This window comes from Panthera uncia, chromosome C2 (genome assembly GCF_023721935.1).
Source record: "Panthera uncia isolate 11264 chromosome C2, Puncia_PCG_1.0, whole genome shotgun sequence".
Taxonomy (NCBI): domain Eukaryota; kingdom Metazoa; phylum Chordata; class Mammalia; order Carnivora; family Felidae; genus Panthera; species Panthera uncia.
The window spans coordinates 4,475,167-4,547,255 of NC_064810.1; the positions used below are offsets into that span (position 1 = coordinate 4,475,167).

At 47.5% G+C, this 72,089-nt stretch overlaps 1 long non-coding RNA gene across 1 annotated transcript; it reads right to left on the bottom strand.

Moving 5' to 3' along the window:
• Nucleotides 1-39,966: 39,966 nt before the first annotated feature.
• Nucleotides 39,967-51,894, bottom strand: LOC125922058 (uncharacterized). The gene is made up of 3 exons (XR_007457569.1): nt 51,826-51,894; nt 50,416-50,520; nt 39,967-40,373 (listed from the first exon to the last, which is right to left on the bottom strand). It is a non-coding gene; the product is annotated as an uncharacterized LOC125922058 (long non-coding RNA).
• Nucleotides 51,895-72,089: the final 20,195 nt, after the last annotated feature.

Sequence of the window (72,089 nt, forward strand, 5' to 3'; positions counted from 1 at the left end):
TTAAAGATAGACAGGTGGATAGACGAACAGGGGTACAAATATAGGAGAAGATACAGAAGTAGGCATAACTCCAGGAGCAGGTACAGATATTCCTTATTCAGTGGAATGTGTGCCCCGTGAGGACAGGGGCTTTTGTCTGCTGTGATCGCGGCAGCATTCCCAGCATCTAGAAAACACCTGTCTGGGTTAAACGCCCACCTGTGCGTCCACGGCACACCTGGAGCGCTCCCTGGCGTGGCGTGCACTCACATGGGGATGCAATCGCCTGTTCGCCGTCCTCCTCCCTGTGCTGCATCCCGTGCTTCTGAGGGCAGGTCTGTGCATCATTTACTATCGTGTCTCCAGCTCTTTCAATACGTGATCGGCAATTACAAACACACGAGCTATAGATGTATATGGCGTGTCCCCATGAAAAGGAGGATCGGACGCAAATGTCACGGCTCAGTCACTCATTCCTTTGTGTCTTTACACAGATGTCACTTTAGAAGTGAGGTCTCCCTGGGCGTGCTGCTCTGTGAGTAAATCTAGTATGCTCCCCCACCCAGCACTCCATTTTCCCCTTTATTTCCCCCCAAAATACTTATGGCCGCACCATATGCTTACAACTTTCTTTCTTGCTGTCTCCATGAGGTCGGGGACTTTGTCTTTTCTCCTTGCACAGAGAGTAGGTGTTCAAAGTGTTTGTTGCAGAAATGGAAGGCTGAAGTATGTTATCAAAATATATCTGAAGAATCATTAAAAAACTTTTTATGACTTTTTACTTTTTATTTTTTTTTTAATATGAAATTTATGGTCAAATTGGTTTCCATACAACACCCAGTGCTCATCCCAACAGGTGCCCTCCTCGATACCCATCCCCTACCCACCCCTCCCTCCCACCCCCCATCAACCCTCAGTTTGTTCTCAGTTTTTAAGAGTCTCTCATGCTTTGGCTCTCTCCCACTCTAACCTCTTTTTTTTTTTTTTTTCCTTCCCGTCCCCCATGGTCTTCTGTTAAGTTTCTCAGGATCCACATAAGAGTGAAAACATATGGTATCTGTCTTTCTCTGTATGACTTGATTTTTTAAACTGTTTGTTTATTCTTGGGGGGTGGGTGGAGCGGAAGAGAGAGAGAGAGAGAGACAGGATGCCAGGCAGGCTCAACGCTGAGAGCAGAAAGCCCAATGCGGGGCTCAAACTCATGAACCGTGAGATCATGACCTGAACCAAAGTCAGATGCTTAAAGTGTCTGAGCCACCCAGGTGCCCCAAAACTTTTTATGATTTCTAAAATAAACATTTTAAAAAAATATAAATAAGGGGCACCTGGGTGGCTCAGTCGGTTACACGTCCGACTTTGGCATAGGTCATGATCTTGCAGTCCATGAGTTCAAGCCCTGCATCAGGCTCGGTGCGACAGCTCAGAGCCTGGAGCCTGCTTCGGATTCTGTGTCTCCCCCCTCTCTCTGTGCCTCCCCCACTCACACTCTTTCTCTCTCTCTCTCAAAAATAAACATTAAAAATTAAAAAATAAATTATATATATTTACAAAGATACATTAAATACTATAAAAATAAATTTATATATAAAATACATAAGATACATTTTAAAAACTTGAAAAATGAAAGTGTAATGATAGCTTTACATCGATGCTATATATGTACCTCTCTACAGGGAGCAGTTAGCTGGTGAAATGCCATATGCTCTGTGAGGGTCGCTGGAGGGGGCCTTCCTGTTACCTGGATGGGGCAGCTGACATTGGGCACCCCCACCCCCAGGACAGTCTGGAACAAGGGCCGACAGGAGGTGGGTCACCATGGCAGCTCTTTCCTTCCCAGGACCGATTGGCAGTAATAGTTCCAGCAACCTCGAACAGGTGGCGGAGTGGGTGCCTGGGCTTGGCGCATCCTCAGTAGATGTTTCGCGAAGGAGAGGATATTGATAAGAATAGTTCTCCAATGCTCTCCAGAAACATAAGCTTCATAAATTAAATTTGAGGCTTATTTATGTTATGTAAGTTCTTCTAAATTAAATGCAGAAAAAGTGATTGCGAAAGTGAAGTTCGCGAAGGGTCTGCGGCCTGCGGGAGGGGACGCGCGAGGTGGGGGCAGCCCGCACGTGGGCGAGGTGGCGTCTGCGTCGGGAATTAGGGCGGGGCACGTCTGCCGGCGTCCACACGTGGCAACCTCGGGGACGTCCTCCGTCTCCACGGGCACTAGAAATCCAGTTTCCCGGCAGCCCGTTCGCGGGTGGGCCTGGAGCACAGGGCACGTTCTGGCTGGGTGGTTGGCGCTGACGTGCCGCATGACCCACAGCTTCTGCTTAACACGTGTCTTCAGCCTAATTTTTATGGCGGGCAGGCTGTGCCGTTAGCGGACAACAAATACGAATTTCCGTGCAAGATGGGAATTTACCAGGATGTTGCCAAATTTCTCACGATCCCCTGTATTCCGGATTAAAAAAAAAATGACACCTCTTAAAAAAACAAATGATACCGTATTTGGGGCTACATGTTATATTTAGAGTTTAAAACAAGGGACTGCAGTGAAAAAATAAGCTGAGAGATGGTTTGGTGATTTCTTTTCTTTGATATGTGATAACAGCTAAAAACCCCAATGGCTTGCTCACTGCATGCACATTCACACGCACAGGCGCGCACACACGCACAGGTGCACACACACATGCAAATGTGCTCACACATCCCTACACATGCTCACGCATGCAACGCCCTTTCAACACTCTGAGGCCACCCTCCCTGCTGAATCCGTAACCCAGAGGCACACCTTCTGCTTACACAGAGCCAAGCACGGGCTCCTGGCCTGGACCTCACCTTGAGGTGAGGTGAGGTGAGGTGTGCGCACACAGCAGCCTGGCTGACCGCGGAGCGTGGGCTTCTGGGAGGAGAAGCAGGCCTCTCTCGCTGTTATCTGGTCCCTTTTGTGCTTTCATGTCTCTTCACTCTCCTTCGGTCCTTCCCACCACTGCCCCTCCCTTCCTCTCCTCTCCTCTCCTCTCCTCTCCTCTCCTCTCCTCTCCTCTCCTCGAGCTTCCTGTCCCTCCAGACAGATGGAAGGAGAGGCTGGTCTTTTCTCTGGATATACCCCAGACCCATTTTCTTTTTTTCTGTTTGGGCTTGGCCTCCTGTTTGGAAATGTTCATGGAGGAAACTTCTCGAGGGGACTCTCCGGGTGGGGTCACCTGTGCCTTCGGTGGCTTCTTTCTCTCCCTGTTCACAGCACCTTGGCCCTTTCTCCAAATCTCCCTTCCACCCTCAGAGCTGTGAAGATAATGGGGTTGGGTATGGAGGGTTCCTCAAAGGCCTTTACAGCTTCATTCTTGGGGATGCCAGGAGTCTCTCTTATGCTCTGGAGGGGGTGAAGGGGCAGACTGAAGGGGGGGGGGGACCATGACCACCCATGTCTGCCCCAGCCCCTCTGAGGCCTGGCCTCCTTTCCTCTGCCTCGTCTCCTCCCCAGCCGGGGACCTGGGTGACAGCTGTGACCCCTGTGTGGTGAGTGCATGACCCGGCTGACAGAGCCGTAGGAATGTTCCAGTAGATCAAGGCTGCACTAGACTTGGAGGCTCTTAATGTGCTTTTCATTTCACTTGTTCTCACTGGTGCCATTTTCCCTTTGTGTCTGTCACCTTTTTATTGTGATGAAATACACATAACATGAAATGTACCATTTTAACCATTTTTAAACGTACAGTTCAGTGGCCCAGAGTACGTTCAGGTTGTGCAACCATCACACTATGCTGTGAGTGTCATTTTCCACATATGCGCCCCAAGACATTGTTTCCTGCTCTCTGTCGGTCATCGGGAATAGCTCTGGGCAGTGATGGGTGTGCAGACCAAACCAGAGGCTTAACTGGATGGCTTTGTGGGAAACGCACAACTTCAGCCAGCTTCTCTGTGGCGGGCTCCACCGGGTCACTTACCCCTCAGGGCCAGCAGAGGGAGCCAGTGGGCCAAGCCTCGTGGAACCGGTTTCCCTGCACATCCCCGCACCGAACTCGAGGAGGAAGACCGCCCTGGCAGGTGCCTGAAGCAAGCCAGCATTTACCCAGCAGAAGCACCACACTATATAAGGAACACTGAGCCAAGCAATGTTTTAGTTGTTCAAAGTTAACTTTTTCTGCCAATTTCACTGGTGAGGGAAATCAGCAAGGAGGAACAATTCTCCCCTTTCTTCCGGGGGAAGGGGTGGATATCTTTCTTTGATTCCAGGCCTTTCTGCCCCCCGGGGAGGGGGGCGGGCAGTTAGCAGCATTCCTCGGGTATTTTAAACTGGATGGACAGCCCTTGGGTGTCTCCTGAGGTCCAAGTCAGGGAGAAAGACCCAGGCTGTGTTGCCAACCTGGGCGTGAAATTTAATGTGGGTTAGAGAAAAATGAAGAAATGGAGTGGACGTCTCTTGTATCTGGAATGGTGTGGAGCACGCCTAGGAATGCTGGGGGTTGCCAGGGCTAAATGTCTCTCCATGGAACCCACAGCCACTCACTACGTTACTTAGAGAAGACAAAGAAATCGGGACTCCCAGCGTCTTCCTTCCCAGAGTGAACTCAGCTGTGAATAACCGAAGGCCAGTCATCTGCACGGAGGGTCTATATGGGCCAGCCACGTTCCACCATCCACAGGCAGCTAGAACGTTTTTAGCAAATCACCCAAGGTATGTGGAAGAATTCTTTAGAAAATAGAACCCTGGCAATTATAGCCACAGATAGATACAGATAGATGGGTGTTCTCAACAAAGGAAGTTAAAAAGACAGCTCAATTATTTTCAAGCCTGATCACCTAGAATTAGTTGAGAAGAAAACTCAACACAAAGCTACAAAAAATCCAAGCATCCCCCCTCCCAAAAGCCATAATCCTTAATAAACCTTTACTAGAAAAAACTTGTTATCTTACAGATGAAGCCGTGCTTTTTCTCCTGGACCATTCTCTACTCCTTTTCTGTGGACACTTTCAGGGTTAAAGACCACAAAACAAAACAAAACAGAAAGCAGCAAGCCTGAAAAACCTACGATGAGTTGCTTTTTATCATCCTGTTTTGAATTGCACTTTATTTTCCAGACCATCTTGTTTTGATATTGGCAAATATTCACTGAACTTTGGAATTCTCTTCCTTTCTCGTCCCTCCCTGGAAAATGAAGTTCTCTCTGCAAATTATTGCCTTATGTCTGACCGTCTTGGGTCCGTGTAATGGGGTTGCTAACATTTCTCTGACCTCCTAGTGGAATAATTAGGTGCTCTGGTTACCAAGCAACAGAAAGTCGGATGACCCGGGAGCAGAGAGTCCTGGGCAGACTCAGAGATGGAGTCTGTTTCTGGAAGAGCGTCCACCAGACGTGGGGGTGGCGATCTTCCTACCACGGTGGCTGACACTCTCAGGTGGCCAGCTGGCCTCCGCTGTCCCCAGGCATGGGGCCGACAGGACGCCAGCCTGCCCATCACGGGTCCCTGAGCTCATGCTCATCACACAGCAGCCTCTATGCAGAGTTCAGGGAAACCTTTTGCATTTTTGTCTATTGATTTACTTATTTTATGATGATAAACGCACATACATATACCACGAGGTCTGCCCTCTGAACAAACATTTGGGTGTCAGGTGCGGGATCGTTCCTGGAAGGACAGTGTCGTGCCGCACATCTCTGGAACGTTTTCTTGCACGACTGAAACTGCTCGTTCAGCAGGGGTTCCTCATTGCCCCTCCCCCAGCTCCTGGCGACCACCGTCTACCCTCTGCTTCTGTGAGTTTGACCACCTCGGGTAGCATGCACAGGGGTAACCATGCTGTATTTGTCCTTCTGCGACTGGCTGATTTCACTCAGCATCAGGGCTGCTCAGGGACCTCGGTCCCGGGAGGGACTGTTCATCGAGACCCACCCCATGCGCTGACAAGTGGCGGTGGTATTTCTGATGGACGGGTTTTGTGACTCAGACCACGAAACCCTGAAGACAAAAACCGCAGCACCAGGAGATGTTGTCCTACCCAATAGCTCCTTCATGTGGCGTCGGGAGTAGACCAGCGCTGAAAAGAGCATCGTGCCAAGTCCTACACACGGAGTGCACAGGTCTGCAAATGTACGTGCGCTTAGGAAGGAAACTCCCGGACTGTAGAAGCCGTGTCCCCAATATCAGGTGTGACTATGCCTGGTGTCGAGATTATGGGATTCTGAGTAACTCTTAATCATTTTTAAACCTTTATTTTTTTGGTAAATGTTTATTTATTTTGAGAGAGAGAGCGCGTGCACGCGACAAAGAGTGAGCACAAAGGGGGAGGGGCAGAGAGAGAGGGAGAGAGAATCCCAAACAGGCTCCGTGCTGTCAGCACAGACCCTGACTCAGGGCTTGGTCTCAAGACCATGAGATCGTGACCTGAGCTGAAACCAAGAGTCGGATGCTTAACCGACTGAGCCACCCAGTGCCCCTATTTTATACTTTTCTGTATATTTCAAGCGTTCTATAATTGATATTACTTTTACATTAGCACATGTAGACAAGCAAGCATGTGGATAATAAGTGTGCATCCATGGGCATTATGTTGTGTGTGTGTATAATGCCCAGTGGTTTGCTGTTGAAAGGGTGATTCTCTTTGTCAAAATGAGTTATTACCACATAAATCTACTTATTCGAGGGAAGACATAAAAAGATCTCTTGAGCAGTGATGTGAATTGCCTAGAAAACAGAGGGGGGATTATCCACAGGACTCAGACTCAGAAGACAGGGGACCCTGTGGTTCTCTGCCTGTGCATTTCAGCCACCTTCCTGAGACAGACTCTCTGGTCTTAATTCGTATACCTGAGAGCCAAGGCCCACTGAGTACTCACCACGTTCCAGGCCTGCTGACGGGTTTTCCTGTTAATCCCGTACCGAGCCTGAGAAGGAGGCTCCACTATCATCCCCATGTTCCAGACGGGAGAACAGAAGCACAGAGCCATCAGGTGATCTGGCGAAGACGCCCGGCGGGGAGCGGAGTCCAGGAAGCAGCCTTCCGAACCCACGCCTCCACCACGGTGCCGTGCTGCCCCTTCCAGATGGGGGTGATGGACGATAGGACGACCTAGGGGATGTGCGGGGCTTACAAAGTCAATGGCACTGGAGACGCCCTTGGGAACTAAATGGCATTTCAGGATGAGTTATTTACGATTCATCTAAAATTTTGATTCTTGCAGTACAGTCCCTGTACGTGGGGCTTTCTAGGCCTGGGATGGGAAGCTGCCTTCTTGTGGGATCTGCTTGGCAGGATTCTGCTTGGACACAGTCACTAGCTGTCCAGGTGTCTTTCAACTGTGGCTGCCTGCTGTTCCGGCGTCCATCTGGCCTCGGTGGGCGTGAGTGACCGGGGCCTTCCCAAAGGCCAAGGGGCTCAGCCCTGGCAAAGGCAGGGGTGCTTCTGGGAAGGACTCCAAGGTGATTTCCCAGGTGGCAGAGCCTCGATGCTGTGTTCACGCTAAGGTTTAGCACGTACGTCTCCGGAGTAGGCGATGTGTTGACTGACTTACGTCCATATTCGAGAGCATGATGTCTCAGTTGGCTTGGGTTGTTCTAACAAAAGGCCATAAACCGGTTAGCCTGTAAACAACACAAACTTATCTCACAGTTCTGGGATCTTGGTGGGGGCCTCCTCCTGGTTTGCAGATGGCCAGCTTCCTCCTGTGTCTTCACATGGCAGAAGGGGAGTGGCCAGCTCTCTGGCCTCTTCTGACACGGGCATGCTTGTCATTCGTGAGAACTCCACCCTCCTGGCCCCGTTACCTCCCAGAGGCCCGCCTGCGAATACCCTTACATTGGAATTCAGGGTTCAACAAATGAGTGTGGGGGGAAACACAAGATTCGGTCCATAGCAGTGGCGGCTATGAAACATTTCCCTGACGGTAGGTTTGAAGAAGCTTCCTATTAATAATTTTAATTAGCAACCACTCTAGAACAGGAATAGGGAAGTCAAGCTCGTTTTTGTCTGTCGTAGACACGGAACCATCTGTCCCTCTAAAAATACAGGTTCTTCAAAGATTCCGGCTCAGTCGACTTCAGACACGTCCCTCGAATTTGAAACAGCCGTGTGATCTCAATCCCAATCAAGTCCTAAGCCACGTGGTCACGCAGTTTTGAGAGAGGCCCCTGGAATCCTGAGTTCTAGTTACTGCTGGTCACGGCGTGGCTCTCAATGATCCCAACTCGAAAATGTTTCTTAGTTTTAAATCAAACTAATCCTAACACCTCTGTTGTCTTTTGATCATCGTGTGTTAAAAAAAACCAAACACTTTGTAGCTGTTTTTCCTTTTACAGATCATGCCAAGTCTTTTTGGCCAAAGGAGACAACATTCTGGGGTGCTCCGTGGTCCGTCTCTGCTGGGAACTGAGCTCTCATTTACTCAGTTGACAAACATTGATTGAAATGCAAAGAGGGGGCAGAAGATACTTCTCTGCCCTGGAGAATCTCACAACCCAGTGGAGACACCCACAGCCTTGGAACAATTACTGTGGGTGCACACGTGTGTGTGTGTGTGTGTGTGTGTGTGTGTGTGTGTGTGTGTGTCTAAGAGGCAGCTCGGGTCAGGGTTTAACAGAATCAGTTTTGGACTAAATGCATTTTGCCATGCTTTTGGGGCTGGCCTGGCTGAGCCAGAGCTGAGTGCAAACAAGGTCTGAATTACGTGCAGTGAGAAACTTCCCTCCCCTTCATCTGGCTTTGTCCTCATCCAGCCCTGTTTCTTGCTCTTGTGGTCATCATCTGGCCTGGCATCCCCTTAGCAGAACAATGTCCATGAAATTAAATTCACAAAGGCCTTGGCGGCTAATTCGGAACCCGGCCCTGACATAGTCCCTGCCTGGGGCTGCCACTCACTGGTGGCCCTGGTGATGGGGACAGGGCAGGCGGCCAGCAGCCATCTGTAGACCCTCATGTGAACCCTGTGTGGCTGGGGCGGGGGGTGGGGGGGGAGGGAGGCAGGAGGCTAGGTGATGTGCAGGGAAACTGAGCGTCCTTGGAAACCCTCAGTCTCCTTCTTCTGGAACCCTAATTCCCTAGTCTTCAGTAGGGAAGTCCTGAGAGACACTTTTCATCAAGTCAGGCCCAGGGGTTAGTAAGTTGCTTCAAGGCACACAGTGCTCAGAACCCAGGACCCCAGGAGCTATTTCCATGATCTTCTCACTCTACCAAGTTACTTAGGCCCTGACAATCCCCACCACCCATATACTGTCCCTGCTACCTTTTTCCAGCTGAATAATTCAGGCTGTGCAAAACAGAGGTACGAAAGGTGATTGTTTCCAGCCTTTTAGGGAACGGGGCTACAGAAGGGACCTTTCAATCCCCAAGAAAATTGCTTGTTCTCTGCAAAATACATTGTACCATTCACTTCTCCACGTAGCCATTTCTATTCTGACACAGCCTCCTTTCAAATTCGACATACCATATGTAAATGTGAGCCAACGACCAAAATCTCCTTTCTAAAATTGAAACTCTTAATATTTTTCTTTGAAGATCGTCACCTCTTTTGGGCAGGAAATTACTGTCAACCTTCTTGCTGCCTGACAAGTAGTTAACTGAGCATTTTCTCCCATTTTTTTTTGAAAGGAAATATTATGCCAGGGACCATTTCTAGAAATACGTCTACATTTAAAAATCATTATCTTCAAAAATTGGCATCAGAAGTCACTGACGGTGCTGTATTCACGTCAAGTAGCTGGAGTACAGGTTAAACATCTTTTCATTGTATGTGAACTTGGTAACTCTTGGTCTATTTTAGAACGCTTTAGTTCAGTGTAATTACTACGGCTTCTAAAGGCGTTTCTGTGTAATTAGCACGCAGTTTATTTCGTGGTAACTATGCAATTAACTTGTCCCTCTTCTCTAAATGGAAAATACTATAATTCTGATAAGAATGGTTTGGATGCTCATTTTCTCAACCGTACTTTAAAAATATCTATATTTTTAAGTGCTTTCTTCATAATGTCCCTTCCCCTCCTTCAAATAACCTATCTGGTTTAATTAATTATTTTTTTCTTTTTTAGACCAAAAAAATAAAAAAAAAAAATAACAAGGTAAGATTGCTACAATTTTGTGAGGCAGCCCTGAATTTTCAAGAAATCTTTTGAGATGTTAAAAAAAAAAAAAAAAAAAGAATAGCCAGAGTGAAATTATCCATACGAAGGAATGCCGAGTCGGGGTCTTTGATGAGTCTGTTGAGGTGTGATGGAAATCGGGTCGTGAGCCCAAAGAAAACGGCTACGTTTGTCTCTGCTTCTCATTAGCTTTGGGAGGAAATTGGCTGCATTTTGGGCCCTTTTGTATTTTCTGCTGTGAAGGTGAGGGTGGCGTTTGCAGAGTGCCCTAGGGGACGTTCACTCTTCTCGTCTAAGGCACAAGTGGGAGGGATGGGCCAGGGCACCGATATGAAGCTTTGCAAAGTAAAACTAACCCCAGTGCTAATTACAACCTAGAGGAAGATGGGAAACACCAGCCCACAGAGTTTTTCAAGTCATTTTGCTCCTTCCTGTCTATACGACCAAATGGATGGCATTCGTATGGCTTATCGAGGCCGCTGATAAATTCATCTCCAAAAACAAATCCTTTTACCTGTCACAGCATGGGCCCCAGGGCCAGCCATGGGCATAATTCGTATTCCTCTAATCTAATAAATCCATCTGTCCATCCAGCTATCCAGACATGCAGTAGAGAAGGACTGCCTAGGTGCTGGGGGTAAAGGGGACGTGTCTCTGCCCTTGAGGACTGCACACCCTTATCGGGAGGCAGTGGGGCAACAACGATTAGGATAAGACAAGAGAGCACCGTGATGGCAAAAGCAGATGTTTTATACCATGCTTGGCCATTCTGCAGATGTTCTACGAATGTGCTAAGTACCTTCTACGTGACCGTCAGTCATGGAGCTGTAACAAAGAATGAGCCTCATAAGATCCCGCTCCCAATGGTGGTTCCATTGTAGTAGGAAGACAGAAAATAAGCAGGTCAACCAGTAAAGATGACACCAATCGCCGGCAGTGCCGTGTTCTGCAAGGGAGCGGGGGAAGCGATGGAGAAAAGAAGGTTGTGCTGGGCACGGTGGTCATGGGAAGGTTTCTCTAAGAAAGTGACATTTGAGCAGAGACATGAAGTCAAAGCATGAACCTCGTGGAGGCCCGAAGGAGCCAGTCTCCGAGGTGGGATCCGAAAGTGTCAAAGCACAGGCGCGGGGAGGCCGGAGAGGAATGGGCCAGGATGCATGCCACTGGAAATGAGGCCAGAGAGACCCTGAGTGTCAGCACTGCAGGGAGCTGGAGTTCTTATTTGTTGTGTTTTGTTTCTTTGTTTTTGTGTGGGATAGGAAGTCGTGAGAAGATTTTGTGCAATGGTCAGGCAAGATCTGATTTTTTTTTTTTTTAAAGCAAAGTTCCACTCTTTGGCTCCCATGTTAAAACCAGACCAAAGGAGGATGAAGTAAGGACAGCAGGGCCAGTCTGTAGAGCATTCTGTGGGAAGGATGATGGCAGCGTAGGTTGGAGTGTGCATAGAGGGGCTGTACGAAGTACAAAGAGTCTCCTGGATACGCTTTGAATATACACTCAATGCTGAGTTGGGTGGGAGGGGGCAGAGAATGAAGCAGGCAAAGGTGGCAGCTGGGATTTGGGCTTGAGCCACCGGAAGAATGGATTTGCTGAAGTGGGGAAGGCTTTGGGTGTGGCAACATTGGAGCTGATGAACCAGGGTTCATTCCTGGGCATGCTGTGTTTGTCATGTCTGGTTGACATCCAGGTGGAGACATTGAATAGGCACCTGGACACACGAGTCTGGAGTCGGGGAGGGAATATGAGCCAGGAATATAAATCAGGGAATTATCAGCTTGCAAGGGGTGTTCAGAGCAGCAAGACTGGATAAGCTCAGCAAGAGAGTAGGTGTAGGAAGACCAGGGGTGAGGGTTGAACCTGGAGCCCACAATGCTGACACACTGGCAAGAGGAGGAAGAGCACATATCAGCCAACGAGGCGGAGGAGAGGCTGGCAGGGGGGTGGGAAGGAAACTAGCAGGGCTTGAAGTCAAGGGAGGCAAGGGAAGGAAACATTCAAAAGGAAAGGGATGATCACCTATGTCCAACACACTGGGAGGTCAAGGAGGATGAGTGAACTGCCCACTAGGCTTGGGAAGATGGAGGTCACTGTCATTCCAGTTGACAATGGGACACATTTGGGAACAAAAACCTAAGTAGAGTAGTTACAAGGAACAGGAGGCTAGGTGGTGGAGATAGCCAGCACCCACCCCCTTGGGGGGAAGTTTGCCGTGAGGAAGGGGAAAGATGGAGGTGGTGGATGGAGGTGAGCGTGGGGCCAAGGGAAATCTTTTAACAGGGAGGGTATTACAACACATCTGTGGGTTAAGGAAGTTGTTCCACGGAGAAGGAAGGACTTGACAATGTGCTGGTGAGGAGGCAAGCTCACAAGGAAAAATGAGTCCCAGAGGAGCTGTGAACAGAAACGGGTCTCAGGGCAGGGGAGGCAGAGTATGTGGGTACAGAGGCATAGAGCGGGCTGGGGCTGGAGAAGAGAACAGAAGCAAGCTCAGCAAGGCAGGTGACCCGAGACCCACTCAGCCAGAGCCACAGGGGAAGGTGGCAACTGAGCCGTCCTGCAAGCCGCCTCTCTGGGCTCCAGGCTTGTTCCTCCTCTTTCAAGCGTTCTCTACCACCACGGTCGGCAGCCTCGACCTCCTCCTTCTCCAGGCCAGTAGGATGTGCAGTCAGCCTCCACTTCCAAGTGCCTCGTACTCCTGTCTTTGCTAGACAATTTTCATTCTAGATCTGCCCTTGTCTTGTGTGTGTGCAGTAGGCAGATCCTCTCCAAAATGTCTGCGTCCTAATCCCCAAAACCTGTGATTGTTAATCTAAGTGACAAAAGGCACTTGGCAGATGTGATTACGGATTTTGAGATGGAGAGAGTACCCTGGATTGTCCGGGTGGGCAGACACGGGGTCTTTTTAGGGGCTAAGCAGGAGGGTCAGAGTCAGAAAAGAAGACTTGACAGCTGAAACAGAGATTGGAGTCAGAGGACGGGGCCGCAAACCGAGGAATGTGGGCCAATTCTAGAAACTCGGACAAGACAAGGGAATGAATTCTCCTCTGGAGAGTCCAGAAGGAACACAGCCCTGCAGAAACCTCGATTTTAGTCTCGTGAGACTCATTTCAGACTTCTGACCTCTAGAACAGACAGACAATTAATTTGTGTTGTTTTAAAAGCTACGAGGTCTACGGTCACTTGTCACAGCAGCAACGGGAAACTAGTACGTATTTTATGAGAATTTACGAGGTCTGAGATCCGTGCTTTCGGAGCCCCATTCCCACACATGTGGTGTACTAACATTTGTGAAGACATTTAGGGGGCTTCTCTTTGGGAGATGAGGACAGGCTGGTCAGAGAGCAGTGGTGAGGGAACAGCTTCCGGCATCCATCGTACCAGAGGCCAGTCAGGCTAGACGCACAGCTACGCTGGCCCCAGCTGTGACCTCCGCTTTGACAATGCTCATGGTAAAGGGAGGCATTTCAGTAGCATGGTGGCCAGGAAAACGGGGAACGGTCGCAGCTCTGCACTCTGCCCTGTGCCCCAGAGACCAAAGCTCTGACCCCATCTTTTAGCCCCTTTCACAAACAGAAGGTCTATGGGGGTCTGCGGGGCTGAGTCAGGCTTCAGGGTGACAGAAGAAAGTCCCTCCATTCCATCTCGTTGGGGATTTACAGCATTTTCCTCTTTGTAAAGTTGGGACTTCTCCAAGGCAATCCCAAGAAGGCTGCCATTGGGTGGCTGTAGGTCACCCCTGCTGTTCTTAAACTATTTTAAGCTGTTAGTTGCCATCCTTCCCTAATGTTTTCGTTACTAAAATTAATGTGCAGATTTTCTTCACGTGCACCCTTGGGTGATTTTGTCTTGGGTGGAATTTTAGAAAGCAGAGATTCACATGTATTGTGATCATCGAAGGGGGCATGAACTATCTGGCCGTGGAGCCATTGCGGTTTCCCGTAGTTCTCCAGGAATGGGTGTCTTCATTCCTCCTCTGAACTTTCTACTTCCAGTGCTACTACGGAAGGTTAGAAACAGGAAGACAATAGCAGTCCGCGTTCTCTCCCTCACAAGTTGGACAGGAAGCTATGGTCCTAGAGTAAATCCCAGAACTAAAATATTGTCCTATCATAGCTCTGCAGTCAGAAGCCCAGCCAGTCACGAGACCTTGCTAAATCTTACGAAATGAGATACATTTGCGATCTGGATTACGACTCTGGAGTGCTCCGAACGAGTCCATAAATTTAAACAAATGGCGTGCGTGTCATATGAGAGAACCTGAAGATGCTTCTGGGTAACTTACAGGTCAGGTGTGTGGAGACAAAGGAAGAGGAAAGGACACTGGTCAGCTAAATCCGTATCCTCTGCTTTGGTGTGCTGCGACTGGGGAAGGGGTCAAAGACACAAGGTTCAAGTCATTAAGGATGGGGCGTTTCAGAACTGAAGCCTCCTCTGTCTATGAGCACAGGATCTCCAGAAGAAGGACACGACTGTTGTGGGAAGCCCCCACTGGTGGGAGACAGGATGGGCTACCCTAGGCCTGTCGACAGGGGATAGAGGTAGCCTCTGCCCAGAACAACATATTTTCCAGTGGATCAGCTCTTTGGGTACCCCTTTCAGTAAAGGGTTTTTTTTTTTTTTTTTTTTAATGTTTATTTATTTGAGAGAGAGACAGAGACAGAGACAGAGCAAGAGCACGTGCAGAGGAGGGGCAGAGAGAGAGGGAGACACAGAATCCGAAGCAGGTTCAGGCTCTGAGCTGTCAACATAGAGCCCTATGCGGGGCTCGAACTCACAAACCGTGAGATCATGACCTGAGCTGAAGTTGGACGCTTAACTGACTGAGCCACCCAGGCGCCCCCAGTGAAGGCTTCTTTTGTTTTGCACACCCTCCACTCCCACCCCCAGGGGAGAAACTGAGGTTCTGGATTTCCGTGGTACCACTCTCACACTTTCCTGGTTCTGTTATTTGAATGTCACTGTCCTCATTAAAAGACAGGCTTCTTAAGAGCTGGGTCACAGTGTTACTTATCCCACATCCCCAGTGTGCCACCCGATGTCTGGCTCATTGTTGACTCTCGGTAAATATTGTTTGCATGGAGAAGGGAGATCCTCTAAGTCAGGGGTTGCATCCTATGGGCCTTGGATCAAATCGGGCCTCTAGCCCGATTTTGTAAATAAAGTTTTGTTGGAACACAATTGTACATTTTGTCTATGGCTCCCTACAAAGGCAGAGTTGAGTAGGTGCTACTCTACCACCCACGATGACTGAAACATTTGCTCTCTGGCCCTTTACATGAATTGTTTGCTCCGGGACAAGTGCATCTTCTCTTGGAGGTTCTATCTTAAGGCAATTTACAATGTTATACTGAGAACCTTTTGGAACTTTCCTAATTTATCCCTCAAACGAATCAGAGACCGCCTAAGCCCAATACATTCAGGGTTGAGAATGAACACAAACCCTTCCCTTTATTCAGGGATGGACTGTCCTTAGAATCTGAAGGATTTCCTGCCCCCCCCCCACCTCCCCAGTGTTTTGGAAGGGCTCAGCAAGGCTAGTCTCATACAGAAAATACTGAAAGCAGCTTTCTGACCTTAAATTATTTCCTCATTCACTTGAGCCCACCACCTAAAACTTCTTCAAGCACTCCTGTGAGAATTGAGGATATTATTGCTCTGTGTTTCAGTTTTCAGTCAAAGTGCTTTCCTTTTCACTCTGGTCTGAGGTCAGTGACGGGGGCGAAAAAGATGCTCCGACAGGTGTATGTGTGGTCCCGGTGGTGGGTGGAGGGGAGGAAGACAAAGAGGCCGCAGTGTTCCTTCGAGCTGGGACCTCTGGAGGGAGAAAGGCCTGAGTGGTCCCTTGGAGCTGGGACTTGGAGCGAGGTGAGCACGGCAGGTGCTGGGGGCCTGGAGAGGTAGGAGGAGGCATGCGGAGGGGGACCATGGAGACGGGGTGGGGGGTGTCCCAAGACACATCTCTCCACCTCCCATGTGTGTCCTTTGTCTGTGGCTGTGAAAAGGGCCTTCCTACCAGCTGGGCAAAATGCATTTAATCCAGTGGCTCCCAATGGGGGTGGGCGATTTTGCACATTTGGCAGCATCTGGAAACGTTCTGGTTGTCAAAACGATGGGTGGCTGGGTGCTGTTGTCATCTATGAGCAGAAACCAGGGATGCCGTTAAGCATTCCACAGTGCACAGGAAGTCCCTCCCCACCGCCCCTCCCCCCACACATACACAGCAAAAATTCTCCTGGCTCCATATGTCTGTGGTGCTGAGGTTGAGAACCCCGATCAAAATCCTCGGCGAGCTCGCGCACTTCCTCTGACGTGATGAAAGACACTTGGAGCGGGGTTGCGCGTGGAAAGGTACCTGCTTGGCTGGGGCCTAGTGAAATCTTTTGCCTAGAAGATTGCAAAGTAATTAGGTGGGGCATCTACATTCTGTTTTGGGAGAATAGGAAGAATTATCTTGTCATCACAGGGCAATTATCCTGTGAATATTTTGGCTTTGCTGTGTAATTGCACATTATGCTTTGCTGTGTAATTGCAATTAACATGTAAGTGATCTAGCGATTCTGGTAGTGTGTCGCCCCCTCCTCTGGAAAATACGTGACGAATGCCATGGTGACAGCCACACATGGGTGACATATGTCTAAAGAAGGGGTGGCGTAGGAATCAGGCACATTGCTGCCTTCTTACCCAGCCCCCCGTTTTTAGATGAATTTTGGGTAAGAATGTACAGCAGAAGCTTGAAAAGCAGTGGCAAATTATCCATATCGACAGCGGTTATGTGATTTTTCTGTCTCTGAGAAACACTTTCAGGTTCAACACTTTGCTCGTTTGTTTGTTGCAAGGCCAGCACATTCTTGACGAAAAAAAATATTTTTTTTAGTGTTTATTTATTTTTGAGAGACAGACAGAGTGTGAGCAGGGAGGGGCAGAAAGAGAGGGAGACGCAGAACCCGAAGCAGGTTCCAGGCTCTGAGCCATCAGCACAGAACCTGACTGGGGAGGGTTGGGGCTCGAACTCAGCAACCGTGAGATCATGACCTGAGCCGAAGTCAGATGCTTAACTGACTGAGCCACCCAGGTGCCCTGAAAGGCCAGCATATTCTTGATAGCAAGGAATATTTTATCTCTTGTAACAACAGAATAGAATTTCTCTTCCCATATCTATAAAGGTTCTTTTGTAGATTAACGACACCCACAGCCCCCACCCCATGTAGATCCTGTTTGTCCATTAGAATTCTTGGCTGTACATTATTCTCTAATGCTTAGCTTTGATGTACTTCCCATCACTGTGTGCATTTGAGTATCTACCAAAATAACCTGTACTCAGAGTTTTCAATTCTTTAATGAGTAGGTTTTCTGAAAGTGTTTTATTTTGAACTGGATTTCTTGTCTCCTCTATGCTCATTTCTAGCAGCAAAATAGGGAAGTTATAGAGTGTGTTTGGGTGTTGAGTGGCACTTTGGCCAGACTCTGGCTTGCTGCTCAGTCTGAGCGGGGTTTCCCGGCTTGGTGTGTGTGCCCAGCTCCTGGTGCACAGCTGCTTGGCATCACGGAGGAGGCCCTGGCTTATGCCAAACCTGGTTCTCTCCTCTCGCACGGAGCTGAGAGTCAGGCTGGTGGGGCCATCCTGGCCCCGCTGCTCATCCTTCTAGATCTAGAAACTGAGTTTCATTAGAGCCTTTGGCGAGCCTCAGGCCCTTGGAAAAACCTTCCTCGTATGTGCTAACCCACACGGGGTGGATGTGTAAACCCTCGGGTCAAGATGCTGATTTCAATGATTCCAACACTTCAGCTCTTCCAAGGAGACAGAATTGGTTATGGTCCCCTGTCCCACTGTCTGGATACCCTAACCAGGACTCCCTTCCTAACTACCCCCCACCCCCCGCTTTTTTTTTGGCAAGGACAGCAGTGTCTTTTAGTCATCTGGGCTCACTTTGGTTGGTTTCTGATGCCAGGAGTCTCTTTCTCCCATATACACTCAGCCACCCAACTGTGTGATGTGCTCGCTGCTCCTTCCTGGTGTCCCCGCATCTCTGCGTTTCCTCTCAGCCACCACAGCCTCATCACCTGGGTCAGGCCAGGGCTTCTGCAGTAAACGTGTGTTCAGGCCAGCACATCCCGGACTAGCAGCCGGTTCATCTTCTACGGCCCAGACGCACAAATCAGGAAACACGAGGGAAAGCATCGTTGTGCATGAGGATTCTTCATTTACAAAAGGGATAGTCATTATTTATTTTACTATCATTGTCATTTTACATGTTAAGTTTACAAAAAACCAGAGCAGAGCTATGGCCACAGACGAGCTATGCAGACCTTGTTATCACCGCTATTTTTGTACTTTAACATTTTTTTTTTTCGAAACATTCATATGTGCATTAGCTCCCCTGGTACATTTAAGGCATCATTTGATTTCCCAAGAATTAACTTGCACACAATTTTTAGAAGTGTCCGCAACATACCTACTATGATTGCACAAAGTGGGAAGCGGGCGTTGTGTGCGAGCCCGAAAATGTGGCCTTTTACAGTCAAGCACAGGACTGCACGTGAGGCTTCACTCTGAATCCAAACCCCTTCCCTAGAGCCATTCACGAGCTCCGGATGCCCATCAGGCTTCCCGTACGCTGTCTAATTAGGCTCCAATCCTGCAATATCCCTTCTGTACAATCATTTCATAATGGTTGCATCGAAGCTGCTAGTTTAATAATCTAGATAATAACACACTTTGTGCAGAATCATTGATAATAGCTGTGCATTTATAATCCATGCTGTGAATGCTTTCGTCTTTTGAAACGCGATAGCTTATTTCTCATACCAATTTTGAATCCCCACATGATCTTATTTTCTTCTCAACTACTGATTTTGTCCTGCTACTGTTGCTGTTGTCATCTGTCCCGGCGCTGCCGGGGACACCCCCCCCCCCCCCCCCCCCCCCCCCAGTCTCTCACCCGCACGCTCTGGTTTTATCTTGCACATTCTAATTCTTGGAATCGAAAAATTCACAGCCCACTTTCTGCTTATTAGTGCTCTCAAATTTTGTTGTTTTTGTTTTTGTTTTGTTTTTTTGTTTTATGTTTTGTTTTAATAGGATGCCTTGTGGTCTTCCTTGAAAGGGGAGGTGTCCTACCTGCTGACGGGGAGGGCGCCCAAGTCATCCTGCTGACCTGGGCTGAGTAGCCGCATTCGGCTTTTTCCTGGCTCCATCCAGGAGAGTGACGATGAGCATGGCTGGCTGGCTGGCTCTTGGGTGGTGGGGGGGGACGGCTGACATCTGTCCCCTGTGCACTGGCTGATCTCATCAGTCACACCTTGAATCATTTATTTAAAAAAATTGTAATTGTGGTTACTATTTCGTTCTACTCAGAGCTGGTGTAAAATGATGACAAAGATAACATTTTGTTGTCTTGGAGGAAAGAAAAGCACAGCAGCTTGGATCAGGCTGCTGTGAGCCGATAATAGGTAAAAAAAAAAAAAAAAATCTGGGTGTAGCTAACCATTCTTTGTGAAGCTAATTAGCCATTAATCGGAAAGCCAAGAACTCATATAAGAGTTGGCTAGCAGCTGGTTTGCAAATACATTGAAAAAGGAGTGTCCGTCCCCAGGAGCTAAATGGATTTGCTTCATACAAACCAGGGAAGGAGACTGGATTCCTGCCCCCCGCGAGGTTAGGCAGGTGCAGCACAGGACACGCAAAGGACATCCCATGTCCTGCCTTCCTCTCAACCCATGTCCACTTTGTTTAAATGTCATTGCACATAGTTATGTGTTATTGTTATTTGAAGTTGTGAAATTTTGATGGAAATAAATAATTAAAACCAAGTCAAAGTTATGAATAAAATCCTGTGTTGTGCCTTAAAACATGAACTCAGAATCAGCACCCCTGTATTCTTTGGATAAATTCTCAGTAGTGCTATTGCTGGGTCATAGGGTAGATCTATTTTTAATTTTTTGAGGAACCTTCACGCTGTTTTCCAGAGAGGCTGTACCAGTTTGCATTTCCACCAACAGTGCAAGAGACTCTTAAATACAGAGAACAAACTGAGGGTTGATGGGGTGGGGGAGACAGGAAAATGGGTGATGGGCATTGAGGAGGGCGCTTATTGGGATGAGCACTGGGTGTTGTATGTAAGCGATGAACCATGGGAATCTACCCCCAAAACCAAGAGCACACTTTACACACTGTATGTTAGCCAATTTGACAATAAATTATATTAAAAAAAAAAAACCATGAACTCAGAGCATTTACCATTGACCTTGGGTCTGGAGGGACAGTGAAGAGAATGGAAATTGAAACATTTGCTTTACAAATGTTTATTTTTTTTATCACAATGGAAATACATGGCCATTGCAGAATATTCGAAAGAGTACAGAGCCACCAAAAACCCACCACCCTAGAACAACCTCTGTTGACATTTTGTACATTTCCTTCTAGCAGTTTTTTACAGGCTTTTTCCTTTATTTTTATTTTTTTATTTTCCTTTTTAATTTTTTTAACATTTATTTATTTTGAGAGAGACAGAACGTGAGCTGGGGAGGGGCAGAGACAGAGGGAGACACAGAATCTGAGCTGTCAGCACAGAGCCTGATGTGGGGCTTGAACCCACAAACCGTGAGATCATGACCTGAGCCGAAGTCAAATACTTAACTGACTGAGCCACCCAGGTGCCCCAGGCTTTTTCCTTTTTTTTTTTTTTTTCGCAAAGTTGAAATTAAATGTAGGTATTAATCCTCACAAGTGAAAATGGTTGGCAGAAACCAACCATTCAAATATGGATGAATGGAAATTCTGACATTGTGTTCAGCAAGCATCGTTACAGATACAGGTTTAGGGAGGCCTGGCTGCACGTGAGTTGGAGTGCGGAATCTTGTGTTTGTAGTTGATTGCTGGATATGGGGAAATATTGCCAGCAGAATCTTAACATTAATTGAAGAAAGTACAGTGTCCAGCTCAAGGGAGATCATCTAGGGCATTTTTGATCGTATACTACTGTTTGGAAATAACTTTGAGCATGTGCTTTAATACGCATATATTTATGTGTATTTATTTATTAATTATACACATGCAACTCTAGTAATATATCTTACCTTTATGCATGATCATATTTACCCATTATACACACATATATGCACACATACACAATCTAATTACATGCATGTAACTCTAGTAATATGGTATATGTTAGTATTATAATATAGCAATGTATTAATGTTTATTAACATATAATAATATATGTTTATGTTGGAAATCAGACATCTAAAATAGTGTGGTCTGCTCTGGGCATCCCAGTATGTAACTCTCACTGTAGACCATTACCTGGGACAGCGGGGGTCTGCTTAGCAGCTCTGTCAGAGACTCGAGACCACAGGTCACCGAAAAGCCCTATGTTCTGGTACCAAGGAACGTGTCGGTTTTGTCCCTCTCTGTACCTTTTTATCTCTTCTGTCACCATTCCATGTGTGTGCCATGTGAAATTTACATTGTATCCAGGCATTGCCAGAACACGAGGAGGGGACCTGGTTAATCATTCTTGATATTAAAAAGACCAGCTGCAAACACTACATAGGTGTAAAGGTGGCCCCAATTAGCCAATCATTCATGTTAGAACTCCAATCATGTCCCATCCCCCTGATCAAGACACTTATTTCAAAAAAATCACATCTCGGAGCGCCTGCGTGGCTCAGTTGGTTAAGTGTCTGACTCTTGATTTCGGCTTAGGTCATAATCTCATGGTTCAGGAGCTCGAGCCCTGTGATTTTGGTTCAGGTCATGATCTCATCATGGTTCATGAGCTCGAGCCCCGCATTGGGCTCTGCGTTGACAGTATGGAGCCTGCTTGGGATTCCCTCTCTCTCCCTCTCTCTCTTTCATTCTCTGGTCTTCCCCTGTTCGTGCTCTCTCTCTCTCTTTCTCTATCTTTCAAAATAAATAAACTTAAAGAAATCACATTCTCATTTCTGGCAATATTAGGCATAATAAGGATAGGGGAATTGATATGAAAGACCTTTCATATTCTTTAAAAAAATTTTTTTTTCTTAACGTTTATTTATTATTGAGAGACAGAGAGAGACAAAGCATGAGCATGGAAGGGGCAGAGAGAGGAGACACAGAATCTGAAGCAGGCTCCAGGCTCTGAGCTGTCAGCACAGAGCCCAATGTGGGGCTCGAACCCACAAACTGCAGGATCATGACCTGAGCCAAAGTTGGACACTCAACCGACTGAGCCACTCAGGCGCCCCAAGACCTTTGATATTCTTAAAAGATATGTCTTGAGATCTGAATACATATTCCAGTTCTCAGATGCAATGACAACACTTAGTTTTGCCCATGGAAAAGCATATGGCGGGCTTGCCAGAGACCAAGCCCTGATGAATTGTCACCTCACTCCTCAGTATGTGCTCTGTGCATACCCTGAGAAAGAACGATTGCTCTCCAAGGCTACCTTTCTTCCTCTTCAGTTCGATCACCAGTACTCGCCAGTGGCTGGACTTTGTGGTCATTTATTCCTCTAGGAAGAGGAAGGGTTCAATCAATTCATAAGAGCTACTGGCTGTGACAGGAAGCAGAGAACCACCTGGGTTTTTGCAAATGGGGATGCTGGGTGGGCAGCAGGCTCATTCCCCAGCCAAATGATTTGCTCCAACATGCCAGCTTCCTAACTGGCATCCAAACATGGGCCTTAGCAAAGTCACAGATTATCATTTGTCATGGACACTGGAGATCAGAAAGAACAGTGAGCTCCATTTTTGAATGTTGAAGGACAAGTGTGATGCCTGCTGTTTCTCCTTGGTTACTGAGGCATCCTGGGAATGTCCTCAGCCTTCTTGAGAAGTAGTCATATGGTAGAAGAGGCTTAGGGTCTCTTAAAAATGATCTTATTAGCCATCTCGTTTGGCAGAAAAGGAATTCTGGGCTGGAGGCTGTCATAGTGAATTGGTAAAATAACCCTAACCTCCATTCCCTCACCTGTACAGGGGTGTGGTGGGGAGGGGGTTAGAGGTAATGTGCACATGCCCAGAATTAATAAGACAGTCTATGGAAACAATCCTTCCTAAACTGGGATTAAAATCCAGAATTCCTAAGTCATGATCTTGGTATTTCTTCCAAGCCACAGCTATGGCCATCTGGCCAAAGCTTGACCCATGGCCATTGAAATGCTGTCTACAACTCTTAATGATACAGGGGCACAATCTTTCTAAAAAAAATCATTATTTTGGGGCACCTGGGTGGCTCAGTCGGTTAAGCACCAGACTTTGGCTCAGGTCACGACCTCAGGGTCTGTGGGTTCGTGCCCCATGTCAGGCTCTGTGCTAACAGCTAGAGCCTGCTTCAGATTCTGTGTCTCCCTCTCTCTCTCTCTGCCTCTCCCCTGCTCACACACACTCTCTCTCTCTCAAAAATAAATAAACATTAAAAAAATCTTTTAAAAATCACTATTTTTCCGTGTCATTTGTCTGCATGGTCATTTGTGACAACCCTATATTCAAAGGGAATAATGTCACGGATGAGTTATGTTAAGTCAGTACAAAATTTCCTTTCGGTAAGATATGAATGAAAATCTCTCTGTAATAAACAAAAAGTATTGTGTATAATTTCCCACTGGTCTTTTTTGTTAATTGGGCTCTTACTGTTGAAGCCTTTAATGTAGAGAATAAATGAATAACCGGCTTTTATGCACAGACTCCTTTCATTATGTACAAGGGCTCAAAATTTAAAGTGAACTATTTTTAGATCTTACATTATGATATAAAAGATTGTTTATTGCTGGTAATGCAGGAAGCAAATTGCATTTCAGCTTCTGCCTGGGTTTTCCGTGGTGGGATTTGCGTGAGCCTCCATTCTTGCTGATTCATTCGTTATGTCCCCAAATGACTTGAGTAAAATCTTATCGTTTTTCACCGGAATGTGGTTCTCGAACATTTTCTGGTACAATTCAAGTTCAGATTCTGCTTTGGCCATTCCAGACGGTGATTCTTAGATGAATCAAATTAAAATTTTCTTCTGGGAACCCTGTTGGGGTAAAAACATAGGAAGTGGGATATCATGTAAAGGGGGGGGGACAAATCCTCATGATGGTGTTTGCCCCAGACACTGGTTCTCTGTACCTTCTCTCCTTCTCCTCCTCCTCCAAAACTCTTCTTTCTCTGCAGTGTTTCTTCTCTCCTTCTCCTCCTTCTGACTCATGTTCCAAAATTACAACTCTCTTTTAATGTGACAAAATGTCACGGAATCTCACTGATGGCTCCTTATATCTAATGTGGTAGAAACAGGAAGAGCACGCGGCAAATAACAGTGCACTCAACAGCCTCTTACAATTAACTTTATTTAATTCATCACAATGGTTTCTTTCTTTTTAAATATTTATTTAATTTTTGTGCGCGCGTGAGAGAGACCGAATGTGAGCAGGGGAGGGGCAGAGAGACAGAGGGAGACACAGGATCCGAAGCAGGCTCCAGGCTCCCAGCTGTCAGCACAGAGCCCGATGCGGGGCTCGAACTCATGAACCGAGAGATCATGACCTGAGCCGAAGTGGGACACTCAACCGACTGAGCCACCCAGGACCCCCCACAATAGTTTCTATATCCTTTCTTATTGTTATTTTTATTTAAGTTTTATTTATTTATTTTGAGAGACAGGAAGGGGGAGGGGATCCCAAGCAGGATCCACACTGTCAGTGCAGAATCCAATGCAGGGGCTTGGAATTCACTAACCATGAGATTACAACCTGAGCCGAAATCGAGTCGGATGCTTAACCGGACTGAGCCACCCAGGCCCCCCTCTGTGTACATTTTATTTTAATTTAATTTAATTTTATTATTTCATTTTATTTGTGTCTGAGAAAGAGGACACAAGTGAGTGAGGGGCAGAGAGAGAGAGAAAGAGAGAGAGAAGTGGAGCTCGTGCTCACCCCATGTGGGGCTTGAACTCATGAACTGTAAGATCATGACCTGAGCCAAAGTCGGATGCTTAACGGACTGAGCCACCCAGGCGCCCCTAATATACATTTTAAAAAATGTTACATGTACACATATGAAAATTTTTTTTTTCAATTTGTGGGACAATATGGACCCCAGGACATCTCACAACACAGTTACGGCTGCCCATGGGTTGGGAACCAGTGCACTTACTATACCTAAGTTTTCGTTTATTTATTCGCTGCTTACTGGCTCCCAGGGATGTCTGGGCACTGCCGGTAAGTAGATGGACGAGACATGATCCTTGTCTGCGGGTGGACACAGTGTGAGCGAGTGAGAGGCGGGGCCCGGCTGGAGCTTGGTAGCTGCCTGACCCTGGGCAGGCTGGTTCCTCTCTTCGTATGCCAGTGTTCTCACCCATAAAACGGAGGTAACATTCTTCCTTCATCCGGTCGTGCCTAGAGAATTAAGGGAGTGACGGCACATCAAGTATTCGGAGTGGCTGTCGCCTAAGTACTGCGTGTGGCCGTCATTACTGGTTCCCAGCGGGAGGGGGTGGCCCTGGGTCCCGGCCCCACTGGCCTGCGTGTCTATGAGGACCTCACTGTTGGATGTATGATGGCTCTCGGTCCCTTCTCCTTAGCAGGGACGCCCCTTCAGTCTTCCGGGAAGTGGCCACCAAGATGGCATAGGAAACGCAAGAGGTTTACTGGAAGTCAGGGCGAGACACAGAGTGGTGGCGGGGAGTGCCCCAGACCCAAAAAGGGATGGAGGTGCCAGGAGGATTGGGCCCGGGGGAGCCTCAGACGGCCACCCCCACGAGGCAGCCTCGGTGGCCAGGTGACAGCGAGCCCCAGAGCAGAGATTGCTTGCAGAGGGGGCCTGTGCTGGGCAGGAGGGCCAGGTCTGTAGCTCCCACAAAGCTCAGTGTTGCTGGGGCAGCCCGGGAAGAGCTGGCCTCGGGTGACGCTTGCCGTGTGTCCCAACGGTGCAGCAGCCAGAGGCTGGCCACTCACGAGCTCCTCCGGGGCAGATTGTCCCTGGAGGGAGGTCTGAGCCACATGCACCTGCATCACAGCCTCCAGAGCCCTTCACCTTCCCTTGAACCCCTGGGTGTGTGTCAGGGAGGGAATGTCAGCCCAGCGCTCCTGTCCCAGCCCCTCCGGGCTTGGCTGCCCACTGGCTCTGAGGACAGGAGGGCTGCCTTTCCTGAATCCCCTGGACTTCCCTCTCTCGGCTGCATGGACACTTGCTTTGGTCCTGGGCCTCGAGGGTGGCCTCTTCTGCCCCAAGTCTCTCCAGATGAGTCCCCGGTGGGCACAGCCTTCGGCTCCCCATCCAGCCCCCCTGCTCAGGGCAGGAACGGGCACCAGCCCATCCTTGGCTTGTACCGTCTCTAGCTCTCCTTCCGTTCCCAGGCGCCTCTGTCTGCGGTGAGCGAGCAGCCCCAGCCGCTTCCCTTTCCCACCCAGCCTGTCCCGTGCATGCCAACTCTGGCCACTGTGCGTGGACCTCCAGCCCTCGGGCAGGCACCCTGGTGGGCGCAGGGCTCCCAGGGAAGGCTTCCCCGCAGAGGGAGCCCCTTCCTGAAGGATGGACGGCAGATAGTGGGGGAAGGTGCACTGGCAGAGAGGGCCTGCGGGGCCAAGGAACAGAACCACTTGCCCCTTCACCTCTCCCTTTGTCAAGCACGTGGCCATCCTAGCCTCTGTTTCTAGGGAACAAGTGAGGCATTTCTGCAGCGGGGACGAGGCAGCTAGCTTGAGATTTCTCCTGGACAAAGGCTTGCAACTCAAAGAACAAAAAAAACCCAGTTTTTGCTCGCAGCACCTTTTCTGTTTTCTCTGTGGGCAGGTTTCAGTGTTGCCCCCGTGGGAACGGGCATTAAAACCCAGGAGGTGTTTTTCCCCACAGGAGCCCTTGCTAGGAACGTACGTGTACAGAGGTCCTTGGACTTGAGGTCCCGGCAAGCCACCTGGGGGGCTTGTTAAGACCCAGGTGGCCGGGTCCCATCCAGAGTTTCTCATTCCGTGGGTCTGGGGTGGGCTCAAGAGCCCGCTTTCTTAGCAAGTTCCCGGGTGAGGCCGATGCTGCTGGTCCGGGGACCACACTTGGAGGACTGCCGCGTCCTCCACACCCCAGCCGTCATGTGGATTTGGGTCTTTCCATATCCCGACTCTCTGAGCCTACTGCTTCCCTGATGACACCAACATGTTACTGCCTCTTTGACGAGGCTCATCGTTACTGATTTATAGAGAGCCCCTTCAGCTATTTCTTGAAGGTGTTCCTTTCTTACCCAGTTATCCCTTTCCTGGGTCTATGTAGACGGTTTAATTTCCCTCTTCCGTTAGAACATAACAGTGAAGGTTGTTTATTGTCTTTTGATTTCTGACTTTGTCCGATTTTAGGTCCAGATTCAAGGTAATAGAACCAATAGATTCAAACCAATCAATCCCTCCCAGTACCCCCCCACCCCCGCCCCCAGCCAGGCTGGAACCCTCAGTTGAACCTGTCCTTCTCGAAATAGCTAATTCCACTGACTTGCTGGTCAAGACATAGTAAACAAGATCGGTCAGGTTAGTTGTTTGGTCAGATAAGACTCGAAGTCTAACGTGTCCGGTCTGGGAACCCACTGGTGCGTCTGGGAAGGTACAGGAGACATTCTCGCCTACCAGTCTTGCTGCCTGTTTCTAGAATGTACAGCTACTAACCTGAAGGGTCAGTGTTGTGGCCAGAGGGCTATTCTTTGGCAAACATCCCTCCAGTTGTAAGAATATCCCAGGAGTGACTGAGACAGTGAGCTTCTTGGACATCAAAACATTCCCCGACCCAGACAACAGTAGCACTCTTTAGAAAGTGAGGTTATTTCTGGCATTTGATGGGAGATCTCATTCAAAAGCGCTGCGGCATTGACATCATGAAATATTTACCATCCTTTCCATAATCTTCTGTTCTTGTATACAACCCAAAGCAACCCGTAGAGAGGCAGATAGTTTAAAGAGAGAAGTGTGTGCTATGAAACGGTTAGCCTGACTTGGAGTCACTTCTGTGCCACATTTTGGTTTCCAAATGAGAGGAAGTAAAGTGGAGTGTGGGCATTAGCGCCCAGCTGATGGCCAGGTGTGCCCTGAATTTCGGGAAATTGCCAGCAGGTGGGACGGGAGTGTGGCTCCCTCCTGGAGGCAGAGAGCAGCATGCAGAGAGCAGAGAGAGCATTGGGCTGCCTCCGCCGGAGAGCAAGCTGCTTGGGGATGCAGAGAGTATTGTAGGGTAGGTGCAGCGTGGTGACTTCAGGTGAGGCTCACGCCCCCCCTGTTGCGTTCCCGGAGCTGACTGCCGGCCCCCGGCCTCTGGCGCGCCAGGCACAGTCCATTCATCCACATGCAGTTGTATCTCACCCTCTATCTCCATGTTCCCTTCTAATCCTACCTTCATTAAAATTTAAGTTATCCAATATCCATAAAATAATACAACTCCCTTTAGGAGGGAGGATGCTGTGGCTGAGTTTTCATTGGTACCTGACTTGTGGTCATGGGGTTGTTAGGACGCCGGGCCAGACCAGCGACACCAAATGAACGCCAGCTCGAGCGATCAGTGTGTGCCCTGTTGTACCCCGAGGCGCTGCCCTAGTTAGGGTCTGTCAGTGGCTCCATTCTGATGGGCCTTTTACAAGGGGCTGACCCTGCCAGCTGGTCATCGTCACCCACTCGGGGCTGTGGCATAATTGGCCACTGTTTTGCATCCTTGGACTTTCTTTAATTTTGTAAATGCTGGTATTTGTCTTTTAGAAATGTGTGATTTTTTTTTAGAGAGAGAGTGGAGGAGGGGCAGAGGGGGGGAGAGAGAGAGAGAGAGAGAGAGAGAGAGACTCCCAAACAGGTTCCGTGCTCAGACTATTAATTAAATACTATTTACTTATTAGGTAAATAGTATTTACCTATTATAACTAGTCATCTCTTTCTTTCTTGAGAAATTGTAGCTCTTTGGGTCAAAAAGTTGTTTGTCTCAGGAAAGTTCCACAGAGCACAGGCTGAATGATTTTATTTAAAAATAAAAATAGAGGGTGCCTGGGTGGCTCAGTCGGTTGAGTGTCCAAGTCTTGATTTTGGCTCAGGTCATGATCTCGTGGTTCCTGGGTCCGAGCCCCATGTCGGGCTCTGCATCGACATCGTGGAGCCTACTTGAGATTCTTTCTCTCTCTCTCTCTGCCCCTTCCCCACCTTTTCTCTCTCTCTCAAAATAAATAAATAAACCTAAAAAAATAAATAAAAATAGTGGTGGCTGGCTAGCTCAGTCAGTAGAGCACGTGACTCTTAATCTCAGGGTTGAGTTAGACCCTCGCGTTGGGCACGGAATCTACTTAAAATTAAAAAAAAATTAAAATAAAGGAAAGAGACAGAGAAAGGAGATTCATGGCTACACGAGAGAGAAGAGAGTGGCCCCAAAGAAAACAGACGTGGGTAGTTACAGAAAATTAACAAGGACCTAGGTTCATGGAGCAGGAAAGTGCCTTAGAAACGGTGCCGTGAGGGCCTGAGTTCTCTTTCACAGGGGCTGCGGTCGGTGGAGCTTCCCGAGGGCAACACGCTCGTTGCTGTGCATTTCCTCTGCATCTAGACCCTGCAGCCCCGTCCTCTCGGCTATTTCTTTTTCCAGTGAGTCCCTTTGGGGTGATCACAGTCAGCTCAGAGGACATGGGGTGAGATGATCTATATCCTCAAGGATGTTCCCCCCTTACTGTGACAGCAAAACTGGCATCCATGGGGGACTATGCTAACGCAAGAGGAAGGGAGGCCTGATCACGGTGTGCTCCCTGGAGGAGGCAAAGGATAGAGTCCTTGTTCTGGCCATGATTCACATGAGTCGCTGCTTTGTACATTATTTACGTGTTACTCAACATCACGATGGGCACACCGGGTCTAGTAAGGGCCAGGCTTCAGGAACATATTACCCTTAATTGTTGAACGGAGCACATGACTTTCCTTTTTAGGCCCAAAGTGCACACTGTACCTCCTGTTGATGTGTGCAGGGATGTGGCCTGTTTGAGGGGCCTGTCCATTTTAATCCCCTGGGAGGAGACTCTCTGCATATTTTTGCCCAGTTATAATCCCCCCTCCTTTGACATTGATATAACTACTGACGTAACCTTAATAACCAATCAATAAGCACATAAACACAATGCAATGACAGCCAGTTTGCAGGAAGAGAAGGCTGTCATGTGCCTCAGTCTTGCCACATATTAAATGGGGCTTGGGAAGATTAAATGAATTAATAGGAGTAAAGCTTTTATAGCTCAGTGCCTGGCACATAATAGATGCTCATTTTGTGTTGGCTATGCGGATGTGGTGATAGTGATGATGATGGTGAAGAAGAAGACGAAGAAAAAATGGAGGAAGAAATAGGGGTGGGGGGAGAGACACAAAAGTATAGGCTGGTAACAACTACATATACTTAAACACACATGTGCATATGTGTGTGTATACATACATATATTTACATACACATGCAAACATAGAATCACCTTCAATTTCATTTTCTTATCAAAACTTTACATACAGTGGTGCCTGGGTGGCTCAGTCGGTTGAGCGTCTGACTTCGGCTCAGGTCATGATCTCACGGTTCATGGGTTCAAGCCCTGTGTCAGGCTCTTTGCTGACAACTCAGAGCCTGGAGCCTGTTTTGGATTCTGTGTCTCCCTCTCTCTCTGCCCCTCCCCCACTCTCTCTCTCTCTCTCTCTCAAAAATAAATAAAAACATTAAAAGAAAACTTTACATACATACACGGCATCACTGCGTATCACAGGTAATACAATATTGGACTTATTTGGGGGCTATGTTCAACGTTATGTGCTTGTTAAAAGAAATTTATCATTATTGTCTTTCCTTTGGGAAAGCTTGTACTACAGAATGAATAATTAAAGTAGAAATATTTTTAGATAATCCCAAATAGACAGCATTTGACTTACCTACTGCCCCACTACCATGGTGACTAGGAGTATGGACTCTGTCCAAGAAATCGCTAAAGGGACACAAGACAGAAATCGCATAGCCCTGATGCACTGACTCTGCCAGCCCTTTGCCCGGCCCTCACCTGAATCTGCTCTATGTCTTGCAATGAATTGTGGGTGCAGGTAAATAACGTGCACTAATTCTTTGCAGTTCCCCCCACCCCCTGAGTCTGGGATGGCCCCACCACTTGCTTTCACCAGTGGAACGCAGCAGAAGTGATGCTATAGGAGTTCTGTGTCTGGGCCTCGGGGGCTTTGCAGCTTCTGCTCTCACTGCTGTGGAAGGCGGCCGCCATATGCAGAAGCCTAGGCTAGCCGACTGGAGAGCTCCACTACTGAGCACCTGGGTGTCATCATCACATACCGTCACCCCAGTGAACTGTCAGATGACTTCATAACAGACCAGCAGAAGAACTGCCCAGAAGATCCCAGTCCACACTGCTGGCCCAGGGAATCGAGAGCAAAGAAAATGGTTGTTGTTTCAAACCACCGAGTTTGGGGATGGTTTGTTAAGCCGCCATCGGTCAGTGATACCAGGTTGGACCATTGGGATTTTCAGTCACATTGGATTTGCCAAAAGCCAAGTTCAGAGTTCCGGGATTTTGAGATGATGGGAATTTGAGGTTCTGGGACTTCAGTATGTTAGGACTTCAGCATTCCACAGAAATGCATGTGCCTGGAACATCAGTTGAAACAGGATGTGACAGGAGACAAAACTGAAGAAGCGAAGGGAGCCTCTGATGCCCCACTAAGGACATTGGACTTCTTGGGCAAGTGATGAGAATCAGGATGTCTTTGGTAGGTGGGACAGTGTTCCAAATCTGTATGCAGGAATCACCCCATGGTTCATGGGAATTGGACTGGGGAGATATAAGCCTGGATGGACCCCCAGAAACACAAAATGAGGCAGGACTTGTGAGAGACTCAGGTGCTCAGGAAAGGTAACGTGACAGAAAGGTGAAGCATCGCGTGTCAGTAGCCATTAGGTCTGCTCCTGCACCCAGGATCTAACTCCCGGGTACACATTCCAACATCTGGGAGACCCATCAAAGAGTGTCAATCTCCAGGGCCCATCCCAGACACTCTTGATCCAGGTTGACGGGCATGAGACCAAGGCATTGGTACTTTTGGGGGGCAGCTTGGGTGTTCTCCTGTGCCGTCCTGGTTGAAAGCCATTGGATTAGATACATGGGTGGATCTGAAGCTCAGGAAAGAGGTCAAGTCTGGTGGTAAAGATTTGGTTCCAACCCAGTGAGAGCAGGCAGAGGGAGGAAAGGAGCACCGGCTGAGAAATGACTCAGAGAAGCCAACCCTTAAGGCCAGGAAGAGGAAGAGGGGCCAGTCTTGGGAACAGCAGGAGGGTCAGACCTCCAGAGAGGAAGAGGGGGGAGGGGGTGGTGGCGTCCTGAGCCAGGGCTGGAGCCCCGGGGCCTCGAGAGCAGCTGATGCCACGGGAGTGTGACAGAGCCCTAACGGGAGGATGGTTGGCCGCCAGCCCAGGTCAACACACCAAGCTTTGTTCCACGTGACGCTGCTGTCCCGGTGCAAGTGAGAAATGCACTCCTGTCACACGCGTGGGACGGTGGCTCTACTATTGATCTTGTGCCGCTAATGATCTAAAGGACCGCCTGCCGAAGGGTGGGCTTCCTTTGATAAAAACTCAAGGGAAGAACACCCAATGAAGTGCAAAACGGAATATTTAAACTCGGGGCAACGTACTGAAGGAAGGAGTGTGGCAGGCACGATGTTTATCAGAGGAAGGCCATTTCTAGTTAGATAGAAGCCTGGAAGTGACCATGATTTCTGAGACTGGACGGTTGCTCGGGAGACCAGATTTCTTTATTGCCGCCATTCTTTTAGTCGTTGTTTTCGTAGAATTGTGACCGCTTGGCTTTTGTTCCGTACCTGCTTGGGTTTGGGAAGTCAGATGTTTCTATCCCCCACCCCCCTCTGCTGCCAAGATGCGTAACTGTTATTTTGAACAGGCAAACTCCACAATATACTTTATCGTTTCTGTCACTGTTCCACGTGGCCTCATTCCCTCCAGCCTTGCTCTTGGATGAAATCTTGAGCAAGCCAATAACTCCTTGAATCTTTGACACACAAGGAAAAGGTGTTCTATGCAATTTTGGATCCCCAAGCGGTCTTGACTCAGTATTTAAAATGTCCAATCTATGAGACACCTGGGTGGCTCAGTCCGTTAAGCATCTGACTTCGGCTCAGGTCATGATCTCACAGTTTGTGAGTTTGAGCCCCTCGTCGGGCCCGGTGCTGACAGCTCAAAGCCTGGAGCCTGCTTTGGTTTCTCTATCTCCCTCCCCCCCGCCCCTCCCCCCTCTCAGAAATAAACACTAAAAAATTAAAAATAAATAAAATGTCCAATCTGGAGGCTGGGTGGCTCAGTCTATTAAGTGTCTGACTCATGATTTTGACTCAAGTCATGATCTCAGGGTTGGTGACCTCCAGCCCCATGTCAGGCTCTGCACTGATGGTGGGGAGCCTACGTGGGATTCTCTCTCTCTCCCTCCTCTCTCTGTCCCTCCCCCACTTGCCCTTTCTCTCTCTCTCAAAAGTAAATAAACCTACAAATAAGTAAAATGTCCAATCTAATTTGGCAGCCCCAAACCCAAACTGTATTCAGAATTGGAGGTTCTTCCCACCCCTGGGACGGGGGCGGGGGGCAGTGGTGGTGAGGTTTAGCCGACCTTTCCTATTTCCTTTGTTGTCCTTTTCCCGTCTTCTCCACCCCACCTCACGGAGCTCCAGAGTCAGAGCAGAGTCTGGTGGGAGGAGGGGAGGGGCAGGAAGGTGACTGACTGGCATGGCTGAGATATGGACTTAGTGCTCCCTGGGCTTTGTCTGTGGCCATCATTGACCCTTGCCCTTGTGGGGTTCCTCAGACTTCCCACTGGGAACACCCATGGGCTGGTCCTGGGATGCGGGCTCACTCATGAACCTCCCTCTACCCCCTCTGCTGACCTCGTTTCTCCCCTGGCCGGGGGCCCTCTGGGGTGGGTGGATCATTTGAGAAGGTGCTGCAGCTAACGTGTGGCACCCCAATTCTGTCTCTTGGGTCCTCATCATCTTAGTAATGCCTGTGACTCTGTCCCGTGGCGGCCAGATGACAAATGCCTCTGCTTTCTCATTCCTCAGGTGGGCAGTTGAAGTGAGTTCCTCACATCTCTTTGTGGATCCCCAGCAGGCACTGACAGAGTCAGTCAGACCCCTGTCCCTGCCCTTTCACTGGCAGCCTTCGTCCCCTTCCTGCACACGCTCCCTGTGATCTCCCCTCGTGTAAACCGTTGTCCTCACATCCATGTCTCTAGGTCCACTCTGGGGGATGCTTAACCTAAGAGGAGACACATCTATACTCCCCTTTGGTGGAGACATGGCTGGCTCCCACAGTGGCCCCCCTGCTTGTTCAGCTGCCAGAGTCTAGCTGTAGCCTCCCACCCACACACCTCCCAGCACCCAGACACCGGGCTCCTTGGGTCAAGGGACGTGTGATAAGATCTCCGAGAGGTCCCCTTGGGGCTCTCCTTTGGACTCTAAGTTATAGGACAGCACAGTCTCCCACCCTTTCCTCATGGGGTGCGGGATAGGGAAAATGCCATGGTGTTGCAAACTCCCCACCCCAAAGTTCTTTGGAAGGGACTTTTGTGTTAAACGTACAATCATCTGACCATGAAACAGAGGGAGGGAGGGAGGGAGGGACTGAAGGAGGGAGAGAAAGAGAGATTCTAAGGAATTGGCTCCTGTGATTATGGAGGCTGCCAAGTCCCAAATCTGCGGAGCTGGTGTCCTGGGTGGAGTCTGAAGGCTGGAAGCCACTGTAGAACCAGAAGAGCAGGTGTTTCCAACCAAGAGCGGTCAGGCAGTCAGGCAGGGGACTTCCCTCTAACTCAGGGGAAGTCAACCTTCCTTCTGTCTGGGCTTTGCTTCCCCTGGACATGGCCCATCCACACCGGGGAGGGCGATCTGCTTTACTCGGCCACTGCCTCTAATGTTGGCCTCCTCCTGAAACACCCTCACAGACATGCCTAGAACGCATGTCCAAATATCTGGGCGTCCTGTGTCCCCATCAAGCTGACACGTAAAATTAACCCTCACAACTACCAAATGTTTAAAACCCCAGCAACTTCTAGGATCATTGGAGATGTTTAAAACCCAGACCAAACTTTACTGAAGGATTCTGATGACAAGGAGGAGGGAACTTCTATGTCTTAGCATTTTCTTATAACTTCTCATTGAATACCTGGCAGGGGGGGGGGGCATGAGGACCTGGGGGTGAGGATTATCGTTTCCAACTTCAGGGGGAGGAAACCAAGGCTCAGAGAGGTGGAAGGACTTGCCCAAGTGCACATGATAGTGATGTGGGAGGGGGATAGGACCAGGCAGAGATTTTGGAATGGGGCTTTGGCACTTTTCAGAGCGAGTGCCACGTGCAGCCATACTTTGATCATATGTGGGCTTGGTTTCCTAGAATGGCCATCATGGATTCCCACAAACTGGATGCCTTAGAATAACAGGCATTTACTGGGCACCTGCGTGGCTCAGTTGGTTCAGCTTCCAACTCTTGATTTCAGCTCAGGTCATGATCTCATGGTTCATGGGTTCAAGCCCTACATCAGACTCTATGCTGACAGCACAGAGCCTGCTTAGGATTCTGTCTCCCTCTCTCTCTGCCTGTCCCCTGCTGGCTCTCTATCTCTTTCTCAAAATAAATAAATAAACACTTAATAAAATAAAAAAAATAATAGATATTTATTTCCTTGCTGTTCAGGCCAGAAGTCCAAAATCAAAGTGTTGGCCAGGCTATGTTCCCTCTGAAGGCTCCAGGGTAGGGTCCTTCCTTGCCCTTTCCTAGCTCATGGGTGGTGGCAGTCTCCGTGTTCCTTGGCTTATAGGCACGTCACTTCAATCACAAGATGGTCTCTCTGTGTCTGATTCCAAATTTGCTTTTTCTTACAAGGACACAAGTCATGGATTTAGGGCTCACCCTAACCCAGGGTCACCTCATCCTGACTTGATCACATCTGCAAAAACCCTATTTCCAAGTCAGGGCAGGTTCGCAGGAACCAGGGGGTTAGGAGTCCAACTCTTCTGGGGACATCAGTCCTCTCTACTTCTGGGGACATCAGCCCTACCCACTGTGTGTGTCGTCAGGCATTTTCTCCCCGAGACTAGGATCTGCTGTTGGAGGAGACAGAAGAGGCAGGCAGCCGGGGGAGGTGTGGGTGGCCGTGTGGTTTGAAGCCACAGGGCTGGGCTCACCAAGCCAGATTACTTGGAGCTCTGGGCCTTCACGCTCCTGAGCCCTGCTGCTGTGACAGCCCACGTGAATGTGGGTAAGCGATGTCCTGGCGGGATCTCGCCTATCACTTTTATCTCTGTCTGTGTCACAGCCTTCCCCAGGTGCAGCCCTGAACGGAATAGCTCCCCGCATGTGAGCCCACTATTCTCGCCTGCACACTGGCCGATCTAAAACTGTTTCACCGTCAGATCTGGAGCTGTTCAAAGGGAAAAATTTAGTGAGTTGATAAGAGTTCTCCAAAAGAGCACGTAGTGGTTTTCTGAATAGTCTGTGCGCTAAGGAACAGAGTTTGCGTGCAGTTTGTAATTGATTAGCGCTGTGTCTACGCAGACTCCATCCTTTCGGGTGAACCCATCTTGCGGAGATGTGATGTATCCCGGAGACCCTGATCCCTGGGCTCATGACTTTTCCTATCCCTTAATAGCTGTAGTGAAGCGTATTCTGGAAAATGATGAAGCGCTGTGAGCAATGAATACAAAGGTCGCCTCTTCGGTGCAAACATCCTCAGAGGTATCCGCGGTCGTGGGTGACTCAGGAAGGAGGGAGACTTGGTTGGATTGCCTTCCTCAAGTTCCTTCTTACCTGAATTCACTTTGGAAACATTCCCTTTAGGATAAGTACCAGATTTAAAAAATTTATTGTCTAAAGGTAAACGTGCTGGAAGGTTTTCAGTAATTCAAAATATGGGCTTCTGGTGGAATCAGGGCGGGAAACTCCACGAGCCCCGTTTGGCAGTGTCTGCCTTGCTGATCACAGGTGCTGGGGATAAACTGGATGTCCCCTCGGTGCTTTCGCTGGGACACCCAGTGCGGGGTGGTTCATCTGTGACACCTCCTAGGGGGTTTGAAAGGAGGATGACCTTTAAGGTGAGAGCTTTGTGACAAAAAGAGTCTTCCTATGAATATGATCTTGCTTTTCTTCCTCTTTTGTTTATTTCTTTTTCAGATCAATTAATTTATTTTTTAATTTACATCCAAGTTAGTTAGCAGATAGTGCAACAATCGTTTCAGGAGTAGATTCCAGTGACTCATCCCCTACGTAGAACACCCATCGCTCATCCCAACAAGTGTCCTCCTCAATGCCCCTCCCCCATTTGGCCCATCCCCCCTCCCACAACCCCTCCAGCAACCCTCAGTTTGTTCTCCATATTTAAGAGTCTCTTATGTTTTGTTCCCCTCTGTGTTTTTATATTATTTTTGCTTCCCTTCCCTCATGTTCATCTGTTTTGTCTCTTGAAGTCCTCATATGAGTGAAGTCCTATGATATTTGTCTTTCTCTGACTAATTTCGCTCAGCATAATACCCTCCAGTTCCATCCACGTAGTTGCAAATGGCAAGATTTCATTCTTTTTGATTGCTGAGCTATTTATTAATTTATTTTTTAATGTTTATTTATTTTTGAAAGAGAGAGAGACAGAGCAAGAGCAGGGGAGGGGCAGAGAGAGAGGGAGACCCAGAATCCAAAGCAGGCTCCAGGCTCTGAGCTGTCAGCACAGAGCCTGATGTGGGGCTCAAACTCACGAACCGTGAGATCACGACCTGAGCTGAAGTCGGACGCTCAACTGACCGAGCCACCCAGGCACCCTGATTTATTCATTTTTGAGAAAGAGAGAGAGAAATAGAGGCAGAGAGAGGGGGAGACAGAAAATCCAAAGCAGGCTCTGAGCTGTCAGTGCAGGGCCCGATGCGGGGCTTGATCTCACAAACTGTGAGATAGGACCTGAGCCAAAATCAAGAGTCGGAAGCTTAACGGACGGAGCTGCCCAAGCACACCTTGCTTTTCTTCCTCTTACCGAGATGGGAAACCTGCTGTCTTTTATTAAGTGCGTATCCGTGGCATCACAAAGGTTATTTTCTGCTTCACAACTTAGACCCAGTATTTAACGTGCAAACCCAGCTCATGTCACTTCGAAATCTTTAACATACTTTACTAGTCATCCGAACTTTACTAGTTAGTCATCAGACGTTTAGAACTATTCTTTGCTACACGGTTATGGACTCTCTACCTGTGTTGGGATGGGATCTTGGGTTGGTGGCTAGTACCTCTGGGAACAGGATGAGGCCATCTATCTGGTGACAGATTCTTGTTCGCATTTGAAAGGATCACCTTGGGAGCCGTGGTGCTCTATGCCTGGAAGGTTCATTTCTACCTTGACCTGCGTGTGGTGGAGGCAATTTGGAGACAGAAACACTAGTCGTGGTTCTTCACTTCAGCTCCAGTCCCGAGACTTTTGTAAATCGGGTTCAACGCACTCACACGGACCCACATCTGCTTGAACGTTTCAGTTTCCAGGCTGACCGTGGGTCACATAACTTTGCTGCAGCATGGAGCTTTTCCTTGCTGTTTTGTTTTTCTCCCCAGGTTTATCCCGAGGCATAAAAACCAGTAATGACCAGTCAGAAGCATAAGTGAGAGCAATGTAATCTCATGCTGGGGGGCGGCCACAGGCGTCCCAGGCTTTTTGCCGCTGGGTGGGGGGGGGGGGGAAGAACTGGAAAGCGGCTTCCCCCTTCGATGCCCTGTGGAGCCTCAGGGTCTCGGGGTAACGGATGCTCAGCGGTGCTCACTCTGGCTCTGAGACATGGCAGCCTGTGAAGGTGAGCCAGCCCTAATCTCTTGAGACCTGCCTTCCTTATCTGCAAAACCAGTAGGAGAACGACGTCCACCCAAGAGAGTCAAGCCCACATGGATCAAATCAAGGGTGGTAAGGATAAATCCGTGAGGAGTTGCAATCCTGCGCGTCTAGCCAAGTTCCTGGTATGCAGTGAGTGCTTAATAAGAGACACAGGATTAATTCACAGACAGCTAAATGTAAGAACGTTTGGTCGGGGTGGGGGTGCCTGGGGGGCTCAGTCGTTAAACATCTGACTTTGTCTCAGGTCATGATCTCGCAGTTGGTGAGTTCGAATCTCCTGTTGGGTGAGCACGAGCCCCCACTTTGGGTGAGTCCCGATTTTCTCTCTCTCTCCCTCTCTGCCCTTCCTGGGATTCCTCTCTCTCTCTCTCTCTGCCCCTCACTCACTTGCACCCTCTCTCTCTCAAAAAAAAAAAAAAAAAAAAAAAGAAACTTATTAAAAAAAAAACAAAAACGGAATGAGGCAGGATTGGAAGCCAGGGACGCGTTCTGCTTTGCAGCACGGGGATCGGATGTGAGGCCAAGTATTTCTGGGCTCAGGGTTTGCTGCTGCAGCAGGAAGAAAACCAGAGTAATGTAATTTGGCAGGCGTTGATAAGGCGCCTACTACGTTCAGGGCCCTGTGCGAGGTGTGTTGGGAGAGAGGTGAGTTTCATAGGGCAAGATAACTGCCTCTGAGTCAGGCACTCCCCCGTCACATCTGCCAAAGATGAAAACAGCACGAGTCACAAAAATATACGACTCAAGGCAGGGGGGTGGCCGGGCAAGTGAGCCCGCCTGCCACACACTGGTCATGCTGAATTTCCTCAGTAAAATCGACGTGAATCGCACTCAGGCTGCAAAACGCATCTCTGAGTATTAAAATTGTTCCTTCCATAACTGCTCCCCTAATTCCTTAGCACCCAGTGTCTACTATTTATCTCGTGCTGTATGTACTTGTGTGCGTGTCTGTGGCCAGCACAACCGTGCATGTTTCAGGACTACGGAAGCCCCCATTAGCTGTCCCTTTTTGCCTCTGATGTCGGGGCATGTAGTAGGGATACGTGAAAAAGAACCGTGTAGGCAGGTCTGGGAGAACACATCGGCGACTTGAAAGAAGGCAGGTACTAATCCTTTTCCAGGGCTGGCATGGGGTGGGGGTGTCTCATTTCACGCCCCATCTGAAGTCTCCCCCTCTTCATACACCATCCAACCTCTCATCTGACAGTCCTTTGCTTTTATATAATCATTATTTTTACATTGTGGTAAATAAAACATACATACAAAATTTTACCCTTTTAACCATATAGGTTGGCGGCTTTAAGTACGTTCACACGGCCGTGCGACCATCCCGGCCATCCATCTCCCGAACCTTTGTCATCTTGCAAAACAAAAAACTCTGTAGCTACTAAATGATACCTCTCCATTCCACCTGCCCCTGGAAGCCACAGGTTTTCATGCCTGAGATGAAACGTAGAAACAGGGAGGCCTGTAAAATACACAAATATTATGTAAATGACTGGATGAAATTTTACACGCCTGTAGACTATGCAAAACTACGGAGGGTGAGGTATAGAATATGCTCATCATCCCAGGAGGCTCCAGAATGATCCTTCCCAGGCAATACTCTCCCAAGAGATAAGCACCACTGTGCATTCAAACACCATTGATTAGTGTGGTCTGTCTGTGAATGTCAAATTAACTGGAATCATGAGGTGACCACTCTTTTGATTATGACTTTTTTCCACTCGGTGTAATGTCTGTGAGATTTATCCAGGCCGTTTTGTCTATCAGTAAGTTGGCTCTTACTTATGGAATGGTATTCCAGTGCATGCATGGACCGCAGTTTTGTTTTTTTTTTTAATTTTTTTATATTAAATATAATTTATTGTCAAACTGGCTTCCATACAACTCCCAGTGCTCCTCCCAACAGGTGCCCTCCTCCATGCCCATCCCCCATTTCCCCCCTCCCGCACCCCCCATGGACCACAATTTATTTTATCCATTCATTTGGGATGTTTCCAGTTTGGGTCTAAGTAAAGTTGCTATGAATATTTGTGCACGCCTTTGCATTTGTGTGGAATAAGCACTCATTTCTCTTGGTATAAACCGAGGAATGGGATGACTATGTGGTCAAAGAGTAGGTACACGTTTACCTAGAGCAGAAAATGCCACACCATTTTCTACACCGATAGTACATTTGCACCCTCATCAGCAAAGTATGAGAGTTCCTGTTGTACCGTGTCCTTGCCAACATTTCCTTGACAGCTTCACTCTTGTTCATTTTCGGCTTTCTAGTGGATGTGTCGTGGTGTCTGAAGTTTTGTATTCTTGGGAAGTAATTTCATTCGACACACTGTCGCGTGCCTGTTGGCCAGTTTGGCATCCTCTTTGGGGAAGGGTCTGTTAAACGCATTTCCCCACTTTTTAAAATCTGATCGTTTGTCTTTTTAAAGTGGACTTGTAGGTGTTCCTTAAATATTCTTGACATGGGTCCTTTGTCAGGCATGTGCCTCGTGAACATTGCCTCCTACTCCGTGGTTTGTTTTTTACTCCTTTTTTCTTTAAAAAAAATTTTTTAAGTTTATTTATTTATTTTGAGACAGAGAGAGAGAGCACGAGCAGGGGAGGGGCAGAGAGAAAGGGAGAGAGAGAGAGAATGTCAAGCAGGCTCCGTGCTGTCAGTGCAGAGCCCGATGGGGGGCTTGAACTCACCAACCTCATGCCCTGAGCCGAAATCAAGAGTAAACACTTAACTGACTGGGCCACGCAGGTATCCCTTGTTCTTTACTCTTTAAATGAAGTCATTTGATGAACAGAAATTCTTGATTTAATTGAAGTCAATGGTTTATTTTTTTGTTTGTGCCAGTTGGGTCCAATTTAAGGAATTTTTGCCAAAGTCATAAAGATCTCGTACGTTTTCTTCTAGAAACCTTAGTGGTTTTGCTTTCATAATTTTCCATCTCGGATTAAAGTGTATGGATGATATGAGGTAGGAAATCAATATCCTATTACTCCACTACCATTTATTAAAAAGACCATCATTTCTTCCCTGAATTGCATTGGTGCCTGTGTTACAAACCAGGAAATGGCATGTGGGGGTCAGTCTCCAGACACTCTATTCTGATCCATTGGTCTTTCTCTGTCTTTGGGCCAATACCAAACTGCCCCGATTAGTGAGTTTTTGTATTACATCTTGAAATCTGGTAATAGAAGTCCTCTGATTTTATTCTTCTTCCAGATTGTGTGGACCATTCTAGGTCCTTTGCTTTACCACATACTTTGTAGAAGCACTTTGTCAACTTACACACACACACACACACACACACACACACACCCCTACTGGGGATTTTACCTGGTATTGTGTTGAATCTGTAGATCAGTTTGGGGAGAAGGACATCTTAACAATATCAAGCTTTCCTGTTTGTGATCAAGGTGCATCTCTCCATTTTTTAAGGTCTCCATTAATTTCTTAGTAATGTATTTTCGCTTTCACGTCAATGGTTTGGCCTAGCTTTTGCTAGATTTATTCCTAAGCATTTGATTGTTTTTTGAATGCTATTGTAAATAGCATTTTTGTAAAATTTATTTTAAAATTATTGTTTTAGAAGCCTAGGCTTGAGTTCAGATTCTCTCATTTACTAGCTTTGTGTCTTTGGACACTTTCCTCTATCTGTCTCAGTTTGCCCACTTATAAACGGAGCTACAACAGTTCCTCCATCAGTATATCATCAAGAGGCTCCACTAAGATGTCAGTGCCAGACCGACAGATGTTCAAACCCCGCTCTGCTTGGACATTCTTTTGGGCAAGTGGGTTGTGGGCCTTTTCTGAGGTCCAAGCTCTAGGAAGACTCAAGAATTAGTAGCTCCTTTCCACACGTCCCCTTGGAAAGTGAGAGATTCTCTTTCTGTGAGAGAATCCAATTGTCAGATCTTTAAAGTGGGAGAGGCCCTGCATGCTGCCTGAATGGGTCTGTGCTATTGGTCCAAGTGTCCCCATTTTTGGAAGGGGAGAGTAGTTTTCTTGATTTATCATTTTTGCAATTCCTTGCAAGGGTGCCATTTTAAGAGCCCACTTGTGGTTTTCTGCCGGCCGCTTTGCCTCATGACCACCATTTAGAACATACTTACCGCCCAAATGTACCGGGCGAATGTTCTGCATGAGTTCTCTCTCTAAGTAGATGGTTTCCTTTTGATCATAGTAATTGAAAGTTCAACCCCTTGAGGGGTTTCTGGAAAGTGTGTGTCTGGTGGACAACTGCTCACAGAGCAGGGGGAAATTATCTGAGAGGCTGTGCTTCCGGGTGGATGGTTGATTATGGAAAATAAGCTTCCTGCAAATAGGTTCTTCCCCTCAGTTGCCTCTTTGATCCCCACTCCCGTTATTTTTGTCCAGGTCTGACGGGGTCCTCACTACTCCCCTCTATTGCCTTCTCTGCCATGTTGGGCTTTAACTTCTCTGTGTACCGTGCACAGCCCCGTGAGCGGATGACATATGAAGACCTACCTTTTCCTCCTTTCAGAAGTATTCTTTCCCTGTCCACACTCAGACCTGCCTTGCCACTGGGAGATCCTCTCTGCCACAGAAGCTCCTGTCCCCACGGCCCGCCCCAGGGAAGGCAGCTGAGCACTGCCAGGGGGCCCTCTGCATGCGGCTGGATGGTGCATTCCAGATCTCACATTCTCCTCTCTCCCCTTGGCCATATGCACTCTCGATGCTGCTCACTGCCTCTCCAGCTACTAAATGAAGAGTCAGAATCTTGCTATACTCCCTTCGCCCACACAGGCTCCTTTTATGACCATCGTTGATGGAAATACCAGCGTCCCATGTCTAAATAGAGAAAAGGAAAATTATTCAAATTTGAAGTTCAGCAACTCAGAACATGATTGATGGTCAATCACATTAAATTGCACCTCATTTCTAGAAAAAAATTTAGAAGATGCTCCTTCTTATCTGTAAAGCCTTGAGTTGCCGAAGACCCAGGGGCTGCTCTTGGCACAGGATGCCCGGTGATGCTGGGGGCAAGGGGGCTTGCCCTGGCACTCCATTTCAGAAACCGGATGCAGTTTTCACAATGTTTTGAGTCCGCAGTTGATGATAGGTGATGGCGAGAGTGACAGACAGTCCTGAGACAATGGCTCAGTAACGCCCGGTGCCACAGGCCTGCGTGTCCCAACAGCTCATAATTTTACCGGTTCCACTTACTTCGGATCCCATGGTTAATCGGGACCGTGGGGGATCTCCAAATTTCCCCTCCAGAGTAGGAATACTTGGTGAGGAGAAAGAGCCTCTGGGGAGTAGGATGTTCGTTCTATTGTGTCACAGGAAGCAAGACACCTGCCTGATTTCAGGGCTCCCCTGAGAAGGAGCTCTGAGCCTGAATCTTTTGTGTCGGCGACACCAGGGTGCCCTGAGAAACGTTTTGACTTCGTCGTGAGCAGAAGAAAACTTGATGGTCTACAATCCCTAGCACACAGTTGACGCTCTGTAAAAGGCTATTAAATAAAATCACGTGTGCTGGATGCAAAAGGGGATCTTTGAGACCATCTATCCCCACCCCCACCCCCCCACCCCCAGTTTCTGGATAAAAACCATGAGCCCCTGATTGGCTACCTGGTTGCTGAGCAGCTTGAGAATGACATCTGGGCTCCGGGTCTGCTGCCCACGTCCCCCCCCTTGCCCAGCCAGACCGCGTAGCCTCTTAGAGTCTCAGCCAGAAGGAAGTCACAGAGGCCTGGCTCAAGGTGAGCCAAATCCCCTGGATGCCTTTTGGGCTCGCTCGCTTTGCATGGAAAAGCGGTAAGAGGGCCCCGCTAGCCTGGGCACGGGGGCAGCTGTGGGGCGGGGGGGGCAAGCTGTCTGCGGGAAGTTAGGCTGAAGGGTTTGTGGCGACATTCACAGGACCATGTGCGTCCGCAGGCCCCTCTTCAATAAGTAGGGGTGCTGTAGCTCCCCGGCGCCCCCACGGAGAACAGATGTGCGCATCCAAGATGAAGATTTATCTGCAGTGGGTGTGACAAGAGTACTTGCTCGTTGGCATTGGTAAGGGTGTGTGGCACTTTCAACAGTGGCTGCTACAGAGCACTCGCTTGGTGGATCTTAGCCGTGTTCATTATTCTTGGTTGTAGAGCGACCTGGTCAGCACACGGCCGGACGGTGGAAGCAAGGGGGTCTGCCACACGACTGGAGAGTCAGGAGACATTCTCTTTGTCAAGGGCGCTTGGAAGACAGCATATCTAATGCTTGCAAATGAACAACACGACCTCTCTGGGTGACTCTGGGTCTCCCCGTTTAAGATAATCTGTAAAATGTCTTCGAGAGAGCTAGCTTGTGTTGTCAGAGGTTTTAAACATGTGTGTATTTTAATCAGACCCACGTGGCAAATACTGGAGACGTTCTGTTCTCTCGTGTTGGGGATATTTTGAAAGCTAAAATAATTCCAAGTTCTGATTTCCTTAAAAAAAAAAAAAAAAAAAACCAACCCAAACTTTAAAAACCTTCATCTCCGTTTCCACTCTCCTTTTTCTGCTAAAGCTAAATTTTAAATCATAGAGTCAGATTATCAATGTTCACCCAGAGGATTGTAGCAGAGTCATTAAATCTTATTACAAAGCGAAGTGCAGAAAGTAATTGCACATATTTGTAAGTAGCTTAGAATTGATTAAAAATGCATAAGAAAAAGCTGCAAAATTCTCCGCAGGCCCAAGGATGCTACCTCCTCGGGGAAACCATTACAGCTGCTTATTCTCTGAGTAGCCTTCTCTGTTTCCCTGTGAACAGGCAGGAAGGCAGCTAGCTCCCGAGCAGAGCAGAGCAGGAGGCAGCCTGAGAGGTTGCTATGGCTTAGCAAGCCCAGGGGGAGTGCAATTCATATTCCTTTCGGGAGGCGTAAGGAAAGCTCCTCGGAGTGAACCGACGGAGTCATCTTACCCATCCAGGCCTCCGAGGCTGCATTTTTGCAAGGTAGCGTTTGCTCCAAGGGTACACTGCAAGGAGAGAAAGGGGGACAAAACGCGGGGAGGAGGCTTCACCCACGTGCCTACAGAAGGCACAGCAGTTTCGCTGACGTTGTTCATGGGTTTTCAGCGAAAGTGTAAGAAAATGCCCTCATATTTGTCTGTCCTGCTTGTACTCTCTTGGCAATCACTTTCTGCAGCAATCAACCGACCGTTACGCTGTTAGGTTCAGGGCCTGCCGTATACCAGCCGCTGTTGGGCACAGGAGGGCGAGAAGTGATGTCACTCAACATACATTTAATGAGCACCTGTTATGAGGCAAGAATTATTCTTGTCTTCATTTTACTAATTGAAGTATAATTGACACACGATGCTATATTAGCTTCAGGTGTATGACATCGTGAGCCGACAATTGTATACATCCCATGATGCTGGCCACGTAAGTGCAGACACAATCTGTCACCACGTATTGACTCTATTCCCCCGGCTGTACTCTTCACGCCCTGACTTACCTGTTTAAGAACCGTTTAAGGATTGTGGAAGCATCCCCACCATCCAGGGGTTCACGCTACGGTGAAAGGGAGGGGTGTGTGCTATCGATGGATATCTGTGCTATAGTACGAGACATGTCTTTAAAAAGAAGGGTCTTGAAGTATTTTGTTCTTTTTCTTTTTATTTCTTCGTATTTATAAAATAGATATGTGTTGAACGATATATACTGCGAACCCCGTGAATACAGCAGGAGGAAATGTCCTAAAGTAAACACACACCTGTAAATAGCACCCAGATCAAGAACTAGAACGCTTTGCACCTAAAGCCTTGATTTGTGCCCCCATCAGCCATTACTTCCCCTTAGAAATACTCTCGACTATTTTACTTGGATTTTGACCTTGACCAATAAAAGCATACTTTCTGCAAAAGAGGATTGCAATGCACATTTGACTGTGCACTGATTTTAAGAATGGCCACAAAAATCTGAATGCATCCAGGAAAGGGTGTTAACGCAACCATCTAATTTGGCTGCAAAATCACAACTAAAGGTCGACACACTACCTGCATCACATTTTTTCCCTTGACTCTTTTAAAAGCCACGCATTCCCTTTGTTTACTCAGAGTTCAAGGTCTCCGCCCCTGGAATGCCACTTCTCTCCCCTCTCTGCCCTTTGGCCATTCTGGTTTTTTGGTTTTGTTTTTTTTCTTTTTCTGGCAATCCACGTATGTTTCTTTTTTCTTCCTCTCAAAACCCTATTGAAAAGAGAGTTAGGGAATGAAAAATGAATTAGCTTACAACCATAAAGAGATTTGGAAGGGAGCCATTGTTGAATGACAGCTTGCTTTGCATTTCCTGAAGGTGAGAGCAGGTGGAGTCTTGATGCCTAATAATAAATCAGGGGCGGAGAGTCCAGAGGGGAATGTGACTGGAGAGACCCCACACTGCACACCTGCCCGCCGCCCCACGGGACCCCACGGAGGCTTGCAATGGAGACACGCTTTGGAGGGTGGGAGTGAGATGTTGGGGGACGAACCAAAACCTGAGCCCTGACAAGCCCCTTCCTAACCTTCGGGCACAGAACAGCCACCAGGCAGATGTTTACCCTCCAGGGGAAAAAAAAAAAATAAGCAAAAGATTCTTCACTAAAGAAACAGCTAGCAAGGTCTGGCACCAAGAGCCACGTTTGCTGGGGCCTGGATGGGAGGGCTGTTCCCATCCTGCTCAGGCAGCAGCGAAACTTTCCATGAGGGGCCTCGTTTGCAGACAACAGCTCCCGGCTGCTGCAGTATTTAAAAAAAAATTTTTTTTTACATTTATTTATTTTTGAGAGGCAGAGAGAGACAGAGCGTGAGCAGGGGAGGGGCAGAGAGAGGAGACACAGAATCCGAAGCAGGCTCTGGGCTCTGAGCTGTCAGCACAGAGCCGGACGCGGGGCTTGAACCCATGAACCGTGAGATCATGACCTGAGCCCAAGTCAGATGCTAACTGACTGAGCCACCCAGGAGCCCCTGGCTGCTGCAGTATTTAAACCATGAATGGACAACAGGATGTCATGGGCATATGGAGAGAGTCTGGAATGCAAAGGAAAAAAGCAAAGATAAATAAGCAAGGAAAATGACCCAGGAGGAAACAAATAATTCAAGGGATAAAAGAACACTTAAAAAATCCCAATTGGTGTCCTCAGAGAGTGCGATTTGAGAAGGTATAAAATCTACACTCCATCAACAGGATTTAGCCTAGAAAGACTCTTAGAAAACAAGAATGATCTCTTGGAAAGCCAAACACGATTTTCAAACTACAAAACCCGACAGAAGCTTTCAACAATGAAAGCCAGGAAGCCTCCCATAATGTAAGACAAAACCACAACAAAACAAAGGGATAGAAATATGCACGAGTGCCCGAGATGACGCCTATCAGTTTAAAAGGCCAACAGACGATCAGAATGTCCAGAAAGACAGGACAAAGAAAACACAGTTTTAGAAGGAATAGCACAAGATGATTTCCGAGAGATGAAGAAAGCATATGGCCCTGGATGGAAATCATCCTCTGATCCCAGCATAACTCACAAGGAAGTTGACATCGAGGCACATTGTTACTGTGGGTCAAAGTACACCAATCAGTGGAAGGTTCTGAAAGCCTCCAGAGAGTATGACACCCTTGTTTTTCACCTAGGCTCAGAATCAGACTGCCCTTGGAATTCCTACAAGCCCAATGTCACAGAACAAGGAGGAATGTCTTCTCAGTTCTGAGGTGAGTGATTTACAGCCTCCAATCACATATGCAACAAAATTATCAACCCGGTGTGAGGACAGATTGTTCAAGAACCCAGACTTTTTTTTTCCCTTAGACAACCATTGTGACAAAGGCATTCAAGGATGTACTCCAGCCAAACAAAGGGGTGAACCAAAAAAGGAAGGCTTAAGATCCAAGAATAGATTTTATACAGGATGATGGCTCTACAACGGAACTGGAGAGAGATTAGTCTAGTGCCAAAGGGCTCAAGAAAGATAAAGGAAGAAAGAATGTTCTGTATATTTGAAAATCTCCTTGCAACAGATAATGGTAAGGGATGTGATGATAGACAGATAGATAGACAGATTTTCAAGTACCTCAGGAAAAATAAAATCCATAGAGAAGGGGAAATTACTTATAATGTTATGTATACTTATTTCATAAGTAATAAGAAATTACTTATAATGTTACCGATTGTTACCTTTTAGAAGACCAGTTGCCAAACCAGAGGCCAATCACAATAATGGTTACAGAACAAAGTGTATATATTGTTAACAGAACAAAGTGTATATATTGTCAACCTTGGCCATGAAAAAGCAACAGTCTAACCATCTGGAAGGGTTTAAACCTGGATTTAAGATCAATCTTTATTTTTTAGTCTCCCCCCCCTTACTCCTATTCCAGAGTAAGGAGATGAGGTGTTCTGACCACTGCGTTTTCTTGGAAATGTCCAAATGGGTACCAATGAATGCTACACGATGAGGGTATACACACATGCGCTGTCACCGCCTTTCTCTGGGAGACAGCACATTCAAAGTGAAAAACAAAAGGCAATTATCCAGGTGTATTGACAGATGCAGGCGGTTGTTTTCGTGCAGTGGTAACGGGGCTGGGTGCACGTTACTGGGTTTTACTGCTGCCATATTTTATTTACCCGCAAAATTGAAAGTTTTTTCCTTGGTATTTGAAACTGGTTTTGGCTAGGCTAAACAAACGTGTGTGCCTCTAACATAAGGCATCGTGGGCATACTTCTGTTTTCTACAAGTGGTAAAACCAGGCACCTCTACACTTATCCAACCAGACACTGTCGTGGGGACCTGTCTGAGCTGCTCAGCCTCCCAGCAGAGCACAGGACTACAGTAAGCGAGTGGGAGAGGAGACGGGACCAAAGACCTGGTGTCAGTTACGCGTCACTTGGTCTGACCCTCAGGAGGAGGGGCAGTCTCCACGTCTCTGATGCGGGCAGGGCCCCTTCCTCTGATGGGAAGGTGGGACGGGACCAGTCTGGTTAGTGTTTCACAAACAGCCCCAGGGACCTCAGAACCTGGAGCAGTGCCTACTCCTCCCTTTCTCTTCCTGATGTCTGGGCACATGCACCAGTGTGCAGGTGTGCAAGGCATGTGGAAGATAGGTCAACGAACTGGAGGCAGAGTGTGGCCTGTACCACATTATATGCATCTATCTATCTGTCTGTCTATCTATCTATCTATCTATCATCTGTCTATTGTCTGTCTATCATCTATCTATCATCTATCTATTGTCTATCTATCTATCTATCTATCTATCATCTGTCTATTGTCTATCTATCTATCTATCTATCTATCGTCTGTCTATCTATCTATCTATCTATCTATCTATCATCTGTCTATCATCTATCTATTGTTTGTCTATCTATCTATCGTCTATCTATCTATCTATCTGTCTATCATCTGTCTATCTGTCTATCTATCTATCTATCGTCTATCATCTATCTATTGTCTATCTATCTATCGTCTATCTATTGTCTATCTATCTATCTATCTATCTAAATTTTCAAAATATGCATGTTCATTGTAAAAAAGTACAAACCCTTCAGAGGTGCCCTTGAATGCCATGCTCAGAAGATCAGTGTATCTCCCCTGGATGGTTTCCTCTTCTTGTTCCGAAACTTCCTTTTTTGGTCCTGTAGCATTCCTGCCATTGAAAAACACGTCTAAATCTGAAAGTGGCTGGTCCCCAACGTCCTCACCATGCGTGCTGAAAACTGCCTCTCCATTTAGCTACCTCTGCCAGCAACCCGCATGGCTCTTCAGTGCTGCGTTCCCTTGCTCCTGAGCTCCGGCTGGCATCCTGAGAAAACGCCACCATCAGCAGTGTGCAGGGCTGTGCCCAAAGGGGACATCTGGTTGCCTCGCTGTGGGCGGCTCATTGTCCTGCTGCCCGGTATTCAAACCACACTGAATAATTTCCTCGCGTCAACTTTCTTAAAGGAAGTAGACCGCGGGGTGCGTGTGTGTGTGTGTGTGTGTGTGTGTGTGTGTGTGTGTGTGTTTATATGATGAGTTTGGAAACATTTAAAATAAGATTTTACTTACATACACACACAGACACTTCTGAGAAAAGGCTTCAGCTCCCTAAATCCTGAGATCTCACGCAGGCTTTTGGGGGTGCAAATATTGTACATATGCTCAAGCCAAATGCTCACTTGTTTCCAGAATATTCTTACCCTTCCTAGAGTGTCCCACATTTCATCCCCAGTCCCCAGCCTGCCCATCCCGGTCTCTAGTCACTGGACTGTGGATGTCTGTCTGTGCCTCCCTTTCAGAGCATAATGATTTACGTGGAGCACAGTTCCTACTTTTCTCTCTCCTCCCCTGTGTATGAGTGATAAATGCTGGGGGGCGTAGTGAAAAAACATAACCGCCTCTCGTCTACTTGGGGGTAGGGCAGATTTGGGCAAAACTGCACAATCCCTACTTCTTTCTGGGAAAAGCCTGTTTTCTCCAGCAGACTGGATTTAACACGTGGGGTGTGAGCTGTTCTGGAGGAAGGAGCCCTCGGCAGAGGTGAGTGAGTGCCATTGTGAAGGCAATTAGTCATGGTGAGCCGGGAGGGCACAGGGATGACACCTGTGATGTCCATGATGATGGCGGTGACCCCACCATCTGACACACGTCTGAGCCTGCAAGGAGCTCGTTTTCCTCTTATTTCTGGCCGTGAGTGTCAGGGTAATAGAACAAAGCCAAGAACTGGTTCAGTCACATTCCCCCTGACTACGATTGTAGTTTACCAGGCTTATTATTGTAAACGGGCTTATTAGATGTGCTCAATTTTTTCAACATCAAAGACTTAATGTTTTCCCTTTTCCAAAAATAATGCATTTTTTTAAAAGAGGAAAACAATCAGAACATAAAGACGAGGTACCATAACAACGTTCATCACCTCCCCCAGCTTTGGGCACTCTCATTTATATAATTCTCAACTTCCGTACATACTTACAAGTCAGGAAAAATTGCATCCTACAGTATAGTTTTGTAGACCGCGTTGTCACCACAAACTGGCACGATGGTGTCCCTGGATGTTGTTCTAGAACAGTGGCGAGATCTGCATTCCCCGTAGGAATATTCCGTACTCGAATTAGTTCCCCTAGTCTGATATTTAGGGTTTTTCTTAATGTGAGAAATGAATTAGATCAGCATTATTACCGTTTTATGAATGATCCGGTCCAAATTCTGCTTTGACTTTAACGATTCAAATAACAAAGGAAGGAGAAAGAAGGTGCTATAGTGTGGCTCGTGTGCGTGAGGGGGCACAGTCTCTTTTCTGGTAAAATCATGTAGGTTCCCTTTCTTGCATCACCAGGTCTAACTGCCAGGGGCCTGGCCTCCTTCTGTTCTGCCTGGCCCGCAGGGGGCGCCACAGGGAAGTGCCCATCACGCTGTTATTTCGAGGTTGACATTCTAGAAACCTGCAATCAGGTTTTCTGTACATGAGATGCTGTTAAGTCAATGCGGCCCCTCAGCCAGAATCCAAGCACCACCCTCTCCAGAGCAGCAGAGCAAACATGTGTTCATGAAAAATCATGACTTCAGTGGACACTCTGAGCCCTGGGATACCCTAACCTTTACAACCGACGTAGGTACACAGTTGTAAGGTTTAGCTCAATAAAACCCTAATGATACGGCTGGATGAGGCCAAAGGTTTCCATGGCAACCGAACTGCTACACGAGCCCTTAGAACAGGGTGTCCCACAGGCCCGAGAACCAGAGAGGAGGGTTGATGTGGTGTGAACACAGGAGATCCCACCCTCGCCGCATCAGAGGGGAGCTGGTGCTGGGCCACGAGGTCAAAGTAGGAAATTTCAGTACCTTCCTCATCTCCTCCCTCCCCTCTCCTGTCCTCTCTCAGCCCCACCCTGTTGGAGCATCTCGGAATCTCCACCTGGCCCTGGAGCCGGGAAGCATGCCATCGAGCAGCCTGTTTGTCCCTCCTTCTGTGTTACACCTGTCACAGGCTGTTTCTCTGTCACCTCTTTAAGGGCTGGTGGTGGTCACCTGGAGGCACTGTCACGTTGAAGGCTGTGGAGGGCGAGTGTCTGTGGAGGAGATATCCTGGACAGTGTTTGACATCACCCCAGGACTGGCAAATCGGTTTCCCTGGGAGTTGAGATCCAGCCTTGATTGTTAGCTTCGGTGTCGAGAACGACGAGCCTGCGCACAGGATGGGAAGGAAGGACATTGTGATCAGCTCATGATACATGTTGACGAACCAGATGATGAAGGAAAAGGAACATGCTAGTTGTCTCCACTGCTCACATCTACATAGAAAACTGGGTCTGAAAAGATGGATTTTGCTGTTTCTGGTCATCTGGATTATCTTCTCGAGTCTTAAGAAAGTATGTTCTAGAACTTGAGTCCTTGGAAAGAAGAAGTCTCCTCTTGCTTTGGTCTCACGGAAATGGTTTATATACTCCGCAAAGTGTGCTTGTCATGTGCACAGACACTTGGATGTTAGGGCCAAGTACCTCCCCCAATCAGACATACATGTGATGTCTAGAATATGGTCTGTTAGAAGCTTAAAATTATCCTCAAATTTAGTTTCTATCTAGTTATGCTGCTACCAAAAATGGAGCACGGGCCTCACGAATACCAATCACATTTCAAGAATGTACTGTTTGGGATGAGAAACTGACAAGTCTGGGAAGACGGTGCGTGGGAGAAAGGGTGTTTCTCCTGCATCTAAATGGCAGGGACAGCGAGCCCACGTGAAGGGGGCAGCTGATGGCAGCGAGTGTGGAAGGGGCCTTCGTACTCTCTCGGGTCCTCCGGTGTGCTGCCTCCCTACAGCTGCTGTAACAATCCAGCACCAAACCAGTGGCTTCAAACAACACGCATGTCCCATCTTATAGTTTTGGAGGCCACAAGTCCTGAATTCAAGCTGTCAGCCTGGCTGGTTCCTTCTCAAGTCTCGGGGAGGGGGATCTGTTTCCTCACTTTTCCCAGCTTCTAGGAGTCGTCTGCATTTATGCCTCATGGCTTTTTCCTCCACCTTTGAAGCCCACCCTGTAGCCTCTTCCAGGGTGTCCCCCCCTCTCTGCTACTGTGGTCCCATCTGTCTGTGTCCCTGACCCTCCTGCCCCCTTCTTTCTCCATCTCAAGACCCTTCATCACGTCTGCAAATTCCCTTTTGCCATGAAAGGCAGCAAATTCACAGGTCCCTGAGATTAGAATGTGAGCATGTTTAGGGGGCCATCATTTTGCCACCACACTAAGGGTCAGGGAGTGTCCCCTGTGGCCTGATCCCAGCGGGGTTGAGCAAGCTGGTCGAGGTGCTGCCTGTTCTGTGTTGTTAGAGTCTGAGCTACTTCGTTCACCTTGAAGACAGCAACAGCCAGACCTTTCGATATTTTAATTTTTTTTTAACGTTTATTCATTTTGAGGGACACACACACAGAGAGAGAGAGAGAGAGAGAGCATGAGCAGCGGAGAGGCAGAGAGAGAGGGAGACACAATCTGAAGCAGGCTCCAGGCTCTGAGCTGTCAATACAGAGCCCTACAAGGGGCTCGAACCCACCAACGGTGAGATCACGACCTGAGTTGAAGTCAGACACTTAACCGACTGAACCACCCAGGTGCCTCTGGCGCCCCTGACCTTTCCGTGTTTTAAAGAACAAGGAGCATCAATTCTGCAATTAAGAAGTAAATAATTTCTATCCTAAATACCAGCTGTGGCTCTGTATAAATTACAACAACTAGATCTTTAGAAACAAAAGCAACCCTTTCAAGACAGCCTGTTGACACAGACGAGTTCCTCCAAAACACAGTCCATGGTGACATTTGCACGAGCTTTCCGGCTTCAGAGGGAAATACGTTTGCCTTGGCACGAGCCAAGTGGTGCTTGTATTTTGTTTTGTTGTGACTTTTTCTTTGCCGAATTCCTCCTCTGATATCAAGAGGTCTGATGTGGAGGTTCAGGGCGTTGGTCCCAGCTGAGGGCACACCCATGGCTATTATGCTCTTGTCTGCCGTTGCCTTTCCCCTAGCTGGAATCACTTTTCAACAAAACAGTAAGAGAGGTTTGATTGCCTTCGGAAGTCACGGGCTCAGGTATGTAATCAGGCCTTAATTGGAAGTGCTGAGTGCCGAGTCTGGCTGGAAGATGCGCAGATTCCCTCCCGGGGAAAGGATGAGTGTGGACCCCTTCGCGGGGCCTCTCGAAGCCCCTCTGCGCTTAATAATAGAAGCGGAAGGCTCCCTGAATGGGCCCATCTAGGCAATCAACGCAGCTGTTTTCCGCTGCATAAAACAATTTCAACCAACTCAGTAAACTCAATTAATCCTCTTTAAAAGACACCGAGTGGGAGAAAAGAGATTTATTTTGAATATCCTCCCCAGAGCTGTCGGCACCGGGGCTCAGCGGGGCAAATATGAGCTGGAGATTGAATGACTCCTGCAGGCGTGGACCCAGCCGCGAATCATATTCCACAAACAGATATCCAAGATCGAGACTCGGGGTTTGGGGGCCTCCAGGGCTGGGGGAGGGCTTAGGGATCCTCTCCAGTTTCTGTAGAGGGGCCTTTTTTTTTTTTCCTTCTCTGTAATGTGATTCTTCAGGTCTGGTCTCTGCTCTTTTTGCCTAGATTGGGGGTGGGGGGCATGGGAATCTCCACCTGGTGTCCCCAGTGCAGCCTTGCGAGGGGTCCACCAGGTGTCCCCTCTGGCATTTCCTCTTCTGGCTTCTGCTGTCACTTTTATGACGCTCCCCATTCTTCCTACATCAGCCCCAAGCCACAGCCTCCAGCACAGACGACGTTCCCACTCTGTCCTGCTTGCCCTGCATGAACTTAGGTTCTCATCAAAGACAGAACAAGTTGTGACTTTCAGTAGCTTGTGTCTTCTGGCCGAGACAAAGAAATAATGAAACCGGTCACCTTCCTTCAATAGAGGAGGAGGAAAGGGGGGAAAGAATCGAGTGTTTACACTGCAAGTGATTCTGCTGCAGATAGATATGGCAGACTGTATGTCAGAGGGCCCCTGTGATGTGTAGAATTCCAGGTGGGCAGTTTCAGCCCCAATGGGTGGGAGGATGGGGTGGGGTGGGGTGAGGAGAGTGAGTGGGACAGGGCCAGCCACCAGGGCCAGGCACTCGGCAGCCATGTGTCCAGGACTGGAGTTCCCGAGAGGGTTGGTTGGAAGAAGGCTGGACTCAGGCACCCGCAAGTGGGACCCAACAGGAACTGGGCTCACTGAGATCCAGACCCTGAACCTGGGGCATCCGATGGGGACGTGGTCAGAAGATCTAGCCAGTTAAATGGAGGTGCAGGTTCCAAACAGAACAATAGCAAGGCCAACGATGCTAGGCTTCCATCTATGAGTTCCTGAAATCCTTGATGAGCAGAGTCATGGTTCCAGAGCCAGGGAGAGGGTTTCCCCATTGCCGTGTCCTATCCATGTTCCTCTCCACTCTTCATGGGCAACAGCTTGCTTGAGTGGCTGCCGAGTGGTGTCACACTGCTTGGACTGTGAGTTGGCCTGTGTGGTAGATTGGACCACCCTGACTGCTGAATTAGCATCCCTCAGCACCCTCCCCCATGTGCCGAGGTGGTGAACACTTCACCTGGGTCCATCCCCTTTCTGCGTGCCTGGTTCTTGATGTAAACAGCCATGCCTTGCTATATCCAAGACTCATCCCTCAGTACTTTGCTCAAATGCCACTCAATGTATGAAGCTCAGGCAGCCCAATCATCTCCTAGTTCTTTCCATAGCTGTTACTTGTGGTTGTTTCCAAATTCCTAACAGATGATGAATCTTCGGGATTTGAGATTGAGAAATCTCAATTTGGGGGGATTCTTAGGAGTGTCACGATCCTAAGTTAGTCTTAAAACTCTTCCAATGTTCTTCATACCCTTTGCTTACTGTTAACAAAACCTAGAAAATTTCATAAGTAAGAAATATCAAGTTCAGCATTATTTTCAAATTACTGCAGCAAAGGTTCAAACAAATATCCAAACAAACATTCAAGAGCAAATATTCAAACACCAGGAAATGCTGGTGAAGATTAGTAAGACTTCATGGAAAATTTGGATCTCCTATCCAGGTCCATAGAACTTTGTAAAATTGACAATTTAAGGACTTATTTTGTTTTCAACATTTATCGTTCCTCAATACACCTCTTATAAGATTTGTGGAAAGTAAGTGTGTGATGAAGCAATTTCCAAGAGCGCCTTGCTATGCCCATCCGGGAGCACACACTGTTAAATACGGCAGGTGCAGACATGAGGAACTACAGATCACATGACCGTTTATCTCCGCCTACTCCGGCCCCAAGTCACCGGAAGTGTGTATCTTGGCTGTTGACTCCGGTGTCAGGGCTTTCTGCTCCCACCTTCAGTGGGATGTCAGTAGACGCCTTCCAAACAGTCACATCTTTAGGTTGGTCGTACAGCTTATTGTCTCAGAAGAATTCTGATACTTCTTTCTGTTTTCCTATGTCTTGACCAGTTTTTCCTAAACTTGGGGGTCTGGAAAAACAAATTCCTTAGGAAGGAATCCCTGCTCGGAAGAGCTTGTCAGGTGTATGTGTGTTAGCACAGCATTGTCCAGTTAGCACAGAAGAGTCGCCGTGTACCTGTGTGTGGATTGTATGTCCCTTTCCCTCAGTTCATGAACGCATCGGGAGCAAACCGATGTCATGATGATGTCAACAATGGCAACTGTGATGTTCTTATGTTATTAAGTTGTTAGTAAATAAGTGTTTTTGCTGAATAAAAGTTTTTGTGAAATAAATTCAACAACAATAATTTCCTCTTCCTCCTCCTTTTCTCTTCCTCCTGTTTCCCTCCTCCTTATTCATTGAGCATTTGTCATGTGACAAATGCAAGGTTGAGAGCTTTACATGTATTTTTTTTAGTTTATTTATTTACTTTGGGGGGGGGAGAGAGAGAATCCCAAGCAGATTCCACATGGTCAGTGTGGAGCCTGATGTGGGGCTCGGACACATGAACCACAAGATCATGACCTCAGCCAAAATCTAGAGTCAGATGCTTAACCGACCGAGCCACCCAGGTGCCCCTGCATGTATTTTTAAAATCAAGGGGCACCTGGGTGGCTCAGTCGGTTAAGCATCCGACTTCAGCTCAGGTCACGATCTCGCGGTCCGTGGGTTCGAGCCCCGCGTCGGGCTCTGGGCTGATGGCTCAGAGCCTGGAGCCTGCTTCGGATTCTGTGTCTCCCTCTCCCTCTGCCCCTCCCCCGTTCATGCTGTGTCTCTCTCTGTCTCAAAAATAAATAAATGTTAAAAAAAATTAAAATCAAGCTTATTGCAGTATAATTTATATCCAATAAAATGTACTCTTTGAAGCATAGAGTTCAAGAGACTTGACAAGTCTCTAGGTTGTGTCACTGCCACCACAATCTTGATGTAGGATGTCCTCATCACTCCTGAAATTTCTCTTTACCTGTTGCAGTCTAGGTAGGCAATGACCTGCTTTCTGTCACTGTAAGTTAGGTTTGCTTTTCCAGAAACTCAGAGGCGCGGCTTTATCAGTATGTTCTCTTTTGGGTCTTAACTTCTTTTGTTTAGCACACCTGTGACATTCATCCGAGCTGCTGAATGTACCAGTAATCCATTCCTTCCTTTCCTTTCCCCTCCCTCCCTCCCTCCCTCCCTCCCTTTCTTTTTACTGAGTCCTATCCACTGTGTAAATATACTGTAGCTGGTTTATCTACTCACTTATTTCAGACATTTGGGTTGTTTCCAGTTTTGAGCTACTATGAATAAAGCGGCTGCAAACGTCCACGTACAGGATTTTGTGTGGATACACATTTTTATCTGGATAAATAGTTAGGGTCGGAATTCTGGGTTGTATGCTAAATATATGATTCACTTTGTCCAAAATAGCAACACTGCTTTCAAAAGCGGTGGAACTATTTGACGTTACCATCAGCAACGGATGAGAGTTCCAAACGCTTTCCATCCTTGCCAATTTGGCAGTCTGGCTTCTTAATTTTGGACATCACTGGACCTGTAACGGTATCTCATTGTGGCTTTAATTCACATTTTCCTAACGGCTAATGATCTTGAACATCTTTCAATATGTTTAACGTGTTTATCGGCCATTCCTGTATTCGCTTTTGTACTATAGCTGTTCAAATCCTCTGCTCGCGTTTTAGTTGGGGTTTTTGCCTTGTCAATTCGTGCACATTCTTTATACATTCTGGATATGAATTCTTCATCACATCTATGTGTCATCAGTACTTAAAACAACGGTTTATGTTTTCATTTTCTGAAGAACAGAAGTTTTAAAATTTGATTAAGTCCAACTTATAATTTTGTCTTCTGTCCTTGCTCTTTCTGCTTGGCTAAAAAAAAAAAAAACCACTGCAAGAACACGAAACTCGTCTCCCATACATTCTTCTACAGGATTGAAAATTGTAGTTTTCAGGTGGAGGTCTATACTCTGTTTCAAACTCATCCCTGGGACGCTTTAGGTAAGCGGGGAGCTCCCCTGGCCCACCATCGAGGATACCCAGATGTCCCAGTGCCAAATGTTGCAACACTCTTCTTTTTCTCAGTGAATTGTCTTGATGGCCGTTGGAAAGTCAATTGACCATCTATTCGTGGGTTTATTTCTTAATTCTCCTTCTCTCTCTCTCTCTCTTTCTCTCAGTGAGCTTGTGATTTCTTGGTCATGCACAACGTAGCCCTTGGCCTAAAAGGTAAGCAAAGGTTTGTTGAGCTAGTATCAGTATATACAGTTGCTGTCGTAAGGGCGTCAGCTTATGTGTGGGTGGAGGGTCCCAGCCCTGCCTCCCCTCTCAGTGCACCTTATGGTTTCCTGGCTCATGGTCACGTAGCTACGGCTTGGTTGCTTCCCATAACAGGGAGCTTATTATCACACAAGGCAGCACACCCCATTTGGGGATCCTAATTAATGCCAAGTTCCCCAGCCAGGACACAAGTGGATACTAGGCAGATGAAAGCTTACCAAGATTTTCTGCAAAGGACAAAAGGCGTAAAGCCGAGAACTTGGGAGCATGAAGGTAGACTTCCTTGATCATTCTTCCCAGCGTTAGCTCAGGGGTTGTTTATCTTCGAGCCTCCTGGGTCCCTGCCTCGTGCCCTTACGCAGCCGGGTGACAGCTCATCCAAGATGCTGTGTCAGGAATTTATGTATGCTGTGTGAGTGGTGGGCTGGGGCTGGGCTGCACTGGGTGACCTCCCAGAGTCTCCTGACTTCTCAGAGCCTTCGACTCAAGCTTCCTTTTCCTGCCTTTCTTCAGAAGGGTTATTTACAGCCAGGCCTACAAAGTCGAAAAAGCTAATCCCTGTGATTATGTCTTCCTGCACATCTTTTGGCTAGAACATACGAAGGGTTTATTTAAAGCGTCTCCACTATTGTCCTCTGCACTGTATGATCTAATTTCATCGGGCCGGTGTCCACATCTTCCTCCCATATTTCTGAGTCCTTGCTTCCACCCCTAAATTTTATTGTGTGCAGCTGGTCTGGAATCTCAGCGGCAACAAGACTGTTCTCAGTAGCAAGGACTCTAGAAATCCACGTCCCAACGTCTCCGCTTGGGCCTTGGACAGACAGCTGGAAAGTCAGATCTGCTATGTATGTATTTGTAAACTGGGAAAGTTTTGTTTATTTTAATAGAGCATTTTAATTTCCTTTGAAGAAAACAAAAAAAAATCTAATTGAAGATAAAGAATGAGATTACCCCATGCCTGGCATTCCTCGATCATAATGATTTTTGGCTTTGAATAACCTTGTTAATTCAGTTCAACTGTGTGCCTGGGCTAGCTGTGCTGACGCTTAATCCAAGGAGACAATGGAGTAAATTGGATAGCAGAAGATACTTCCTGTCCTGCTGGCCTGCTTCTCTCAAAGGACAACAGATGATGCAAAGCTCTCAGCTTTAGCCATGAATACACCACCTGCTCAACTAACAGAAAAATATATTTAACTGTCGGTACGGACATTTAGAATAAAATACCATTATAAATTACTTCTCATATAAATATTTCAAATGCAATGTACGTGACAAAAATATTGATTGGCAAGACTGATAGTATTGAACATCAAATGAGCCTTTGCCACGCCTAACAGACAAGCCTAATTCAATCATCTGGCCAGACTAATCTCTATGAGTTTACAAGTGTTTGGCCAAGGATTTGCAAGTCTATCAGCAATTCTGGTCAAAAGTCCCAATTTCTGGGATGTAGAGTCTGACTTTCAAAAATGTTATTGAAATACGTGACCTGGGGTGCCTGGGTGGCTCACTTGGTTAAGCATCCGACTTCAGCTCAGGTCACAATCTCGCGGTCCGTGAGTTCGAGCCCCGCATCGGGCTCTGGGCTGATGGCTCAGAGCCTGGAGCCTGCTTCGGATTCTGTGTCTCCCTCTCTCTCTGCCCCTCCTCCGTTCATGCTCTGTCTCTCTCTGTCTCAAAAATAAATAAACATTAAAAAAAAATAAAAAAATTTAAAAAAGAAGTGCATGACCTCTATTTGGTTAGAAAACACACAAAGTTTCCCCAGTACTATTCTTTCTGCTTAATTTCACTACTTTGGTTGCCTGCACCTGTCATTAACCAAACATACATCTTAACCCTCCATATCAAGAAACTGATTTTGTCAGAAGTTCTGACACGGCCTTGCATGAACACTGTCAATTATTTTTGCTGTTTAGATTCCCCCCGCTAAGCCACATCCTGACTTTTTATCTTTTTTTTTTCCCCCTAAAGACTCAACCCTGGACGTGAAAACAAATTTACTTTTTTGAGGGGGAAGATAACTGAAGATCACCCTATTCATTGGGTTTTTGCTTTTTAAAACGTCGTGTTCTACAACATGGGAGATCCAGAGAGCCATGTAAAACACATGCAAAGCTAATTCACCACTGTAATGTGACAAAGTTGTAACCAGTACCCACATCAAAAAGAGCGCTTCTCGGGGCACCTGGGTGGCTCAGTCGGTTGAGCGTCCGACTTTGGCTTGGGTCACGATTTTGCGATTGACCAGTTCAAGCCCCGCATCGGGCTCTGTGCGAACAGCTCAGAGCCTAGAGCCTGCTTCAGATTCTGTGTCTCCCTCTCTCTGCTCCTCCCCTGCTCATGTTCTGTTTCTCTCTCAAAAATAAATAAATATTTAAAAAAATAAAAGAGTTATCTATAAAAAGAGCACTTCTCTACCCACCCAGAAGTTTCTCCATGCGCTTCCTCTCATCACACCAAATCCCCCCAAAGTAACCAGTATCCCGACTTCTGTAGTGATAACTCTCTTGCATTTCTTTATAATTTGTAAAGCCCCAGACAGTATAATTTTGTTTCACCCATTTTTTTCCCTAGCTTGACAGTTTCTCAAGTCTCTTGTAATGTACAGCTTTCTCCTCCATCCCGTGTATCTCCTTTCTTATCCCTACAATTTACCTGTAGAGGCACCTGAGTTGTTTGAACTATGGTGTTTCGTAGTCTTGATTTTGCTGGACATACATGCCTGGTGCAGTCCAGGATCATGTACTTCTCTCATATTCCCTGCACATTGTGAGCTGGAACCTGGGGTTTGATCAGACACAGATTTTCAGATTCGGTCCCTTTGACAAGACTTGGAGAAATGGTGGAGTGTTCTTTCATCAGGAGGCACAAGGTGTCTGACTACCTTTTCCTTTTTTATAAATGTCTGTAGTCACTGGAGCTCATTGCCTCAATCTGTTAATTCATGTGGGTTTTTTGGTTTGTTTTATTTTGTTTTATGGTAGGAGAGCTTGCAATTTGTTGATTTCTTTTTCATTTGTTAGCTGGCATACTTAAAAAGATTTTTTTTTATTTGAGAGAGAGAGAGAGAGCACAAGAGAAGGGCAGAAGAAGAGAGAGAGAGAGAGAGAGAGAGAGAGAGAGAGAGAATCCCAAGCAGGCTCCACACTCAGCACAGAGCCCAGATGGGGGGCTTGATCCCACAACTCTGGGATCATGACCCAAGCTGAAATCAAGAGTCAGACACTCAACTGACTGAGCCTCCCAGGCCCCCCTGAGATACTTTTATAAAGAGATACTTCCTTACTGTACTATTTGGTTACCCAATAGTTTAGTTGATGTATAAAAGGCAATTAATACTCTATTGTTTCTTTTATTTGAAAGTTTTCAAGGTAAATGCTATATTCTTCTTTCTTTACCAGTTATAAAAACAATTAATTGGTTCCCTATCATTGTTCAAAGGCGACCAAGTAGCTTTATAAAAAAAAATGTCATTAGGAAAGAATCGATCTTAGTATATTTGCTAGGTTTCAATGCATGGTAATTTTTTTTAATGTTTATTTATTTTTGAGACAGAGAGAGACAGAGCATGAGCAGGGAAGGGGCAGAGAGAGAGGGAGACACAGAATCGGAAGCAGGCTCCAGGCTCCGAGCTGTCAGCACAGAGCCCAACGTGGGGCTCGAACTCACAAACCGCGAGATCGTGACCTGAGCTGAAGTCGGACGCTTAACCGACTGAGCCTCCCAGGCACCCCGCATGGTAATTTTTTAAAAATTAAAGTTGGAATTATTCCATCTTTGGCTAGTGGGAACTTTTTCAAGTTGTTCTTTGTTTGACATGATCCATTATTTTATGATGTGAAAAGATATTTTAGGCTCATCTTGTGTATTTCCTGTGCCAAACCTACATTAGCCATTTCTTTAAGAAGTCCTTGTATCTTGGAGGCACCTGGGTCGCTCAGTTGGCTAAGTGTCTGACTTCAGCTCAGGTCATGATCTCATGGTTCATGGGCTTAATCAAGCCCCACGTTGGGCTCTGCACTGACAGTGTGGAGCCTGCCTCAGATTCTCTCTCTCTCCTTTCCCTGTCCCTCTCCACTCTCTCTCTCTCTCAAAATAAATAAATAAACTTAAAAGAAAGTCCTTGTGTCTTTTAATGGAGAATGTAATTTCTGGTCACGATACAACAATCAGGTTTGAGGGATGGGATTGTTTTAAGCCTGTAAGCCATTTTAGTGGAAATGTATAGGACACACGCACACACACACACACACAGACACACACACACACACACACGTTATCTTATGAATACATTTTGACACTTTGATTCAAAATAAAACAACAACATACTCTTACAATCCAGCAATCATACTCCTTGGCCTTTACCCAAAGGGGTTGAAAACTTATGCCCACACAAAAACTTGCACATGGATGCTTACAGCAGCTTTATTCATAATCATCAAAACTTGGAAGAAGCTAAAATGTCCTTCAGTGGGTGAACGGATAAATAAACTGTAGTCCATCCAGACAATGGAATAGTCTTTAGTGATAGAAAGAAATGAGCCATGAGAAGATACAGAGGAATCTTAAGTGCATATCACTAAGGGAGAGAAGCCAATGTGAAAAGGCTACATACTGTATGTATGACTCCAACTATGCAACATTCTGGAAAAAAAAGAACTATGGAGACAGTAAAAAAGATGAGTGGTTTGCCAGGAGTTGGGGAGGGGAGGGATAAACAGACGGACTACAGAGGATTTTTAGGGCATTTAAAAAAAATTTTTTTTTTAACGTTTATTTATTTTTGAGACAGAGAGAGACAGAGCATGAACGGGGGAGGGTCAGAGAGAGAGGGAGACACAGAATCTGAAACAGGCTCCAGGCTCTGAGCTGTCAGCACAGAGCCCGACGCGGGGCTTGAACTCACGGACCGCGAGATCATGACCTGAGCCGAAGTCGGCCGCTTAACCGACTGAGCTACCCAGGCGCCCCTTAGGGCATTTATACAAACATCAAGAGTGATGTAAACGTAAACTGTGGACTTCTGTTTGGTTCGTTATTTGTGACAGTTGCACCATTCTGGTGGAGAATGTTGCAGGGGGGCTGTGTGTATGTGGGGTGGGTGCTCTCTCTGTGCGGTCCCCTCAATTTTGCTGTGATCCTAAAACTGCTCCAAAAAATAAAGTCTTAATAGAAGAATATAAACAAATAAATAAAGGAAAAGGAGACAACCTATCTCCCTTCTCCCAAACTAAGAATACTCGTTCTCAATGACAAGGGGATGATAGAATACCCAGAATTGTGTGTTTCTCCCCCTTTGCACACGCAAATCTCATAATACCGATGCTCATACCATCACAGGATTTTTGCTGGAAGCATCAACCTTCTCGTTTGCACGTGTTCTCCCTATTTGCTCTGATACCAGATCTGTGTTGTCAGAATGCACAGCCAGTTCGCACCACACTCTTTCTTTTTTATCCCCCATGAAGACTTCGCTCTAGAAGGAATGCTACAATAGATGCTTGGCAATAATAGTCGCGTCTATGAGTCCTCTGGTTTTCTGAAGCTGTTTCCTTAGCAGGTTCCCCAAGAAGAGCTCACACATGCTGAAAACAGTGCTCCTGTGCCTTTCATACACGGAAGTCAGCTTGTGGATGGTAAACCTTGGACTCACATTTTTTTCTCATAGTCGTAAACGTGACTCCATTTTCTTATGGCCTAAACCATTGCTCTGGAAAAACGTGTGAATGATCTTCTTTCGCCTCCTTACAAAGCACTCATTCTTTTAAAAAAATTTTTTTTAACATTTATTCATTTTTGAGAGACAGAGAGTGAGCAGGGGAGGGGCAGAGAGAGGGGGAGACACAGAATCTGAAGCAGACTCCAGGCTCCGAGCTGTCAGCACAGAGCCTGACATGGGGCTCGAACTCATGGACTGTGAGTTCATGACCCAAGCCGAAGTCGGATGCCCAACCGACTGAGCCACCCAGGTGCCCCGCAAAGCACTCATTCTTTTCTCCTAGATACCCAGATAACTTTTCATTATGTATTTATTTAATATTGTTAATTTTTCCAAATACATTTTTAAAGCTCAGTCATTTTGGGGAGGGGGGGCACTTGGGTGGCTCAGTCGGTTAAGCGTCTGACTCGATTTCGGCTCAGGGCATGATCTCACCGTTCATGAGTTCAAGCCCCGTGTTGGGCTCTGTGCTGACAGCGTGGAGCCTGCTGGGGATTCTCTCTCTCTCGCTCTCTGCCCCTCCTCCCTCTCTCTCAAAATAAATAACTAAACGTAAAAAATTATCAAATTAGGTAATCTTGGTATGTATTGGGAGGATAGGTTATGTCTTCATCGTTCTGGGTCGTATCGTCAGATACACAATATTGTCAAGTTTGTTTATGGAAACAATGCTTTTCTGTGTATAATTTCCTATCAACATTTTAGTGGGACAGTAGCATTAGATTCCGGAATTTCGTGAACAAGGTTTGGGGAAGGTTCTGGGGCAAAGCTCATTGAACCACAGCCTGTAGGCCATATCCGCTGGCCACCTGGTTCCTTGGGGCCCACAAGCTAAGAATGGTTTTTACATTTTTAAACATTTAAATTTGAAATGGTTACATAAGTTCCTACATAATATCTCCCATGTTGCCTTTTGGACCTCAAAGCCTAAAATATTTACTATCTGGCCTTTAAAAAAAAAGTATGTTGACCCCCGTTCTACAAGAATTATTGCAATAAACAGGGGGAAACTATCCAGGGAATAGGAAGGGGCTGCTCAGACCAGGAGATGAAGTGTATTTGTCCCAGACACTGCAGGCTTTGGTCTCCTAGCTTCTGCCTTAGACATTCTGCAGTGACACCGAACCCCTCCTCCATTCCTCTCTCTCTGTGTCTCTAGAAAGCTCCTCTCACAGTGGGGACTTGAGATTTCATTCTCATTCAGGTGTAAAAACCTGCTGGGAAATATTGCCCATTCAGAGAATTTTCATCTTTATAAAAGGGGATAATAGCTTTAAGACAAAAGAACAGGTGCCCAATTTTTTAACCCCAGGATTCAGCCTGTCAGTGTGTGTGTATGTGTGTGTGTGCATGCGTGTGTGTGTGTGTGTGTGTGTGTGTATGTGTGTGTGTGCATGTTTGCACGTATGCACATGCACGTGTGGGCGATAGTGTGGCAAAATTAAATGAGTACATAGGGGAGAAAAAGCCTGAAAATTACCTGGAAAATAATTAGAACAGTAGTGGGGAAATTTATACTACATTTATTTAAAGTAATCAAATCAATATTGTTTTAGCATAAAACAGATGAATTAATGTAATAGGACAGAGGATCTCGAAGTCAATTCCAGTATGCAGGAAAATTTAATTTATGATAAAGATAGAATTGACATTTATTTGGAAAAGTTGGCTTATTAAAAAAAAAAAAGGATTCTGGCACAACTTATTGACTGTCCATCTGGAAAAAAACATTAGACCTTAAGTCAGATTATGCCCCAAAAGAAATCGCAGGTTGATTAAGGAACTATGGTTTTTAAAAACCCAACAAAGGTTGTAAAATGAACTCTAAGGGTAGAGAGACATTGTTCACAAAGAAAACAGAAAAGCTACGAAGTAAAGATACCCCTATTTTTCTCTCTCAACGCTCCTATGGTAGGGAGATGCCATGAACAAAATAAAAAATGAATCATCTGGCAGTGTGTTTGCAATGGAGGTGCCCAACAGAGCTCTGATGTTTTATAAAAATGAAAAGAAAAAGAGCACCAGTGCAAGAGGACAACGGGCGGGGATAGAACAGGAAGACTGGGACTCTCCTGGAGCGGGACCAGGCCAGAGGAGGCTGGGACCAGGGCCCGCGTGGTGGAGAGAGTCACCACGCGCCTTGGGGACTCCTTACCGCTTTCCACGTCCCGTCACTCCTCCTGCCACAGGCATTGGACTCCCGCCACGTCACCCCTGACTCGTGGCTCCCGCCTTTCCTCAGGGAGGGGTCCTACAGCCCTGCCAGGTGTCTTAGGCCAGCTCTGACATTTTCCTGCAGTGACAAGTTTCTCTCTCCCCAATAGACTGGAAGCCCCAGAAGCTTCTAGAAACCCCATGGGAACAGAGAGCATGACTGTCCTTTTCAGCATCTCGTGCCTAGACGCCACAGGGAGCCCAATCCACCTCGCTGTCCCGTGGGGGGTGTATGTTGCCATGTAAGACTGTCATTTGCCCCCTTTTAAATAAATTGAGCCAACGTTGAAAACTCGTAGCTGAAAAAGCCACTTAAAAAAGGGAAAATCTGGCAGCGTGTGCCTGCACCCCCAATGTCTTCAGTGGCAGTGCTGGAGCTGCTGGGTCCCCCCCCCCCCCCCCCCGTTCAAACACCCCCCTGGCCTGTGGGCACTCGAGCTGGGAAGCTTGCATTCTGGCCTCACACACGCTCCCCCCACCCCTCCCCCTCCCCATATACCCTTGGTTTTAGCCTGCTGCACTCGGGCACCCTGGAGGGTTCTGGAAGGAGTCTACGTGACCATACCGGGAACTTTGATTTCGCTCAAACCTGAGTTTGCTCTCGTGGCTTCTGCCTTTAGGCTCAGTAGACTTGGCTCCTGTTTTCCCAGCTTCTGAAAATGCAAGTTTCATGGTCTGTGTCTGTCTGTCTTTCTACCCACCTGCCTACGTGTTTCCCTATCGCTCACCCATCCCTTTATCTACCTACTTACCGTCTATTATCAGTCCTCTATCCACCCATCCATACACACCCACACGTGCACTTACAGCTGCACACAAATAGATGTACGTGTGTGCGCATATACACGTATGTAGGCACACAGGTATCTCAACATTTATATGCATATGTACGTGCACTCACATACTTACTGTACCCATGCATCTAAACCTTTTTTTTAACATTTATTCATTTTTTGAGAGACAGAGACAGTGCAAGCAGGGGAGGGATAGAGAGAGGGAGACACAGCATCCGAAGCAGGCTCGGGGCTCTGAGCTGTCAGCACAGAGCCCTACCCGGGGCTCGAAACCACGAACCGTGAGATCATGACCTGAGCCAAAGTCGGATGCCCAACCGGCTGAGCCACCCAGGCATCCCAATCTGTACCCAAATATCTGTACTCTAGATCTATACTTATATCTGTGTCTATACAATAGCTTTTAGGCTATTTCTGTCCCAGGGATTAGGACTCAGTTTCCTGCTGCAGAAAACATACATGGAGACCTCCCTGCTGCTCGTTTGGGGATCAGTCATGCCCTCCTCAACACGCCCCTCTATTTGAAGTCTGTTATCATGAGCAGCACAGCAGACCCTTGTGGGAGCAAGGCCTCAGGAGAGCCCCGGGCCTGAGCTCTGGGAAGGGGCTCTTTTCGTCCAAGCTCTTGCAGAAAACAAAAGCAGAACCGAACTTTGAAACTCATATGAAAAACTTAGGCTTATGTTAAAAAAAAAAACAGGGGCGCCTGGGTGGCTGAGTTGGTTAAGCGACTGACTTCAGCTCAGGTCATGGTCTCCCGGTTCGTGGGTTCAAGCCCCGCGTCGGGCTCTGTGCTGACAGCGTGGAGCCTGGAGCCTGCTTCGGATTCTGGGTCTCCCTCTCTCTCTCCCCCTTCCCTGCCTGTGCTCTATCTCTCTCAATTAAAAACAAAAAGAAAAACAAAAACAAAAGCAAAAGCTTGTTTCCCCTTGTGATAGACCACCCTCCCAAGCTGCATTTTCTTATCCCTCGTTTACAGAAAAGTTAAAAAGGAAAATTATGAGATAAACCCCTTGAAATGTACAGATACGTTTATTTTCCAGTGTAAATTGTTTCAGAAAGCTGCCGGTCTCTGGTGGAGACACACCTGACCCACCATGCCGGGCTTCAGGTTCAGCAGGAACAAGCTGGTGACGCCGGGCTTCCCGGATGCGTCTGGAGAGTGTCACCTGGGTTCCGGCCGCCCGCCTCTTGCTTCTGGCCTGAGCTTCGGCCTCAGCTGCAAGACCCCCTTGGCTGACTTGTTCATTCCTACTCATGCTCAAGAGAAAGCTCGGTGGGGCTCATCTCCCCATTTGTGTCCTTTTGGGTGGTTGGAGCCCTCAGCTGTCCACAGATCTCCGGAAGGCAGTGCTTTCCTCCACCTTGCTCTTTTGGAACCACTAAGGGAGATGCAGGTTTTTTAAACTGTTTATTTATTTATATTTGAGACAGAGAGAGAGGGAACGAGCAGGGGAGGGGCAGAGGGAGACAGAGGATCCGAAGCAGCCTCTGTGCTGACAGTAGAGAGTCCCCATGCAGGGCTCGAACTCATCAACCATGAGATCGTGACCTGAGCCGAAGTCAGACGCTTAACCGACTGTGTCCCAGGGAGATGTGGTTTTAATCGCCTGAAACCACCATTCAGCTGGCACCTCTGCTCGTCTATGCCCAGGAGAGGCGGGCAGCAGGGGCCTGTGGCTCAGGGGCATCCGGGAGCCGTCCCGGCCCCAGGGAGGCCAGCTCTCTGTGGCTGAGTGGTTCTTGTTTGTCTTCCACAGGCTCCGTGTGCGGTGTGGGCCCTGCCCTGCTTGTCCCTGCTGCTCTGGAGGAGGGGACCGCAGCGGCCACCCCCACAATGCAGTGCAAGGACTGACCTGGGGCAAGTTACTAAGGGTCACTGGGCTGAGCATTTTGCTTTGAACTCTGGTGACAATGCTGCCTTTTCCACGTGGGACATGTGAGCAACTGAGTCTATGTGAATGCAGGTGACTGGCTTGGCGGGCAGGCCTGGTCCTGCCTGTCTCCCCACAGTGGGGGGCCGGGCACCGATGGCCTGGAGGAAAAGCAGGTCCCTCGCTTCCTGGCTGGGTAACCACTTACCCCCAGCACCTGTTTCCTCTTCTGCAGCATGTGGATGAAAGAGTGTCTCCTCTTAGGATCGGTGCGAGCAGTAGTAACACGTTGAAACCCCAAAGCTCTCACGAGAGCCCGGACACATCCGAGGACCGGGTGTGGTCATTGTCCAGTCACCCCAGACAGGAAGACAGCATTTCTCAGGGAGAAACTGAGCTGATTAATTGTCAGGCATTTGCTACACCAGTGTCCGGATCACGTTCTTTTCTCGTTATATTTTTTTCCCTTTTCCTTGTTTGTTTTTACTGCTCTCAGATTTCAGTCGCGCCCAGGGTCTGTTTTTCACAAACCCCGAACATCCACGTGCGCGGTGATGCTGTTGGGCTCCCAGAAAGCACACGTGCATGCGTGGCGATTCGTTACCCACATGGTAGTTACCCTGCATTTGGGGGAACTAGAGCTTTCGAGAAACAGCCCTCATTTGGGTAGTGAGCACATATTTCCCCTGGTGGTGAAGGAGTCTTTGTGGTGACTCCCCTGTCTTCTCCAGGAAGTCACGGCAGGAAGAGGCAGCTGGAGTGCCTTGGGTCTCCGACCCGGTCCTTAATTAACCCCTTGGTGTTTAAGCCCCTGCAGGGATCTTACAGTCGTCATCCGACTCCTTCCCTGACCGTGGCCCTGGTTCTCCTCCTTCCCCACCTCCCAGTCTCTGCTGGGCGTCTACTCTGGAGGTACACCCAGGAGCCCAGGTCAGTGAGGAGAAGATTCCTGTTGTATCTCTTCTGCCTTTTCTCAGTCAGGCTGTCTTGGGAACATCTACCCTTCCCGGCCACTCCCAGTTCTTAGGTCAACATGCCTCCATTTTTGTTAGGCACTATTATGTGCTGAATCGCGTCCGCCCCAAAATGCATAGGCTGAAGCCCTAATCCTTAAGTGATTGTATTTGGAGACGGGGGTTTTTACAGAGGCAACTGAGGTCAAACAAGACCACTAGGGTGGACCCTAACTCAAGGTGTCCTTAGAAGGAGGGCAGATGAAGACACAGATACACACAGGGACAACCACCAAAATACAGGGAGAAGATGCCTTTCTAGAAGCCCGGGACAGAGACCTCAGGAGAAACGAACCCTGCCCATGCCGTCCAGCCTCCAGGACTGAGAAATGATACATTTCTGTAGTTTGAGGCACCCAGTGTGGGGACCTTTGTTGTGGCCGCCTGACTAATCTGGGCATTCAGTGCCAGATACCAAAAGTCAGCTGTGACTCTGTCACTCTGAGTAAGCAGAGTGATGCACACAGAGCGGCCAGCCAGTGCCTTGTCTGCTCCCGGATGGTATCGGGCACTGTACTTTCAGGGGGAGCGTGGGAGGGACGAAGGCGACCGCACGTTGACTCAGAATAGTTTTACACTGAGCGATCCCCTCCCCACCCTCCAAATTACATTAAAATAGATGATACACAGGTTTTGGCAAGAAAAATAGTACTTCCCTTTCTCCTAATTAGGCATTTTTACTCTTGTTTTTTTTTTTTTCCGAACAAAGAAAGAGTGATATTTAGAATTCTGGCGGTAAATTATAAGAATCCCCACTGAATTCAAAGAGAATAGCTCTTCAGCTGGCACCTTTTTGCCTTTCGTCCTATTTTTTTTAATATGAAATTTATTGTCAAACTGGTTTCCATACAACACCCAGTGCTCATCCCAGC